This window comes from Orcinus orca, chromosome 20 (assembly GCF_937001465.1).
Source record: "Orcinus orca chromosome 20, mOrcOrc1.1, whole genome shotgun sequence".
NCBI lineage: Eukaryota > Metazoa > Chordata > Mammalia > Artiodactyla > Delphinidae > Orcinus > Orcinus orca.
In genome coordinates this window covers 54,930,007-54,990,954 of record NC_064578.1, presented here as the reverse complement: position 1 = coordinate 54,990,954, position 60,948 = coordinate 54,930,007, and the positions used below count along the sequence as shown (strand labels likewise).

The window sequence follows — 60,948 nt, the reverse complement described above, 5'->3', positions numbered from 1 at the left end:
GCCTGAATTATAAAGTGAGGCTGTTAATTACAATGATTAAGCTATTTAACAAACAACCATCTAACCTTATTTTGTAGCACTCTAGCCACAGCCTCTCCCCCACCCCGCCAGGGTGGAGACCTGGACCCGCCCTCGGTATCCAATGCCCTCCCCCTGGGCAGGCAGAGACGTGTTTGAAATAAAGTTTATTGAAGTTTCTGTCGGTATTTACATATGATACACGGTAAATAACAGAGCCAGGCCCCCCACCCCATCCCTTCCCCACCCCCAAAGTCCCCCTCCCCCCAGCCTCGTTAAAAATCGCTGCGTAAAGACAGGTTAACTGCTGCGGTCCCCCCTCCCCCCTCCCACCTAAGATGCAAACTAAAAGCCCCCGTCCCTCCCCTGCCCCCCTCCCCCCACCCAGGGGGCCTTTCTAGTTCCGTGTACAACACTGTGCTACCTCGCCCCTCCTCCCCTAATAAGGGGGTGGGTGAGTTTCTGGTGACTCCCCCATCTGTCCAAGGGGGCGGACGGACCCTTGAAAGAGGCCAGAGTTGGGGGTCTGAGATGGGAAGGGGGACTTCAATGAGGGGGAGGGCCAGAAAATGGAAGACTTGGAGGTTTGGGGGGCGTCGACCCCCGCTACTGCCTCTCCCTCCCCCGACGGGGCCTCGAGGGGGAAGAGGCGGGCACAGGCGTGGAAATGGCGTGGAGGAATTCCCTCCACCCTAGGGTCTCCATTCTTGTCGCGTGGTGTGTGGGGCTGGATGCACCGACGGGCTTTGGATGAGCGGGTGAAGAGGAGGCCGGGAGACAGAGGAAGGAAAAGAAGCCACGGTCAGCTGAGAGAGCAAGAAAAGCCGTTAGAGAGAGCCCTCGAAAAGGCAGGTAACCTTCAAAAGGCCGAGGAGCGTCCAGCAGGTGAGAAAGAATGGGGTCTCCCGTGGGTGGGGAAGTGGGGGAGGGGACACCATACCTGCGGCCTCCAGCCCCACCCCGGCCGCACTACACCCGAGGACCAGGAAAGTCCGGAGGTGAGACTGGGCCGGGAAAGAGAGAAGCCAGGGCAGAGAGCAGAAGAGGATGCTTGGCATTTCTGGCGGCAGCTGGAACCTACTCTCCTGCCCACAGCCCCTGCAGCGAGGCGGAAGGCTGAAGGATGGCTCGCGGAGGTGGGCGCGCTCGGCCGCTCTGCCCAAGGAGCAGAGGAACCTGGGAGGCGGTACTAGGCCGGGAGGGGAGTGGCCTAAGGAAAAGGGGCGGGTCATCTAGAAGGAGGTGTCATCTGGAAGTGGAAGGGACCAATGAAGTGGAGCGGTCAGGAAAGAGGGAGGGGTTATGGTGACGGGGCGGGGCCACTGGGAAGAGGGCGGGGCTAACGCGTGCGCAGCGTCCTACGGGTGGGACGAGGAGTCCCGAGGACTTGAGGGGCAGCTGCGTTGTGGGGAGACCCATGAGGAGTAGGAGGAAGAGGAGGAGGAGGAAGAGGAGGAAGGGGGGCCCTCCGGGGGCGGAGCCTCAGCAGGGCGAGGTGGAGATGTGCAGGTGGTCCGGGTACTTGATGGCTGGAGGGTAGTTCTGCGTCATCTGGATGGATACGTCGCTAGAGATGTCGGAGGGACTGCGGCCGCGGCGCCACGCCTCGGGCTGCAGAAACTGGCCCGAGTAGTCGGAGCAGTCGCTGAGACGCGGGCGGTAGAAGGCCGGGTGCGGACGGTACATCTCCTCCTCCGCGTAGCGCTTGGTGAACAGGTACACGGACATCACGCCAGCTCCCTATGGCAAGGCAGGGTCAGAGTCGCAGAGGCTGGCCCCGGGCTCCCTCTGACCCCAAAACTCAAGACCCCCAGTCCCTCCTCTCCCAGGACCCAAGATTCCAGGCCTCCAGCTTCCTCCTTTCCCAGAACCCAGGAAGTAGAGCCCCAGTCACCTCCTCCCCAGGATCCCAGGAGTTGGAGCTCCCAGACCCTCCTCCTCCAGGACCCAGGGGTTAGGACCTCAGCCACCACCTCCTTTTAATTCAGAGTCTACACCCACAGCCTCCTCTTCCTCCTGGACCCAGGAATCATGCCCTCCCCCCCAACCCCCCCCATTCAAAACTCTAGAGTCTGGGCCCCACAGACATCACCTCTTTGAGTAGGAAGGAGGAAGCTGCGAAGGCAAAAGACCACCCGTAGCGATAGTGGAAATACTGCTCAGAGCTGCTGGGCCTGTTCATGACCTCGTCGTTGATGCTGGAAATGTAAAGAACCAAGCCCACCACCAAGGAGAGGCCTGTGGGGAGCAGAGGGGTGCCCTTGGCCCATTAGCAGTGGACCCCTTTCCCCAGCCCCAGGCCCCCTGCATCTCACCGCCATCCTCTCCCCTCTCCTCCCTGCTCTCCCCTGGACTAAATTCCATCCGTTGAAGTTCCTTGTGTGCTGGGCCTCGGCTGGGTGCAGGGAGCCCAGAGGTAAATCAACAGCCTCCTCCTCCCTCCCACCCCCACCCCTAATCTGCCATCCAGGAGCTCACAATGCAATTGGGGCAGGTAAACATGAACACTGATCAACAGTCACATCCATGGTGACATGTACTGTAAAGAAAACAGTAGCACAGAGCTCTGTGGGTCCAGAAGAGGCACCAAGCCCACCTGGGGCAAGGGTGGGGGGAGCCAAGGAAAGCTTCCTGGAAGCATGACTTTGTCGAAGTCCTAAAGGATGAGGCCCAGGGAAGAATTAGGGTTTACCATTATACCACTCCAGGCAGGGCAGAGGGAACAGCAGGGGCAAAGAGTTGGAGGGGGAACAATGAACTGATCCCTCCACGTAGCTAAAACATGAACCACAGCCACAAGAAATGAGGCCAGAGAAGGGGGCAGGGGCATTGCCATGATGAGGCTCGAATGCCAGGCTGAGGAGCTTGGCATCAATGCCAAGGGCACTAGGGAGCCATGGACGGTCTGAAGCAGAGGAAGGACAAGGCCAGATCGAAGTGTTAGAAGATCCTTTTGGGGCTGATTGGTTCTGGGAAGAGATTGGAAGGGAGAAACTGGATATTGTGATATTCCAAGGGAAGGAGGATGAAGCTGAGCTGAAGCTGTATAGATCATACTAGCAACAACAACAACATCAATAACAATAATAATAATAGCAACTGCTTATATAGGTCTTGCTCTAAGCTACGCACCATTCTCAGTGTTATATATGCATTAACTCATTCAAACCTCACAACACTTTCAAATTGGTACCATTTTTATCTCCATTTACAGCGGAGGAAATAGAGGCACATGGAGAAGGTGGAGAGGAGAGGTCTGATTTGAAAAATTTTAAGAGGCAACTATCACTTCTTCAAGCTGAACTTTCTTTTAAACAGTAGCCATGCAGAGCGATAGCCATACGTAGGGTGGCTTAAAGAGGCTATAAAATCCCTCCCCCCAAATTAATCCAAGTAATTCTCATCAGCATCTTCCCCTAGAATCCTACAAATAAACATTCGTGTGCCCGTCGCACCCAGAATAAATCTAAATTCCTTCCACTGCCTACAAACGAGGTTAGCAAACACAATGACCGCCCAGGGCTAAATCCAGCCCACCTCCTGTTTTCGTGTGGCCTACTAGCTAAGAATGGCTTTTATATAATTAAATGGTTGAAAAAATCAAAAGAAGACTATTTTGTGGCACGTAAAAAGTATATGAATTTCATTTGGCAGTTCCTCAAAGTGTTAAAGATAGAATTACCATATGACCCAGCGATTCCACTCCTAGGTATTTACCCAAGAGAACTGGAAACATATGCTCACACAAAAACTTGCGCATGAATGTTTGCAGCGGCATTATTCATAATAGCCAAAAAGTGGGAACAACCCAAATGTCTATCAATTGAATGGACGAACAAAATGTGGTATAGCCATATAAAGGAATATTATTCAGCCAAAGAAAGGAATGAAGTACGCGTTTATACTACCACACGGATGAGCCTAGAAGCTGTGCTAAGGGAAAGAAGGTAGATGCGCAAGAGCACATGTTGTACGGTTCCATTTATATGAAATGTCCAAAACAGGCAAGTCCATAGAGATAGAAGGTGGGTTGGTGGTTGCCAGGGCGTGGGGTGGAGGGGGGTCATGATTAGCAATTAAAGGGAGTGAGGTGTCTTTTTGGGGTGATGAAAATGTGGCAAAATTAGGTCATGCAGATGGTTGCACAACCTTGTGAATAGACTAAAACTGCTGAATATATGAACTTTATGTTATGTGAATTATAATGTCTCCATTTAAAAAGCATATGAATTTATAATTTCAGGGTCCATAAGTAAACTTTTGTTGGGACACAGCCACGCCCATTTGTTTACATTTAGCCTATGGCTGTACCGGCAAAACTGCGTAGCTGCGGCAGAGGCTGTACGGCCAGTAAAGCTGAAAATATTTGTTATCCGGCATTTTACAGAAACATGTACCTGACCCCTGGACTGCAATGCCTACAGGGTCACCTGCCAAACTCATCTCTAGCCATTTCTCCTTGCACCTGCTACTTAGGTCCCACTCTTGCTTGAACACAAGCTCATTTCTGCCTCAGGGCCTTTGCTCTCCCTGTTCCCTTGAACTGGAATGCTCTTCCCCCAGATTTCCACATGTCTCTCTCTGTCACTTCATTTATTATTATTATTTTGGCCGCATGGCATGTGGGATCTTAGTTCCCCGACTAGGGATAGAACTTGCTCCCCCTGCAGTGGAAGCACGGCATCCTAACCCCCAGTATCTGTCACTTCATTTAGATCTCTTATTCCTTGTCACCTCTTTAGAAAGGACTTCTATGCTCTCCTTGTTTTCAAAAATTGCCCCTTCACTCAGAATTAGAGAAATGCAGGTGAAAACGATGAGGACATACCATTTCTCATCCATCAGATCGTCAAAAAAAGCTTCACAACATACTGTTTGTGAGGCAGGGAAATGGAAGCTCTTATATATTGCTGGTGGGGATGCAAAATGAATGGTGCAACCTCTATGGAGGGGAGTTTGGCCATGTCTAACAATACCACACATATATTTATCCTTTAACCCAGCAATCCCACTTCTAGAAATTGACCCTGAAGATACCTGTCCAACAATATGAAAGCACATATGTACAAGTTAATTCACTGCAGCATTATTCATAATTGCAAAACATTAAAAATGACCTAGATGCCCTTACATAGAAGATTAATGGAATAAACTATAAAACATCACATAACAGAGTACTGTGCCACTATGAAAGGGCGATGAGGAAGATCTCTAGGAACAGATATGCAGTTCAGTGATAGTTCCAGACCATATCACTATTTAAAAAGACCATACAGAATGCTAGCTTTTAAGCCCAAAAAAGGTACATAAAATACATATATGCGTCTGCTTATTTTTACAAAAAGAGACATAGGAGGGGAAACAAACATGAAGTTGATTACTTTAGGTAGGTGAGAATAGGAAGGAAGAGATGGGAAGGAAGTGGCACTCCTCTGAGTATATATTTTTGCATAATTTTGACCTTTGGAACTATGCTAATATTTTATATATTCAAAAGATAAAATCAACAAGGATCTGGGGCTTCCCTGGTGGTGCAGTGGTTGAGAATCTGCCTGCCAATGCAGGGGACACGGGTTCGAGCCCTGGTCCGGGAAGATCCCACATGCCACAGAGCAACTAAGCCCATGCGCCACAAACACTGAGCCCGCGTGCCTAGAGCCCGTGCTCCGCAACAGGAGAAGCCACCACAATGAGAAGCCTGTGCATCGCAACAAAGAGTAGCCCCCACTTGCTGCAACTAGAGAAAGCCTACGCGCAGCAACGAAGACCCAACGCAGCCAAGAATAAAATAAATAAATCTATTAAAAAAAAAAACCAGGATGGGGAAAACAACAAATTGAATACAAACAAAAATAAATGAAGCTAATTTATATCAGATGAATAATACAACCACAGGAGGGGGGAAAGTAGTAATCCAAGTAACTTTTGGACAAAGTACTTTGAATATATATCTCAGTTTAAAGACAGAAAGGTCTGTGAAGAAATCTTGAACTGTATTTAATAAATTTTTATTGGGAGTGGTGTAGGGGTAGCAGTACTTAAGTTATTCTGTGTGGATAGTAGGGTTGAGCAAATGTGCAAATATACTGATGTTTTGGGGAGGTGGAGATCTCATTCCGAAAGAAGGAAGATACAAATCACAATGGAGTAAGTCAAGAAAGACCCTTGTGGTGTCAGTATAAACTCCTGTTTTACAAATATATGTAATTTCCCAGCTCGTATCCTGAAACATCCTAGGAGCAGTGACACCCCAGCAGCAATGAGCACACCTAGCACCCAGATTTTGGTCTCTACTATCACCCCCACTACATCAGGAGCTAGGAAGAAACAGCTCATTTGAAGCCTGAGGCAGGGGCAGTAAAGGTGTACTGGTACCACAAAATAAGGAAGTACTCAAAAACAAAATGGAGACATGTCAAAAAAGGACACAGGAACTCATCTGAAGGAGGTTCCTGATAGCCCAACTGGGGACAATCTGAACATCAAAATGAATACTAAAAGTAATGACATACAATACACTGAATTTTTAAAAAATGTGAATCCATACTGATATATTCTTTAAGGAAATAAATAATAAAAGAAAAGAGAAAATTTGGGAATTCCTTGGCAGTCCAGTGGTTAAGACTCCACACTTTCACTGCTGAGGGGCCAGGTTCAATCCCTGGTCTGGGAGCTAGAATCCCACAAGCCACGTGGCCAAAAAAAAAAAAAAACAAATTCTTCTTTTCGGTGACATCCATGTAGATAGAACAACAGAGTTAAGAAAACACCATTTTGCAACCCTTGTAGTAATATTAGGATTTAGGCAAGCATCGTCGACAGTGGACATTAAATCACTGTATGACAGAATCTCCCCATGGAATATCTATTAATTATGAAGATTTTTGAAAACTTCCTTTATCATAAAGGAACCTGACAGATACCATCTGAACCAAGAAACCAAAGCTAACATCACCAATAATGGGGCAAACGGACACCCCGACCTCCTGATGTGATCGTGACGCTACTTCGTTTATGTAGTGTCCCTACTGGTAATTTGTAACACGGATCCATTCCTGTGGGAACTGTGGGGTGTTCTACAAAACACTGGCTGCATTCTTCAAAAAAACATCAACAAGAAAGATTTTTTTTTAAAGGTACAGGAACTATATAAAAGATGAAAGGAGGCGAAAGAGACACAGCAAGGAAAAACAGAACTGGATCCTGAATCAGGGGAAAAACTGACTATAAAAGGCAGTGTGGAGACAACTGGTGAGATTTGAATGAACTGCGTATCAGCTGTAATACTGTATAAGTGTTAAACTTCCTGAATTTGATGATTGTACTGTGGTTAGGAAAGAAAATGCACTTGTGCTTAGGACATAATTGCTGACGTATTTAAGAGTGAAGTGTTTGCAATTTATGTTCAGGTGGTTATATAATAATATAATATAATATAATATAAGTTACATAATATATACATATATAGATATATACACATAAGATACAAAGAAACAGAAATACAAATGTGGAAAATGTTATAAATTGGTCCCAGTGAAGAATATATGAGAGTTCCTTGTATAACTCTTGCAACTTTTCTGTATGTTTAAAATTTTTCCAAAGCAACACATTTTGAATAAAATGGACATCCCCAAACAGGATTTTTCCCCCAAGGTGCCAAAATGTTACCCTGCAAATGACTTATTCGTTGTAAAGAGAAAAATGTACCTTTTCAGTGGAGAGCTCTAATGATCACCCCCTTTTCCAAGGGTTCAAACTTTGTTCCACTCCGGTAGGAACAACGTGATGTTATTTGCTACCTGAAGGGATGGGCTGTAAAGAACGTGGTACCACCTCTAAATCTTGCCAAACATATTTAACCAGAATCTAATCAAGTCTCTACCCTGGACATAACTTCCAGGCTACAGAAAATACAAAGAAAGAGGAACAAATCAAAGGATGCCACAAGGAAACAAATAAATGTGGGATGTGGGGTGTTCTACAAGACACCCTGTCCTGCAGATTTCAAAATGACAATGGTATGAGCCAAGCTGTAATACTAAGCAAGTGTCTGATCTTAACATCTCGAATAGCGACACAACCAGATAGTATTAGGTCTCCTGATGCAATACAGTGGGACATAATAGCACCACCTATCTATGAAGTACTTTATCACCACCACCCACCCCCAAAAAAATCAAACCTGGATCTGATCTACAGTTTTACAGGAAAACACAGGATGGAGGAGCATATTAAATCACAAAAACACAATTAGAAAGATCTAGAGTGTGGGAATTCTATGAGACAAATGACTAGATTTCTTCAACAAATAAATGGCAAGGAAAAAAATAGAAGGAGAAGGACTGTTATAGATTAAAAGAGGCTTCAGAGATCTATCAACTAAATGCACAAGTGGAATTTGGATCCTGGTCTGCAAGAAACTAATGGTAAAAAAAAAAAGGCATTTATGAGACAAGTGGGGAAGTTGAACACTAAGTAGATATTAATTTATATTAAGCAGCTATTCTTAATTGTTTGGGCATGCCAGTGGCACTGTGGCTAGTTAAATAACAAAGTACTGATTTCTCAGAGATATACTGAAATATTTGTGGATAAAACGATTTAATGTTTGAGACCAACTTTAAAATCATGTAGTGAAGTACAGAAGGGAGGTATGGCAGTATGACTAAAAAAAGATTCACCATATGTTGATAATTGTTGAAACTGAGTGAAGGGTACATGGCAAATTATACTATCCTTTGTATATTTTTATAATGAAATATATTTTAAAAGTCAGTGTTGTAAAAAAAATATAGTATGGGAACTATTCTAGACTAAAAGAGAATTACTAAATGCTACGCGTAAACAGACTGAATCCTGGTTCTGGGGGAAAAGCTATAAAAGGCATTCTTAGAACAACTGGGACAGTTTGAAAATGGAATGAATTATATTATGGAATTATTGTAAAATTTCTAGATTTGATAGTGGTGTTGTAGTTACGTAGAAAATGTCACTACTCTTAAGAGATGCATATTAAAATGGTTAGAGATGAACGATCACGATGCCTGCAACTTACTTTCAAACGGTAAAGCCAGAAACAAACAAAAACCAAACTGTGTGTAAAGACAGAGACGGAATATAGCAAAACTTCAGCAAAATGCAAGTATCTATGTGGACCCAGGTGGAAGAAGCACCAGTGTTCACTGTACTATTCTACAGATTTCAGAGTTTTCTTTAAAAATTTGGAGTGATTGAGGTAAGATTAAATAATGATGTTCCCATCCATCTCCTTCCCCTTAACTGTTTTATTTATCTTTGTTGCACTTATCACTACCTAACATTATATTTTCTATCTATTTGTAGTTTTTAGTCATGAATCTCCTCCACTTCCTCTAGGATGCTTGAAACTCGTCTACCTTGTTTCCTACTGCATTCCTAGCATCTGGTGCAAGAGCCAGCAGATAATAAATACTAGTTGAATGGATGAATATACTTGCCATGCACCTGGAACTTCGAGCTCGTTAGCTGCTTTTCCCTTTTAAATCCACTCTAAATCCCCATTCCTCTGTCTCCTTTAAGAATTAGCTTTTGCTGAACTTCCATAGCACTTTCAACTTCTGGTATTCCATAATTTTGATATTCAAGAAGAGGGGGCCCATGAAGTGTTACATGGTGAAGGCATCTGCTATAGGTCTTGAAAGATGAGCAGGTTTATAGGAAAAGAATACCTAGGGAATTCCCTAGCGGTCCAATGGTTAGGAGTAGGTGCTTTCACTGCCAGGGACCCGGGCTCAATCCCTAGTCTGGGAATTAAGAGCCCACAAGCCATGAGGCATGGCCAAAAATAAATAAAATAAAATAAAATAAAATAAAGGCAATGCGTGACTCTAAACGGGATCCTTAAAAAAAAAAAAAAAAAAAAAAGGAAAGAAACAATACTTAAAGATCCTTTAAAAAAAAAAAAAAAAGAAAGAAACAATACCTTGATTCCCAGTCCCCCATCCAAGGATGGTCCATCATCAAGTAATGTCTATGTTACTTCCTGAATCTCTCAAAATCTAAACCCCTTTTTGCATCCCCAAGTCCTCCGACCCAGCTAAGGCTTATTCCCTATGCCTGTTCCACTGCCTACAAATCTTTATCCCCCTCTTTTAGATACTGGTTCTTTCTAAAGCCCATACCTGCTAACCACTCCTGCCTCACCTCAAGTCCCATGTTTCACATTTCAGTTGTAAATAACAAACATTCTCCATACAGAGAGTCAGGAGCAGGGGTGATGAGAAGGAGACAAATATTTCCAAAGAGAAGAAAAATAAGAAAAAAAAAGAAACAGAGAAAGAGCTTTTTGTTGTTGTTTTTCACCCTTGTTTTTAGTAATTGAAAGTTGTCTAAAAACAACGTCAAAAGGTAAGTTATTCTTGTCATTCTTTCTCCTTCCTGGTCATTTTACAGTGGCTCTGCTTCTCTAAAAAATAACGTTCTTTTCCCTTTTTTCCCCTTCTCCCTTTTTCTCTCTCCCTTCCCCCTTCCCTGCTCTGTAATCCAACTCTCTCCCTCCCCTCTCCGCTACATCTGCTTCAGAATACTTAGAGCACAGTAGGCAAGAATCACCTACATTCCAAGCTCAACAGGCACAAGCTGCTTTAGAACAAAGAGTTTCAGGACCACGGAGAGCTACACAGCTGGCTACTTGTCTTAGCTGCTTTCTAGGGTCTTAACACATGCTGTGAATTCCATCTCTGTACAAGGCACTTTTCTCTCTTCACGTGAAAAACTTCCCCTCGCCCTTTCTGCATCGTCAACTTAGATGTCACCTGCTCCTGAAATTGTGGTCGTTCCCACCCTTCCCACCACCTTATTGTGTCAGCTTAATGTATCTTCGCTTTTCCCAGAATGCCCTGAGCTGTCTTTACCATGCATCCCTTCTACATTCATTGTGGACTTTGTGCCAGCAACTCATCTAGGCTCTGAAGATACAAGCAAGAGCATGTTCCTGCCTTTTGGAGTTTACATTCCAGTAGAAGGAGACAGAAAATGAAGATGACAATAGCAATAAGTGCTATGAAACAAATATAAAATAGGGAATGTGATGGATAGTATAGTGGGGGCAAAGCAACATGGGGTACCACTGTCAGAGAAAGAAACTCTGAAGAGGGAAAGTTGGAGTCTTTGAGAATTAGGGGGAAGAGACTTCCAAACATGGAAGTGAGGCTGAGATGATCATTTTTGAGGAATAGACTGAGGCCAGTGCAGCTGAAGTTACAAGCAATGGAGAGAGTGTTAGTGAGTTAGGTAATAAGGCCAGAGGTCTGAACAGTGGCCAAATCATGGAAGACCTTGTAAGCCAGCATGAGGAATTGGGATGTATTCTAAGTGCAATGGAAATCCATTAAAGGGATTTAAGCGTTGTGTGACAAGCACTGACGCACATGTAGCTGGGAGCTGTTTTGTGGCTGACTGCCTGCAGACTGTCATGCATTCCAATATACATTAGGTGCAGACAAATACTGTTTGATTCCACTTATACGAGGTACCTAGAATAGTCAAATTCATAGAATCAGAAAGTACATTGGTTGATGCCAGGGACCAGGCGGGGGTTGGGGAGGGGGAATGGAGAGTTAGTGTTTAATGGGGACAGAGTTTCAGTTTAGGAAGGTGAAAATTCTGGGAGATGGATGATGGTGAGAGCTGCACAACAATGTGAATGTACTTAGTGCCACTGAACTGCACAGTTTAATATGGTTAAAATAGTATGTTTTATATTATGTGACTTTCACCACATTAAAAAAAAAAAAAGATTCAGTATGTCACCAGCACCCAGCACAGGGCGTGGCATGTAAGATGTCTCTGTAAATGTTTGATGAGTGAATGAATGAATGAGCAGATGCATAGAGCATGACTGAGGATCAGGGGTTAATATGAGCCATGCATGGGAAGCATGCCTCTTATGACCTGGAAAAAGAAAATCAATGTCACTCCAGCCTCCTCCCCTTCTCTCACCAACCATATCCAGTCAGTCATCTGGTTCTATTGATTCTTCTGTCAATATCCCTCTCTCTCAAAGCCATCCAGTCACCTTTATCCTTCCACACCCCCTCCCAGCTCAAACCTTATCTGCTATTGCCCGGACCAATGCATAAGCCTCCTCCTCTGTTTGCCCAGTTCCAGTCTCTTTCCTTCTAGTGCATTCCAAACACAAGTCCCTGAGGGATCTTTAACGTCCCGGTGTGACCCTATCCCTTTCCTGCCCCAGCCCTCTCACCACTTTCTCCAAAATTGAATGCCAACTTCACCATTTCCCCGACCTCGGGCAACTCTCATCTCTTTCTAAGTCTCAGTTTCCTCATGGGGAGCATGAGGTGGTTGGACTAGATCATTCCATTCCAAGATCTAAGATATTGTTGGTACTATTTCCATTCTTTCCCCTGTCTTTTGGGCCCCATCACAGAGCATGCAGGATCTTGCTTCCCAGACCAGGGATCGAACCCGTGCCCCCTGCAGTGGAACTGCAGAGTCTTAACCACTGACCACCAGGGAAGTCCCCCTTTCCTCTCTTTTAATCTCCTTTGTCTTTAGGATTTTTAACTGTGGTAGGGCAGCAGAGCACCAGGGTGAAAGTCTGGTTTGGAATCGTCTTCCACTATGGAGCAACTTCTGAGTGCTTCGGTTTCCTCAAGTGGAAAATGGGAATAATGATAGCATCTGCCTTATGAGGGGAAGAAAAAGAAATAACTTAATTTGCACAAAGCACTTAGAACTTCCCCAAACCATGGCACTCAATAAAGTGTTTATTATCACGGTTGTTGTTGCTACTACAGCCATTTATGAATGTATGTGTGTATGTATTTATTTAAAATTACCACGTGTTGAATACTTACTGCTATAGATCAGGCACTGGGTTGGCCCTTCACGTCCGTGATCTAGAGCAGGGGTCAGAAAACTACTATTTGTCCTGCTGCCTGTCTTTGTATGGTTTGCGAGCTAAGTGTGGTTTTTACATTTTTTTAATGGTGGGGAAAAAAAAAACAAAAGAAGAAGAATATTTCATAACCCATGAAAATTACACTGAATTCAAATTTCAGGGTCCATAAATAGGATGATTGGAACACAGCCAGGCCCATTGCTTCCCCTCTGCTTGCTCACAAAGCCTGAAATATTTACTATTTTGCCCTAAGCAAAAAGTTTGCTGACCCCTGAGCAAGACTGGTCCTCTCAACAGCTCCAGAAAGGAAGGCTGTAACTCACACACTGAGTAAGTGGTAGGATTTTAACCCAGGTCTTTCTAGGTTCACAGGAGGAGGTGCCTTCAGCCACTACCCCCTACAACCTGTAAAGCACACAACTGGATACTTTGGGTGGGGTGCATAGGTCATAGTCTATGAAATGAAGTTCAGGAAGCGGGGTTCAATCCCCGCCCATTACTCTATTATTACATCAGAGGCCTGACTTCCAGCCCTGACAGCACCATTGATCCTCAGCTTGACCTTGGGAAGTCAGGTCCTGATGCAAATCAGGTCCACAAGCATGGCTTTTGGGAAGAGAATATCCTCGGTTCTAATGCCAGCGCTGCCATTTACCAGCTATGTCACCTCTTTTGTTTCAACTTCTGTGAACCACGAACAATGGGATTTTCCTTCTTCTAATGTTTCAGGTGGGTTGAATAAACGTTCCCATGCTCCTTACCCTTGCCCCACTTTCTGTCTCTCTAGGCCACTATTTTTCCATCTGACACTCTGGGATGGAGATATTCTACGTGTCTTATTTTAGCTCTGTGTCTGGCTCTACATGCTGTGATTCAAATTTGCACAGAGGTTGCACCCTGGTTTCCCTGGGAAAAGGTCTCGTCAGGTTAGGTTGGAAACACGGGGGAGGTTTAGCCTGGAGAAAGCTGGGTGAGGAAAAGGGAGGAGACTGGGGGAGAGGATATTTGAAGATCTATCTTCAACTATTTGCAGAGCCAAGTCAAAAGAGGCAGCCGAATGCAGGCCCAAAGGGACAGAACGGAAACGAGACCAACAGCGGGGTTTGTTCATAAAGTATCAACTGAATTAAAAGGGCACGAATGGGGTTTAATTAAATCACGTTGAGTTAATTCGAATTGAACTGAAGAAATGAGTCAGAATAGATTGGGGTTAGTTGGGCCAGACTGATGGAGTTAAGTGTGTCAGAGCTGAGGTGATCTGGGCTGACCTGAGCTGAGTTGGACCAAATTGGACTGGACTGAGCTGAAATTTGGAGGAGGGTAGCACTTCAGAAGCAGCTCTACTCTGGAGGTCAGGACACTTGGGTCCCTGGGGAGCCAGCATTATGTTGGTATCTTAGGCAACTCCCTGCACAACTGCAGGCCTCGGTATCCCCGTTTTATCAAATGAGTGCTAATAATAACTCCCGGGCAGAGATGTTATGAGAAGGTTATGAGATCACTCATGCAAAAGAACCCTGAATCTCAAAAGAAACAAGAACTATAAACAAACGTTGAACTCTAGCTAATGACACGCATGGTGAAGAATTTAGGGCAAAGTGTACTGATGCCTGCAACTCACTTGGAAATGCATTTTAAAATGATAATAAGATAGACTGATGGATGGGTAGAGAGACAGATGGACAGATACAGGATAGAGCACATCTGTGGTATGGTAATGGTCGACCGTAAGTGGTGGGCACAGGGTTCTTTCAACTTTTCTGGTTGAAAAATGTTCAAGTAAAATGATGCACAGAACATAAAGAGCCTTGTAATCTGTTAATTGCTCAAATATCAGGAGTGGTTAAAAATACAGCCTCTGGAGGCGAAATGCGTGAGTTTGAATCCCATCTCTGCCTCTCACTGGTTGTATGGCCCTGAGCAAATGACTTCATTTCTCTGAGTGTTTGTTTCCATATCTGTAAAATGGGGCTATTAATAGCATTTACCTCACAGGGTTGTTGTGAGTATCAGAACAGAGCCTGGCACCTAATTAGCACCCAACAGGCATTCGCTGTGATTTGGCGGCTAGCTCCATTTCACAGAGGAGGGAAGTGGGACTCAGAGAGGTTCTGCAACTCCTTCAGGATTACACAGCAAGGAAGTGGCTTTCCTATTGGAAGAGGAACCCCAGGTTCCTGGAACCTAAAATAGTCCCACGGCCTTTAAGTCTTTTCCTTGGGCTTACCCGATAGGATGAAGAAGATGCCAGAAACGAAGGCCAGAATGGTCCTCTGTGGGCGGATGTGGCCGATGTTGCTGATGACGAAGGCGGTGAACACGAGGAAGAGACTGACCATGGGGAAGGGGGTGGCTGTGCGCACTGTCTCTGGGGGAGGGGTAAGAAGAAAGACAGGGGTGAGGGGGGACTCTCCAGGAGGACACCTCCCCGTTCTCCTGACCCCTCCACTTCCACCCCCCACCTCCCAGCCCTGACCCCGCTCTTTTATGTGGTTCCTCCCCTTTCTGAAACTTCCACTGCTGGCCCCACCCCTTCACACAGGCCACACCTCCTTTGGTTTGACCCCACCCCTTGCCTGTTGACTCCACCCACTTCCCAGGCCCCACCCCTTCAACCTGGCCCCTCCTCCTTACCCAACCACTCTGCCTGCTTTCAAGCCTCCACTCCTTCCCTCCCACCCCACCCCTTCTCTGGTCCTACCCTTTCTCCCAGGACCCGCCCTGCCACCCTGCACCCTTGTTGCCTGACCCTCCCCACCCCCTGCTTCCCCTCACTCAGAATATTCTCCGTGTTTTCCGTCACCAAGTTGATCTCCGGTTCAAGGAAATATTCTGAGGCCACGCAGCGACCCTTTTCCCGGCCTGAGGGGAAGATAAGAAGGCAGGGCTGGATGAGAGGCTCCTGAGCTTTGGAGAGGCAGTCAGGGGCAGGACGCACAGTAGAGAGACCCCAGGATGGGAATGTGAGGTTTAATCCAAGGATCATGGTCTGTACTACTCTTAGGGGGTCGCAGAAGGGGGTGGGCAGGAGTCCGAGAGCTCCTATTGCAAGCTGCCTTAGAGTCCCTTGGATGGAGGACAGGGCTGGAAAACTGAGTCCCAAGTGAGGAGGGGCTATGGGCCAGGACTCCTGGATCCCTAAAGAGGTAAGGTCTGGGGGGTGAGGTGGGACAGGATTCCTAGAAGGAGTGGTCTCTGGGGTAGCTGGGAGGCACAGTTTTGTTGTTTTTTTTTTTATTCCTATTCAGCTCTGGAACTGTCCAGGAGACAAGTTCTGAACTTAGACTGCTGCTTCTAAGGGGCCAGGGGCTCCAGGAGGTTACGGGGATTAGGGACCTGGAGATTGTGTGAGCATTAAGGTTCTTAGATCCTGGGAATAAAGGGCTAGAAATTGAATCTCCAGGTGGAAATTTGACTCTCCAGGAGAAAAACAGGACTGATTTCTGGATTTCTGGCACCCATGGGATGGAACTATGGATAAAGACTCTCAGATCCCAAGCAAGGCAGGGACAGTTGACTGGTGGGCAGGTGAGGTCTGTACCTGCGAAGAAGCAGACGCGCCATAGGCCGGCATGCAGCGCCATCTTGACCTCCGTGGTCTGGTTCTGTGGCAACACCGTTCCCTCTTCCATGTACAGCCAGTAGTCCGTGCTGACCGCAATGCCCACAAGCAGCAGGCCACACGCACCAAACACGCTGCTCAGCAGGGTCAGGGCGCGGCTACTGCAGTGACTCATCCTCAGCGGCGGGGGGCGCCCTGCGGGGCCTGAGGGACGGGAAGCTGCAGTGGAGGGCCCTGATGGGACCACTAGAGTCCCCAGACCCCATGCAGCCACGTGGGACATCGGACCCAGGCCAGAAACAACAATCCCCAAACTGAACCCTCTAAAATCTGACCTCTGTGTCCTGACCTACAACTCCATCCCTGGATTTGAACCAGTAACTTGTCTAGAAACCCTAACCTAGGCCACCAATCCTCACTCCAGGCCCAGACCTAACACCCTGACCCCTTTCTTTTGGACTCTGTCTCTGAATAGCAACTAGAAATCCCCCAAATGGGTCGCTAGCCAAGGACCCTAACCCCATACCCTGGCCTTGACCTCAGACCTCCCATCTAAGTTTAAACCCTTAACATCCAATTCTAATACCAAGACCTTGACCTTTTAACTCTGATATGGTGTCTTGACCTCAATTTGGTATCCCAGTCTGAGATCATGGACCATGACCCAGATCCAAGATTCCAGAACCTTAATTCCCCCCTCCCCCCATCCCAAATCCCCGCAGGCCCCTGAACCTGGAATGCTAGAACTCCACCCCATGTTGCTGGATCCCAGAATATTGGGGCCCAGAGACCTGGAGCCAGGGTTTTGGCTAGAGACTCCAGAACGTCAAAACCATGATCTGGGAGTCCCCCATCTCAGCACCCTAATCAGAGCACTCCAGTCAAACAAGTGACCTCCTTCAAACTAGGGATCAGTGCTCTGAGCTCTAAAACCCAAATCAGGAAGCCCAGGATCCCCATTCCCCCCATCCCCATTACAAGATCCCCAGATTCCCTACCAGAGGTTCTGGACTCCAACTTCCCATACTAGGATTTCCAAATACAGACCCTCTTCAACATGCAATCTGGAACCCAGATCTCCCTAGCACTGGACCCTCAAAAAAGAAATCCTCAGTTCAAGGCTGTGGCCTCCAAAATTCCAGCCAGAAATCTGGAGACTCCAACTAGGGAGCTCTTAATCCCTTACCCACCACACTCACCCTTTATCAAGAACATTTCCCTAAACCACACAGTCTCATGATTTGGGAGGCTCAAATTGCAATCCCCATCCTATCTCAACCAGAGACCTCAACCTACATGAATACCACAATCTCCATCACCGTTTTAACTATGAAGGTTAAGACCCCGAATCAACAGCCCCCCAACAATGCAGCCAAGACTTGAGACCCCACTCTCCTGAACCAGAATTCTTGTAGCCTTGAAACTTGACACCACCCCAATAAGAACCCTGGAGTTTGAGACAATCTTCATCCCGCCTGCCCCCCCCCCATTGCAGCATCTAGTGCCCCCAGCCCACCCGCCACGCCCCCAGCCTCCTGGAGGATTCAGGAATCCGAGGCTGGCAGGGCTCCGACCAGCTTTTCCTCCCATCCCCCGTCCCATGGCTCCAGGGCTTGACTGCTAGCTGTCTGCTCCTCTTCCAGTCCACTCACCTCGGAAACCAGCATCAAAAACCCTGTCACCCTGACTGTCTTAGTCCCAGGTAGGTGACCTCAGCTCCCCCCATTGGCTTCTCAGACTCCCAGCTGGGACCTTGCCAACGTCACCCTTCTCACTTCCCCTCTGGAGGTCCCCTCCTTCCTTGCTTGATTCCTCCTCACTCGAAATGGCCCGCCCAGATCTCCTCATTCTCCTCCAGCCTCCAGCCCTTCCTCCTTTGGGACCCCCCCCTCCCCCCCAGGCCCGGAGCCTCCTTCTTATCTTCTTTATTCCAGCCTTTCCTGGATATAGGCTTCTGGATCCCCGGGGTCCCATTCTCCAAGCCCCAAGTCCAACTCCACCTCCCTTCGATACCTTGGGAGACGTGCTCCCTCTTTCTGGGGACCCCTTCTCAGACTCCAGCCTGCCTTTACTGGGCCCAGGCCCTCCCCGCTCAGCCAGGACCGCCTCTCTCAAGGACCTGGCCTGCACCCTCCCCGGTGCCCACGGTCTCCAAGACTCGGACATTAAGAGTATAGTTGCCCCACTCTGGGACCCTCGGACCCCGTCCTCCCAGATTCCTTAGGCCCAAATGTCCCTCCATCCCCCATTGCCCCCGAACTCGGGCGTCCGACCGCCAGAATCTCAGCCCCCGGAGCCACTCAGGCCCCTTTTAGCCCCAAGCCCCGTCCCCCAGCCACCTCCAGAGGAACCCCCCGCGCCCACCTCCTTCCAGGACCCTCCCCTCGCGCTCACCTCGCTCAGGGTTGGGCGGACGCTCCGGGCCGCGGGCCCCGCAGCCGCATGACCGGCCCCGCGGCTTCCCCCGGCCGCCGCCGCCGCCACCGGGGTCGCCGGTGCCCGCGCCCCCCGCCCCCGCCCCGGAGCCCGGCGTCCCGGCCCCCTCCCGGCCTCCCACCCCCCACCCCCCGCGCCCGCGGCCTCACTCGGCGGACGACGCCGGGAGCTGGGACCGGCGGCCGCTCATTGGCTACTGAGGAGGAGGGGAGGGGCAGGGAAGGAGAGGGGAAAGGATGCGGGGAGGGAGGGAGACGGGCCTCGAGAATGGGGGAGGCAGGGAGCGAGAGAGAATAGAAACAGAGGTAGAGAGCCCGAGAGGGGCAGGGGCACACAGAGCGGCAGAGAGACAGAGCGGAGAATCCAGAGTCACACCGAGACCTCGAGGCTGTGAAATTCTGAGACTCGCAGGTCTGGAGACTGGAGAAGACACAGAGATGGCCTAAAAGAGACAGAGAGAGAAATGGAGAGGCAGAGATCTGATCTAGGATCCCTCCTCTTCCTCCAGGCTAAGAGATTCTGGGGTCCTGGAAGTGGAGAGGTCACAGACAGAGAGAGACAGGTAGACCGTCAAAGACCTTTGGGCTGAGAGATGCTGAGACCCAGAGACCTTGAGATAGGGAGAAAGAGAGAGAGAGAGAGAGAGAGAGAGAGAGAGAGAAGAGACCCTGAGAAGAAAAGACAGCAGGGGCAATCCTGGGGTACCCTGATGAAGACTGGGGCTCTGCCCAGGCGTGGGGCGGAGCCTGGGGTCTGGGCGGCTGGAAGAAGCTGGAGGGGGCGTCCCGGGCCGGGGTCCCCTGAGCAGCAGGCGGGCGCAGAGCGGAGCCGGGTCCTGCAGCCGCCGCGGAGCCGGGAGCCGGGCCAGCACCCACCCCCCCCGCCGTGATGTCAGCGGGGCCACTCTTAAAGGGGCAGGCCGCCCGCCGAGGGTCGGAGCAGGGGCTGGGGGCCGCGGGCACCGGATGGGGGTACCGCGGCGGTGCTGGGAAAGAGAGGAGAAGCCCCAGCATTCAACTGGGCCGAATCCCGGAAACCCAAGAGCCTGCAGGGACCAAGAGACGCCGGGGTTCCCCGAGGGAGCCTGCGAAGCTTTGAAGCTCAGTCCCCTCCAAATACACAGACGGAGGCACACCATTCCATTGGCCTGTCCCTGTCCAGGGACTACACTTCCCATCAGCCCTGGCGGCGGGAGCCGCACTTGGGGGAAGGGTCCGCCGCAGTGTCTGCTGGGAAGTGTAGTCTATTTGGACTGCCCTCTCCACGCCCCTCACTCACAAGTGGGTCAGGGGAAAGAGGCCCGGAGGGCGCATCTGCCTGCCCTCTGCCTCAGTCTCTGATTCTTAAGCTCACGGGTGTCTCTGTCTTGGAGGGTCTCTCAATAGCAGGCTTGTCTTTCATCCTCCCTCTTAGAACTTCCCAGTCGCTGGGTCTCAGTGTGCCAGTGTGTGAGCTTTATTGCTCTGGGCGAATATGTGCGTGCTTGTCTTTGTGCCCGGGATCTCTACCTGACACGCTCAGTGGTCTATGAGTACACCGCTGCCTATTCCTGCACGTGTCCACTTTGGTCCTCTCTATGGCACTCTGTGTGTAGCTCGATCGCGCTCTCTCTCTCTCTCTCTCTCTCTCTCTTTCTCTCTCTGCTTTCTCCAGGTCTCTGTTCTTTACTCTCATGCTGTGGGTATCATCTCTCACTTTATGGGTCTCTGCGTTCTCCCTCTCTCTCTGCAGACCCTTCCTCAGCCTCTGTCTCTGTTTGTTTCTATGTATAGTCGTTGTCCCACCTGCACACCCCCTTCATTCTCCAAGCTTAGAAGAAAACATCCAAACACTTCAGCATCAGCATCCCAAATTTATTCTCCAGCAGCTGTGGCAGGGTGGGAGAGGCAGAGGATTGGGGGTGGGGAGAGACCCCGAGAGTGGCAGGCACTGGGGTAGGGGTTGGGTTCCAAGCAGGACTGGAGAAGCCATGCAGTGGTGGGTTTAGGATGGGGAGTCTAGGACAAAAGCTGATTGAGAACAGCTGGGGAGAGAATCCTCCATACATCCCAGGAATCCCCAGAGTGTAGAAGAGGGGCACTGGAGCACAGAGGCACAGCTTCCCACTTACTCCAGAATGGAGTGGAGGTAGGTGGGGCCTCGCGGGGGGGGGGTTGTCCTGAAATCCCAGTCTGAAACAGCCCGCCCTGTGACGCTATTTCCCAGAAATAAGAAAGAAGAAGAAGAAGAGGCATAGATTCTACCAAGATGGAGTCTAGAACTCCTTGGAGTTGGGATGGTGTTGGTGGCTCTGTAACTTGGTGGAGCGGAATCCAGAACACTGAGGCAGGTCAGAATCTAGGGCTCAGCCCAGCAGAATCTAGAACACGGTAAGACTCCAGAGATTGTATGCAGTTTAGAATGCCAGGAACGCTTGGGAGGGGCATCTGGAACCCGGGGCAGGGAGGGGGAGGGCAGAGGCCAGAACGTTGGGGAGCAAGATCTAGAATTGGAGAGGGGGTGGTGAAGTACGGGGGCGCGTGAGGTAGGGGTAAGGCTGGCGCGGCGGAGGGAGCCATGGGGACACCTAGTGGCGGCAGGTGAGATTACATGACTGGCACAGGTGCTGGGCTGATGGGGCTGCGGGCATCCGGGTGCACGAAATCCGGGTTGACATAGGTGAAGCCTTGGAATTCGGTTTGGTCGATGCTGGCCAGAACTAGGCGGTCTGGGGGAGTCAACGCTGGCGCCGCCCGCGTGAAGAACTTGTCGAAGTTCTCGCCGCTGCGGCCACACTGTGGGAAACACCGGGAGGGAAACATGAAGTACTGGAGCTCATGGATATTCCACCCTCTAGGGGCCAAGATTTTGTTCCCAGAAGGTGACTGACCGGGCGGGGTCTGAAAGGAGGCGCGATCTCTAATCGTTCCAGCCGTTCCCAGTCGATCCAACGGAAAAAGCCATGAGCTCGGATGGTGGGTTCTCCATCTGGCCCCGAGCCCAGGCGCTTTGCTGGGTGCTTGGTTAGGAACTGTAGGAAACACAGAGAGAGACGGACAGACATACACAGTCCCGGACAGGGAGGCCCAGAGAACGACAGAGAGAGAGGAAGACAAGCAAGGAGGAACAGAGAGACAAGCATAGAGATCCAGAAAGAGAAGAATGGGGGGGGGGCAGGGGGAGATGGGACAGAGATGGGGGGAGGGAGTGGAAAGAAGAAAGGGAGAGAGAAAGAGGAAGAGGGGGAATAAATGAGATGGGGTAGATGAAACCCAGATCCAGAGACCCAGGGAGAGACAAAGAAAGAAGCAAAATTAGGGTGTGAGGGTATAAGGGGCGGAGAAACCCAGAAACAGAGGAAGAGAAACGGAAAGAATCCCAGATGGGGGATGGAGGCAGAGAAGGAAAGAGGGAAAGTGTCAGAGAGGGAGAAGGGGGGAGAGAGAGGAGATTGAAGACCCAGAGAAAGGGGGGAATAGAGATCCAGAGAGAGGAGGAGACTCAGAGGGAGGACAGATACCCAGAGAAGGTAAGAGACAAGCAGGGGCAGGGGTGGGGGGAGACAAAGGTCCAGAAGGAGAAGAGGATGGAGACCCAGGAGACAAATGCCCAGAGAGAGGGATGAAGACCCCATATGAGGGCAGAGACTCAGAGAAAGGGGAGACAGAGACCCAGAGAGAGGAGAACAAAGATGCAAAAGGGGGACAGAGATTCCCAAAGGACACAGAAAAAAAGGTAGCAACACAGAAAGCCCCATGATATGTAGATGGAGGCAGAGGGATGAGACAGAAGCCCAGAGAGAGATAGTCAGAGAGACGTGGAGACGGGAGCTAGAAGCAGAAATGTCCTAACATCTGTTGAACAGCTGCTATAGGCTAGTCTCTTCCTCCTGCTTTAACTCCACAACCCCAGAGAAGGAGACTGAGGCTCCCAGAGTTTTGGTGACTTGCCCAACCGAGATCCCACAGGAAGAAAAGTGGCAGGAGTTAGGTTCACCTGACCCAGCCAGTGCAGGAGAGGCAAGCCTTGGCCTTCCAGCACTTCCTGCCATGAGCTGGGGAGAGGAGCTAGCACAGGAGGACAGGATAGAGGCCATCCTTGGACTGCAGGTGGCAGCAGGGCAGTATGTTATTGTTCTAACAAAATCTCTGTATTATATAAATTTTTTCAGCGGACGGGAGTAAAGCAACTTGAGGAACGGGTGCCTTTTCCTAAGGTGCACGTAGACAACGTGTGGGCAGCCCTGGACAGCAGCAGTGGGGCGTGTGGCTTATGGGTCTGGAGAATCTAGGAGTTAGGTCTCTCACCCCCTTGCAGATGGCCACAGCTTCCCGGGAAAGCGACTTGGGGTAGGTGACAGTTTGTTCCATGATGGACTGGAACAGTTCCTCCTCGTCTTCCCCATCAAATGGGGGCTAAGGAAGTAGAGAGGATAGTCAGAGACTCGGCAAACTACCTGGCCGCACCTTCCACACCCTCAATGCCCACCATGAACACAGCCCACCCCTGGGCCCCCAAATTCCTAGGGAAAAATTTGACCAAACCGCAAAAGCTGTATCTTTCACACTTTCAGACTCTGTTGTTTTCTATCTCAGATGCTTCAGCTCTCTGCACCTCTTTGAGGTTCTGTCTCTTTCTCTGCTACGTAAATTGGCAGGGTATTAATTAGGCAACGTGTCATTTAAATAGAAGAGAGAAAAACTGCAGGAAAAGCTGTAAAAGCATTCTCCCGGTTGGATGAGTGGCCTCCAGTCTTCTGAGATTAGCAGAAGCAGTACCCAGGCAAAGCTTCTTAATGTGAAGTCTAGGGCGTCTGTTTACACCATTGAGGGGGGCCATGAATTTGGATGGGAAAAAACATGCATCTTTATTCTTTAAAATCTAAAACAAATTCAGCATTCATGGCAATTATAGGAAACAAACCCAAATAGTGGTAACTGTCACTTCATCACCAATGGAAATCACAGATATTTTCTTAGCACGTAAGAGTTGCAAATATCTCAAAAAATCAGTCATCTCTACTTCAAAATTACTGGTAGACCTTCCTATTTACTTCCTATTCCTGTGAGATATTACCGTTTACTTCATTAGTAGGATATCACATATAGGTCCATATTCTAATATGTTTAGACAACCATACACATTTAAATTTATTTAGCTGGTTAAATTACTCAATTAAACCTTTAACATTTTGATAACCATATTTCAACATGATTGGCTTCTTTTGTAATGCTATTATCTTACTTCATGCATTTAAAAACATTGTTCTGAGAAGGGGGTCCGTGACACAAGAAAAGTGAGGAACCCCTAGCCTGTGGGAAGATAATGCTTCAGGACCACGGAGAGCGCTCTCCTATCTGGCTGACCTTCCCCACAGCTTCGCACACCTTATTAGCCTACAGACGGACATCCCTTCCTGACCGGCTCCTCCTGAGATGATGGCCATGTAACAGGTGGCACCCCATCCGTGTTGCCTTTAGTCAAACCAGCCTCTCCCCACCTTCCCTTACCTGCCCCGCCAGCATCTCATACAGCAGGACCCCAAAGGACCACCAGTCGACAGACTTCCCATAGGGCTGGTAGGCAATGATCTAGCAGGGGAGGAAGGAAGGCAAGGGATTATGATTTGTGATTCAAGAAACCTAGGGCCCCTCTGGCTTCACCGCCTGGGAACCCTACCCACTTTAAATGTTTTCAGCACAAACTTTTCCCATTCAGAACACTTTGGCTCCATCCTCTGGAAAATTTGGGAAACAAACTCTACCTACTTGGAACATTCCTTTGGTCCCAAATATAAAGACTATCTAAAGACCAAGTCGCAAGTTCCACGCATCCGGAATATCTAGGTAACTGGACTCTCTCCTTACAATATCAGGTGCGTAGGGCAGAATTTCAGAGACCAGAGAGTCTTAAATCTGGACACATATCAGATTCTTCTAGGGGACTGTTTTTTGGTTTTTGTAAAAAATAAAATTAATTAATTAATTTTGGCTGTGTTGGGTCTTCGTTGCGGTGCACAGGCTCCTCATTGTGGTGGCTTCTCTTGTTGTGCAGCATGGGCTCTAGGCACATGGGCTTCAGTAGCTGTGGCACATGGGCTCAGTAGTTGTGGCTCGCGGGCTCTAGAGCACAGGCTCAGTAGTTGTGGTGCACGGGCTTAGTTGCTCCGCAGCACGAGGGATCTTCCCGGACCAGGGCTCGAACCCGTGTCCCCTGAATTGGCAGGCGGATTCTTTGGCTGTGTTGGGTCTTCGTTGCTGTGCGCGAGCTTTCTCTAGTTGCGGCGAGTAGGGGCTACTCTTCCTTTCAGTGCGCGGGCTTCTCATTGCGGTGGCCTCTCCCGTTGCAGAGCATGGGCTCTAAGGTGTGAGGGCTTCAGTAGTTGTGGCACACGGGCTCTAGAGCGCAGCTCAGTAGTTGTGGCGCACGGGCTTAGTTCCTCCGTGGCATGTGGAATCTTCTCGGACCAGGGCTCGAACCCGTGCCCCCTGCATTGGCAGGCGATTCTTACCCACTGCGCCACCAGGGAAGCCCTGGCAGGCGGATTCTTAACCACTGCGCCACCAGGGAATTCCTAGGGGACTGTTTAAAGAGAGATGTCCCCAGCCCTGAAGAATTCCAGCCACAATAGGCCAGAGGCAGAGGCAGGAAGATGTGTGTATGTTTCAAAATCTCCCCAGGTGATTCTGATTACCAGCTATGTTTTGAAACCACTGGCATTGGTTACTTGGGCACTATCATAGAATCGCCAGGAAAGATCAAGGAGGGCACCACCAACCCCACCTCCTCCATCAAGTGAGAAGTCAGGACGTGCTCTCAGTCTACTTATATACAGTCAGATCATTAGCTTCACCCCCCCGCAACAAAATCAGAGCATACTCTGCCCACTTGAAATATTCAGGGGACACCCTCCACATGCCTAATGTTCTGGGGGATGGGGCCCACCCACTCAGAGTACACCAGAAATCATCTCCACCTTCTTAGAACAGTCCAGTAACAGGCCCTGTTCTCCTAGAATCCCTAGAGCTGGTCCTTCTCTTTTCAAACATTCACCCACAGGTCCCCCCACTTTGCCTATTTAGAGACTCAGCTCCGCCCACTTACAACGCTCCGCCCACTTACAATGCTCCGCAAGAGCCTCTCTTTGCTGCTTGCTGTCGGAACCCCCACGACCCAGGTAAAGACCCCAGGGTCAAGTCCCCATACTCTGAACACTGGACGACCAGCCACACCTACTCAGTGAATTGGGAGGGCACCAAGAGCAGTGGAGGCAGGATTACCTCGGGGGCTATGTAGTCTGGGGTCCCACAGAAGGTGCGAGTTGTGGTCCCGGGGAAGACGTTCTCCTTACACATGCCAAAGTCAGTGATTTTGATGTGTCCTTCAGCATCCAGCATCACGTTGTCCAGTTTCAGGTCCCTGGGGGTGGGAAGGGTACAGTTCAACGGGCTGGAGCCTTAAGCTCAAACTCCTTCTCTTCTGGGGGTCTGATTCCCTCCCCTGAAAGGCCTGGGACTGCTCACCGATAGATGATGCCCTGATTGTGAAGGAAGAAGAGGCCGATGGCGATTTCTGCTGCGTAGAACCTGGAGGTGGAGGTGGGGAGTCAGAAGGCCAGAGACTGGAGCCCACTCCCTTCCACCTTCCCTCTACCCTCCTCTCTTGGCCAAGACTCACGCTGCATGGGGCTCCTTAAACTTGCCCAGCTGCTGAATGTGGTACATCAAGTCGCCCCCAGTGACATACTCCATCACAAAATACAGGCGATCCTGGGGAGGAGTGGACGGGACTTAGAGGCAAGGACACGCCCACCAGGGGTTGGAAACGTCCATTCCTGCCCACTTGAGACAAAGGCTCTGGATCCACCCAATCAGAAATCCAGAGCAACTGTCTGTGCCCACAGGGAGGCCCCGAAGATTCTCAACCGGCCACCGCAGAATCTCCACCCACCCCATCCCCTGTTACTCCAAACTGTCGGCTGTTCCGGTCCTCCATTCTCGGAATTTAAGATTGAGGCCCACCATTTGCTTGAAATCCCTGGGATACTGAAACCTCTTTCCACACCCACTCACATGCATATGCAATCATGGGCACCTGTTAGGAACCAAAGTTGTTCAGGCCTCACTAGCAAATGATAGTAATTTTTAATTTATTTTATTTTCATTTTTTTGGCCGTGCCGTGCCACTTGCAGGATCTTGGCTCCCCGACCGGGGATTGAACCTGGGCCCCCTGCAGTGGAAGCGTGGAGTCCTAACCACTGGACCACCAGGGAATTCCCGATACAGTACTAATTTTTAAAAAACTCCAGGAAGGGGACTTCCCTGGTGGCGCAGTGGTTAAGAATCTGCCTGCCAATGCAGGGGACACGGGTTCGAGCCCTGGTCCGGGAAGATCCCACATGCCATGGAGCAACTAAACCTGTGTGCCACAACTGCTGAAGCCCGCGCACCTAGAGCCCATGCTCCACGACAAAAGAAGCCACCGCGATGAGAAGCCCGCGCACCGCAACGAAGAGTAGCCCCCGCTCGCGGCAACTAGAGAAAGCCCATGTGCAGCAATGAAGACCCAATGCAGCCAAAAATAAATAAATAAATGAATAAAAATTTAAACAAAACAAAACCTCCAGGAAGCTGGCTACGCCCACTCAGAGCTCTTGGAAGTAGAGTCACGTTCTCTCTAACCCCTGACAGTTGTCCCATTCCACAGCCTTCGGGAAACACCCTGTTTCTGACAAGTCCTTAACTCAGAATCCAAGAGTGACCACCTCACCACTCAGAGCCCACTTGCAGGCATGCTCACTTAGAAGACATTCTCCACGAATTCTTTTACTCCAGAAGCCCTTACTCAAAAAACACCCACTCAAGACCTAGGGGATTCAGGCCACTCCCACGCAGGATCCTAGCCTCGTGGCCACGCCCTCCAGGGGGCACCTGCATTCTGGCCACGCCCACTGAGGAGCCCGCCACACCCAATCAGAGTTCACAGGGTTCTTCCGCCTTGCCAAAAACTCAGAATCTCAAAGCCAATGCTTGATACATCCAGTGGGGATGAGGCAGGGCTCCTGAGCCGGCCTCTGCCACCTCCTTTCTTACCGGGGTCTGGAAAGTGGAGTGAAGCTGGGTGAGAAAGTGGGGCCGGCCTCCGGGGCCTCGACCCCCCAGAGCTAACACGCGTTTCTCCACCAGGGTGCAGTCCACGTCGTCATCCTGGACAATCACGTCTTTCTTCAGGATCTTGATGGCATAGAGCTCATCGGAGCCCCTGCGCTCGGCCAGCATCACCTAGGGGCAGAGGCGGGAAAGGCCCAGTCCATCTTGGGAACCAGAGGTGCGGGTCCCTACCCCTCCCTTTCAAGGACACAAACGAATGGGAGTCCCAGGTCCTCCCTCTCCCTCTCAGGGGACCAGATGCCCTGACTTTGCCAACTACTCCCTCAGAGAAAGTAGCCACATCTTTATGCCTCTCCTCTCCAGGAACTAAAGAGACCCCATCAAACTCTCTTTGGGGACTCAGTAGCCTAGTTCCCTCCCCCCTGCACTTCAGCTCTAAGAACCAGAAACCTGAGCCCCACCCCCAGACATTCTCCCCCTTCTCCCAGAGCCCCAGGAATCCAACCTTCCCAAAACTGCCTTTTCCTAGAACCATGAGGAAGCTGAAGTCAGAGATGTGCAGACGTCCAGGGCTTGCCCCGAAGAAACAGCGCTTGGAGTCAGTGGGACTAGGAGATGGGGAGGGGATGGGAGAGGAAGAAGGACCCATCCGCACCCTCTGTGAGAAAAGGGAGAGATCCAAAGCTAGTCAGGCCCCAGAAGGGGATAAGGAGGTGCTCCTCAGAGAGACAGCACCCAAGAACGAAAGGGACGGGGAGAGATGGAAAGATGGAGAGAGAAAAAAAGTTGTCTCCACCCCCCTCTCTGGCTTAAGAACTTTCTCTGATTTCCCGTAGCCTGGAGGGTTTATTATTCAACTAGCACTTAGATAGCTTACTATATGCCATTGATCCTCCAGGAGACCCTTGTCACCCACCCCACCCCCCCATTTTAGAGACGATGGCACAGAGACATTAAGTAACTTGCCCGAAGTCACACAGCAGGTAAAAAACAGAGCCAGAAATCAACGTCCATTAAAGTCAGAGAGTGTGTCTCCCTCCTTTCTGTTTTTCTACCATCACCCAGCACATGACTTGGGTCTCAGCAGGAGTGTGTTGAGTGGATGAAGGTCTCAGGAGATGAGTGCTGAATGCACAACCTGTTGTTCTATGTTCAGAGCACACCCAGAATCTGAACACCTTTACCATCATTGTCGCCTGGGCGAAGCCACTGGCAACTCCCCTCTGGGCCTTCACAATAGCCTTCTTCCCCCTTCCACCATCTGTTCTTGACACAGAGGCAGTTATCTTGCCCAAACAGAAATCACCTCAGGCCACCTCCAATGCCCTCCCATCTCACTTGGTTTAAAAGCCAAAATCCTTCCAATAAATGACGAGGCTACCCCCACCCCTTCTCTCTCTGACTCCATCTCCTACTTCTTCCCACCCTCATCCCTCATCCCTCCCTCTGCTCCAGCCTCACTGCTGGTCTGGGCCCACCTCAGGGCCTTTGCACGTGATCTTCCCTCCACCTGGAAGGCTTTCCACTATCCTCACAGCTCGCTATTTCATCTCCTTTATGTCTTTGCCCAAAGGTCACTTTCTCAGTGAAGGCTTCTCTGCTTATTGCTACTAAAATCTCAAAAGGGCTTCCCTGGTGGCGCAGTGGTTGAGAGTCCGCCTGCTGATGCAGCGGACACGGGTTCGTGCCCCGGTCCAGGAAGATCCCACGTACCGCGGAGCAGCTGGGCCCGTGAGCCATGGCCACTGAGCCTGCGCGTCGGAGCCTGTGCTCCGCAACAGGAGAGGCCACAACGGTGAGAGGCTCGCGTACCGCAAAAAAAAAAAAAAAAAAAAACAACTCAAAAAACAGCACTCCCTATCCTCTTCAGCATTTATTTTTCTCCACAATCACATATCACCTTCTGACATAGGATCATTCACTCCTTTATTTTGTTGAATGCCTTCCAAGGGTAAGCCCCACGAGGGCAGGAGGTTGTCTCTCTCTCTCTCTCTTTCCCTCTCTCTCTCTCTCTTTCTCTCTCTCTCTCTCTCTCTCTTGTTTTCTGCTCTATCCCCAGTGATTAGAACCATGCACACAGAGGGCTCAACAAAATGTTTTTTGAAAGAATAAATGGGAGAGAGAGAGAGAACGAGCGCATTATTCCTTCCTTGACCTGGAAATCTCGTCTCCCTGTCTTTTGCCTGGGGAATCCTGCACTTCCTGTCTACGAACTTTTCTCTGACTCCCGCAGGTCCTGCCAGAGGCTTAGGACTCCCTAGTGCCTGAAGCCATCTCCGTGATCAAACACACTCCTTCTCTATCTGTAACTTTCTCCTATATTGAAAGAGGAGCTCCCCAGGGAATGGCCTGATTCTACTCCCAAAATAGTGTTGGTTTACATAAAACCTCAGGAAATAGGTGTTCAGTAAGTCAAAAAACCAATGGAGGAGAGAAAGGCACAGTGATAAATAGGCAGAAAAACTCAAGGAGCAATTCAGGTGTCACCTCCTTAGGGAAGTCCTCCCTGACCACCTCCACCCCAATCCCCTGCCCAGGCTGGGTTAGTGCCTCCTCTATGCTTCTTTGTTCCCTGGGCTACCGCTAATTTAGCACATCATCCTGGAATCCGAGTATTTGTGACTGTGTCCCTACCTTGAGGAGTTGCCTGCGGGTCAGATTCGGCTCTGGAGAGCTAGGATTACTCAGCAAACACAAGACCTGCCACCAAGTATGTGCTCAACCCATGTGTGTGGAAATGAAGACAGATGTTGGAGGAGAGAGAGGTGGGAGGACGGATACAGACCACAGGAAAGGAAACTGTCTCCATTCCAGGCCTCCAGCTCTGCTCACCTCGTACAGTTCCAGGGGGTAGTTACAGGCCTGGGGGAGAAGAAAGCCAGAGTCAGAGCCCCCAGAGAGGTAGGAGATTGCCCTAAAGCAGGGGATGGGGGTCCCCAGACCCCCAAGCCAGGGGGATGGATAGGAGCTCTAATTCCCAGCAGTGCCCTAGAAGACCAGAAAGAACTCCAGGGCTTTCTGGGAATTTTAGTCCCAGGGCCGGTGGGCAACGAGCGATGGAGTTTGGGAAAGGCCAGCTCTGAACCGTGGGTGACTGGGCTGGGCTCCTTGTGGGGAAGCCGGGGTCTGGGTACCTCAAACTTCTGGAGGAGGCTGCAGTTGTCAGCATCAGCCACTGGCACATTGTAATATTCGCCCTCCTCCTGGTTCAGTAACTTGTACCTGACATACAGACGGAGACCAGAGGCGGGCAGGAGTAGGGGAGACGGACGGGGAGGGGGGTACCCGCGGGAGAGGCAGTGACATCAGAAGGGGGGAAGAGACAGAGAGACAGAGAAGGAGAGAGAAAGAGTGAGATAAGGAGAGAGGGGCGGGGGAAAGAGAGGAAGAAGCACAGGGAGGTAGAAAAGATAGTGCCCTAGAGAAGAGGGACCACCCACGGAAGTTGATGCAGATGCAGGGGCCCCGCCCCCAGCCCCGCCCGGCCCCGCCCCCGCCCTCACCAGCCGTCCACGGGAACCTTGAGCAGCTCCGAGACGCCAAAGGACATGGCACCCATGAAGTCGTTGCGGGAAGTCCGGTCCCAGTCCCACACTTCCACGCTGAGCCGGCGCTCCACGTCCCCCGGCTTCAGGTTGCTGCGGGAAGGGAGTGGCACAGTGAGGGGCCCGGCTCTTGGCTGCCCACCTATCCGCCCTGGGGAAGAGCAGGCAAACCCGGGGAGCTGGGGGGCCTGTTTCCTGCTCTGTAAATTGTTTTGCCACCCCAGGTCCTGCCGAAGAGCGTCTCTCTCCCTGTCTGGGCCCTAAGTAAACCTAGACAGCTCTCAGTCTCCCTCCCTCCCTGGCTCTTCCCCATCTCTGTCTCCTGGCCTTTCCAGGCCTCTCCTTTTCACGGGGCCCCTCTCCTCCCTCCAGATCTGTCTTTCTGTCAGTTGGCTTCTCTTTCCCTCCCTGCCACCCACCCATCGCCATTCCTTCTGTGTTTCTCTTTGGGTTTATGTCTCTTCTTCTGAGTTGCAGGGTCTGTCTACCTCTCTCTCGGATCCCTGTCTCATTCTAAAGCGGTGAGCTTTGATGGAGATTAAACACACAGATGTCTGTCTCTTGCCTTCTGTATCTCTGTCCCTCTCCCTCAACCACTTCATTTTCTTCTCCCACCACCTTCTTCTGCCCTTTTTGGGATTCCCCCAATGCTAACACCTGCTCTCTGGGGTGTTCTGGGCCACCAGGACCCTCAGATCATTCTCTATCAGTAATTACAGCCTCCCCTGCACCCGAGGCTCACAACACAAAGGTCTCGTTCCACACAGGGTTTAGCGTGGCTTTCACCGTCCGGGTCTTCTGTTTTGTCAAATTCCGAGGATCTGGGATGAGCTTCAGTTTCACATAGGGATCAGACAGACCATTGGGGTCCATTGGGATGAGGTTACGGGCCTCGCCAACTGAGCGGGGAGGGGAAGGAGGGTAGATGGGGTTAGAGATCCAGGAAGAAGCCCCCGAGCCTCTCCCCAGCCAGCAGTCAAGAATTCCAATCTCTCAGCAGCCGCTCTCAAGACCCAGGTGTTTTTGATCTTTTACTTCTCCAGTGCCCAGAAGACAGGGCATGAAGCCCTTTCCCCAGCCAGTGACCCAGAAATCAAAACCAAAGACCCTGGCCATATCACCACTAGTAAACCCGAACCTCCTTCGGAACCAGCTCTTCTCTCATTCCCCACCCCCCACCCCTCCACCCCCAGGACCTTGATGCCCAGAACAGCCATTAAGAGGCGCCAGAGGCATGGCTGGAGAAGGGGCCTCGAGCTAGAAGGGGCGCGGCCGAGTGGTGTTCAGCTTTTGCAGGTGGGGTCAGGAGTGTGGGTGCGACCTTCGCGAGGGGCGTGGCCTTTCTGAGTCGGGGGCGGGGCGGGGTGGGCAGCTCAGGGGAATTCAATCGGTTCCTCACGCTCCGGTAAAGGGGCGGGGCCAGGCGAGGGGGCGGGGTCTCACCCGTGACGTGGATCTCATCCGAAGTGGGAGCTCGGATTTCCAGCTGCAGGCGGCCGCGGCGCTCCGTGTGGTCCACACCGCACAGAGAGGGCACGCTGCGCACACAGCGCCGGTGCACGTTCATCTCGCAGCCTGGGGGGACAGAAGTGAGGGTAGCACTTCAGGTCCCGCCCTTAACCCCAGACTCCATTCCCCAGCATTTACCGGAAACCCAGACACTGCACTTTTGCCGGGGCCCCGGAAGCGCCAAGTTCTGGCGGGCGCAGCAAGCGTAGACTCACAGGAGCACTTCATGCCCTGGTGCACCAGCCCGTAAAGGAGGGAGCCACAGTGGTCGCAGAAGGTGGGGCTGCTGTAGCTGTGCAGACGGAACTTGTGCTTGTTCCGGGGATCCTGGGGGTAGGGAGGAGCCGGTCAGAAGGGGTCTGCAGGGCGTCCTAAAAGAACAGCCCCCTGAACTCTTTCTCTTCCGCCCTGCTCTCCCGTCTTCCTGCGGCTCCACCTCACTCATTCACTCTACAATATTTATTGAGCACCTCCTGTGTGCCAGCACGGTTCCTGGTGCCGGGACCCAGCCCTGAGCAAAACAAAGGAAAACTCCTGTCCATGTGGACTTTACTTTCTAATGGAGGGAGAGAGAAAATAAACACGATATGTAAAATATATAGTATTACAGATGGTAATAGGTGCTCTGGACAAAAATGAAGACGAAAAGGGGATTGTGAAATAGAGTGATCAGGGAAGGTTTCACTAAGAAGGTGGCATTTGGGAAGAACCTGAAGGAAGTGTAGGCTTCCAAAGTCCCATAGTCCCTAATCCCCAACCTTCCACAAGCTGTTCTCCCGAGGACTTGTGGGCCACCATGAACCTCAGATCACTCACTGTCAGCCTCTGTCAATGTCTACCCGCTGATGATCTGCCTACTCTGAGCCCCCTGTGGGATGGAGAATATGACCTCTCAGTTTTAGGGACCCAGGTGTCCTAAATGAAACATTAAGTGTAAACAACAGAGCCGTGTCTGGCATGTTAAATGTGCTCAGTAGCGTTACTGCTGTCATTACTGCCGTGGTTATTATTAGTGATTTTATTGCAGTCCCCACATACCCTTGGGTTTAATCAAGAGCTGGGCCTGGGCTTCCCTGGTGGTGCAGTGGTTGAGAGTCTGCCTGCTGATGCAGGGGATACGGGTTCGTGCCCCGGTCCGGGAAGATCCCACATGCCGCGGAGCGGTTAAGGCCCGTGAACCATGGCCACTGAGCCTGCGTGTCCGGAGCCTGTGCTCCACAACGGGAGAGGCCACAACAGTGAGAGGCCCGCGTACCGCAAAAAAAAAAAAAAAAAAAAAAAAAAAAAAGAGCTGGGCCATTTCCCAGCTGCGTGATTTCAGACAAGTAAGTGCCCAATTTTGAGGCTCAGCGCCCTCCTCTGCACAGTGGAAATAAACAATGTATATCTTGAAGAGATGCTAAATGTCGAGTCCAATTAAGCATGAATTTAAGACACCAATAAAAGCATTCCTCCTTCCACCCTCAGCAATGTCTGAGTGTTAAATAATCTGATATTTGCCTTTTTCTACGAATGCATTGCAAGAGTTATCCCTAGGGTGAAAATTCAGGACATTCTTGGGCTTTCACTTATTTTGCAGTTTAGTGGGGATTCTATTTTGAATTATACTTGGACGGAGGGAGGGTGTTGGCAGGTGCATGTGCTGGACCTCTAAAGATCTTCATCTGACCCTGGCTCAAAGTGTTCCTGCCGCATGAAATGAGATGCTGTGGGTGAAAATTCCCAGCAGGGTACCTGACACAGAAGCTGTTGCGATTATCCTCAAGGTGAAAGTAGCTATTAAAGAGGAGACAGTACTGTGGCTCCAGTTCGAAAGATTAGGGTCCAGATTTTTGACTCTCCCGACCACCCAGCTGTGTGGCCTCCCCCCACACCACCCTTTTTAGAGACTCAGGTTTCCTCCCCATAAAATGGGGCCATGAGCCCTCCCTGAAAGGGTTCTTGTGAAGATTGAATGAAATCATGCTTGTCGAGCCCTGAGCATTTCTTAAGCCCTTGATCTGTGTTGCTGACAAGAAGATTAAAAGCTTAGTGCTTCACAAAGGAAAAGAAAGCCAGAGTGATATAGAAGAAAGACCTTGTCCTCTGTTTCCTCATCAGTAATAGTAATAATTTTACAATGATAATAATTAATACTTTGTGTCTGGCTATGTACCAGGTGCTGTCCCAAGTATTTGACTCATTTAGTCCTTAAAACGGTCCTACAAGATGAGGGCATGGTTACCATCCCCATTTTATAGACAAGGAACTCCAGAGGTGCAGAGAGGTAAATAAATTTTTGGAAGGTCACAGAACCAATACGCGGTGGAGGTGGGATTCAAGCCCAGGTGTCCTGGCCCAGGAGCCTCGGTCAGATGAGGACAGGAACAATACCTAACCTTACAAGCTGTTAAGCAGATTCAGTCCTATACTATATACAAGATACCTGATGCGTGCACGCAATGAGCCCTGGATGACTCAGATGTAGTGTTTGTTGGTGGTGGAGGCAGGCGAGGCAGCCAAATCATAACGTATATAGGTGCTGGTAGACAGTGGTGCTCGATATGTGTTCTCAGAGGTCACATCCTCTATGTAAACTTCAATTTTCTCGACCTGAGAAGCTGGCAAAATGCCTCATGGACTTCCGTGGTGCTCTCCCTCTCTCTCTCATTCTGCCTTTCTCCATCTGCTAATCATAAAACCATCTCCAGCCCTGTGTCAGACCCCGGGCTCTTATCCTGCCTGACTTCCCTGAAAACAAGCCTGGGCGGGGTGCGGGGGGTGGGGGGCTTCCCCGGCTTCCCTGGTGGTGCAGTGGTTAAGAATCCCCCTGCAAATGCAGGGGACACGGGTTCGAGCCCTGGTCCGGGAAGATCCCACATGCCACAGAGCAACTAAGGCCATGTGCCACGACTACTGAGCCTGCGCTCTAGAGCCCACGAGCCACAGCTACTGAGCCCACATGCCACAACTACTGAAGCCCACGGGCCTAGAGCCCGTGCTCCACAACAAGAGAAGCCACCGCAATGAGAAGCCCGCACACCGCAACGAAGAGTAGCCCCCGCTTGCTGCAACTAGAGAAAGTCCGCGCGCAGCAACGAAGACCCAACGCAGCCAAAAATAAATAGATTAAATAAATTAAAAATAAACAAGACTGGGGGCATCTAGACTCATGCTGTCCCACATGGTAGCCCTAACCACAGGTGGCTATTTAAATGGAAATCAGTGGATAAACAACAAGTTCCTAATGTATAGCAAAGGGAACTACATTCAATATCCTGTGATAAACCATAATGGAAAAGAATATTAAAAAAGAATGTATATATGTGTATAACTGAGTTACTTTGCTGTACAGCAAGAGATTGGCATAACGTTGTAAATCGACTATACTTCAATAAAAAAAATAAATAAATTGAAATCAATTCAAATTAAATGGGGTTTAAATTTCTGTCCCTTGGCAGTTAGCTGTGGTGGCTGGCAGCTGGATGGCGAAGATACAGAACGCTTCCATCATTGCAGAAAGTTCTATTGGTCAACACTGGACGGTGAGCCTCATTATATAGAGGAGGAAACTGAGGCTCAGGGGGAAGAGCCCCACAGCCAGAAAGAAAGTGAAGGAGGGATCAGGGGTAGGCATGCAAGGTGGGCAGTTCTTGTAAGTCCCTGATGTTGGGGGCGGGGGGAGGGAGAGAACAGTTGTGTGTATCTGTGTGAGCGCACATGGGGGATCTGTACATGCACGTGTGTGTCCATACATGGGGGTCTAATATGCATATGTGTGTGTGTGTGTGTGTGTGTGTGTGTGTGTGTGTGTACACAGGGGTCTGTATATGCATATATATGTGTGTGTGTGTGTGCGCGCACACGGGCAGGGTGTCTGAAAATGCACATGTGCATGTGTATGACAGGATCTCTCTGGGCTTCCCTCTCTCAGCACCTCCTAAGCAGTTATCCTTATCTACCATTTTCTATTCTAGTTTCCCTTTCTGGGTATCTACCGCCCCATCTCTGAGTTTCTGTGTCTCTGTCTCTCCCAGTCTTTCTGGGTCCCCTTTTCCTTCCTCCTGTGTCACTGTCTCTGTTCCATTGCTCTCACTCTCTCTGCCCCAATCTCTCTGTCTGGGTCTCTGTTTTTTTCTGGGTTCTCTCTCTGTCTCATCTGGGTTCTCTCTCTGTCTCATCTCAGGATCTCGGTGCTTGCATCGATTTCTCTCTCTGTCTCTCTGTCTCTCTCTCTGTCCCTCAGCTCTCTATTTTTTTAATCTCTTGACTCCTGGATCACAGTCCACATCCGTGCTGAGGTCCCCTCACCCCATCTCCTCTTTGTCCCCCGCCTGGGTCCCCAGCCTGTCTTGGTCCCCTCTCATTCCCCCTTTCCAGGCCAAGGGCAGGGAATCTGGGCCAGACTAGCTCTCCCTATCTCTCCAGCCCCCCTCCCCTCCCAGCCTTAAAAATAGCAGGAGAAATTGGGACGGACGCCGAGGGGGTGAGGGCGGGGGCACAGCCCGAGGAGGAAGAACCAGGTGTCTGGGCACTCACGTCTGTCTGGGGGCCCTTCCCAGCGCCTGGACACTCGAAGGTCACAAATTCGTGGCATCGTCGATGAACCACAAAGCTGCAGACTGAAGGTGAGAATCATAGAGACACAGAGACAGAGAGAGACCCCAATGGACAGAAAATCAGAAACAGAGGAGACCCAGACAGAAAGAAGACCAGGAGAGGAGGATCCCCATAGAGTTCAATACAGAGAAAATCAAAGAGACCTTGACATGCAGAGAGACAGAGACAGAGACACTGGGAGACAGAAATTCAAAACGTGGACCCAAAGAAAGAAACAGAGATGCAGAGAATCACAGAAAAAGAGAAAGCACAGAGAGCCCAATGCATACCCACAGCCAAAGGGAGACAGAGACACAGAGATAGAGAGACAGAGAGAGAGAGACAAAGAGAGAGGAAGACAGAGAAAGAGATGGAGACAGAGAGAAAACAGGATCCCATTGACACAGACCCACAGACTGCGACAAGAAAGCCAGGAGAGAGGCAGGCCAACTAGAAGAGAGGAAACACAGAGAGAGGTCCTCCAACAGAACAGAGAGCATCAACTTGGGCAGAAGTGAGTCTGGGGGCGCCGCTGCCGGCCCGCCCCCCTCCCTGACTCACTCAGTTCTCAGCAAGTAGCAGCTGGTGCTTTAGGACTCGGCCCCCTCTCCCGGCCCCCATAACTGCCGGCCCCACCCGGCCCCCACCCGCCCATCGCCCATCGGTGACCCCACCCGGCCGGCCCCTGCCTAGGACGGTGGTGTTGTCATGGCAACGGCAGGGGGGGCTCTGACTTTGCATCTCCAGCCCCCCTCCCTTCAGCTCCCCTTTTCCAAATCTCACTGTTCCCATGGCAACAGATTCTCCAAATATCTGTCCCCACCTGGAGCCGGCCGAGGGAGGGGCCCCCAGCACCACCTCCGCGTTGGCCCCGCCGTCAGAGCACCCTCCCCACTGCAGGTTGTGTCTCTGCCACACCCCCCCGCCCAGGGCTCCCCCGCGCCTCTCTGGGGACCAGAGAACACGTGTGTCAAGCAGCCTAGGCTGTGGGGCCCCAGCCTCCACCCTCCTGAGGGTCCTGGGAGTCCAGGTCCCCAGCTCTTACCTTGACATTGCAGGCCCTGTTTTCCAATCCCCCTGTAAGAGTCAAGGATCTGAGGTCAGTGCAGAAAAGGGTACCTGGACCTCTCACCTCTGCCAGTCATAGGAGGCCTCCGTCCTCCCATCCTCCTCCTGCAGGACCCAGGAGTCTGAGCCCCAGCTGCCTCTCCTTTCCAGAACCCGGAAATTCTGGCCCCCCAGTCTCTCTTCTCTCAGACCCAGGAGCCCAGGCCCCCAGCCCCTTCCTTCAGACCCAGAAGTCCAGGGCCCCAGCCCCTCCTCTCTCTGACCCAGGAGTCCAGGCCCTGGCCCCTAGACCCCACCTACCCTAGGGCCAGGAGCCAGGGCTGCAGACCCCGCTTTCCTCGTCACTGTGGGGTCTGGTGCGTCAGGGGTCTTTAGCACTAGTCTCCTTATCCCTCAGGGCCCCAGCCCCCTTCCCTCACCATATGAAGTCAGTGCAGTGGCTGCAGAAGGTTGGCTGCTTGAAGAAGCGAGCGGTGAACTTGTGGCTCTTGACTTCGTGGACCACCTTCTGCCTCAGAGCCCCCTTTCTGCAAAACAGGGGCCGGGGTCCCCCCTCTGAATCGCCTCCGCCGGGGCCCAGGCCTGCCATGGCCCCAGTAACGTAGCAGGGACCAGGATCCTGCCTTTCTCGGGAAACAGGTGGAAAGGCAAGGAGCCGAAAGCTCGGAAGAGCAAAAGAGCCGGCGGGAGATTCCGAGGTGGGAAGGAGAGGGGCGAGGCACCTCCGGAAGCGGAGCGCGCAGGACAGGGAGCGGCACCCCGGGGCGCGCCGGCTCCGCCAGGGGGAGCGGGCGAGTGGGGCGGAGAGCCGAGGGCAAGGGCGCGGAGGAGCCGGAGGCACGGGCGGCGTCGGTGGTGGGAGCTCCAGCTCAGGCACCTGCTGAAATGTGGGAGCCCCGGGTGGGGGGAGGCGTTGCCATGACGACCGAGAGGCGGGGTTTCGGCTTAAAGGCGTCCCCCTCCTTGAGACCTGGGACAAATGCCGTCCCCTCCAACACACACACACGTGCGCACACCCACGCCGGGGGCTGGCTGAAGGGAAGGGACATCCTCCGAGCCGTGCCCTGCCCCCTCCCCAATCTGTCGCCCGGCCCCGTCTTCCTCCCCGACTAGGGTGCCTCGGTGAGTCCTGTTAGGCCACTGCAGCTCCTCTCCGATCTCTGTGTCTGATTGTGTCACTCTGTTTCATTGCACAAACTTTGTATTAGTGCTGGGGTCCAATGGTGAGCAGGGAGGCTTGGTGTCTCAATTTTTCTGATGCCACCCGAGTCTTGATTTCTCTCTCTAGGCTTCTGTGAATTTGTACTTCTAGGTCTCCCTCTGGGAGTGTCCATTTCCCTGGGTCTCTGTTCCTTTCCCTAGTCCTGGCGCTCTCTCTGTCTCTCTGGGTGGGTCTGGGTTCCTTCCTTATCTCTGAGAATTTCTATTTTTATTTTCCTGTTTTCTTCGCTGTGTATCTCCATTTATGTCTGTCACTCATCCTGTGACCCCCTCTGGGTCCTGGTGTGTGCGTCTCTCTCACTCCATGTCTGTCTCACTGTGAATCAGTCTCCCTCTGTCTCTCCCCATCTCATAAATTCTTGCATTTCTGTCTCCCTGAATCTCTTCCTCTCCCTGTCTCTTTGTCTCTCTGGCTCTGTGGATCTGTCTCTCCCTCCCTCCGTGTCTTTCTCTCTGAGAGTCAATCTCTGTCTCTCTCCCTGTCTCATTTTCTATGTCCTCTTCTATTTCCCTCGATTTCTCTCCCCTCCTCCCCGTGTCCGTGTCTTTGTAGATGCTTTTGTCTCTGCCTCTCTCCCTTCCTGTGTCTCTACGAATCTCGCTCTCCGTTCGTGCGTGCCTCTTCCTCCTTCTGTATCTCTCTGTGCCTGTCGCTCTCTCTGACCCACTCTCTGGCTCTGTCAATCTCTCTATCGCTGGGGGTCTCTCTCGGAATGTTTAAGTTGCTCTCTCTCCCTCTCCCTCTCCTTCTCCCCTCCCCAACTCTATCTTTGTCCCTTCCTCACCCACTCTATTTATCTCTCTGGCTCTGTGAATCCCTCTCGTCTCTGGAGTTCTCTCTCTCCCTCTTTCCCCCGCTGGCTCTGGAATACTCTGTGCATCTCTGTCCGGTGATTGGGAGGGTCTCTCCAAACGTTGGCCCGGTCAGGTCTCCTCCTGTCTCTCCCCTCCGTCGCCCCACCTGAGTCTCTGCCTCTCTCTGGTCCCTCCCCCAGCTCCCGAGCGCTTCCTAGTCCCGGCTCTACAGGTAGACCCCCGCTGTTGCCAAGGACAACCACGGCCCGCCCGGGGCTGCGGGGTGCAATGTATTCTGGGACTTGTAGTCTGGGCCTGCCGTTCAGCTGTTCTCGCAGCGCGACCGAGAACTTTCTCTCCCGGCATGCCCCGCGAAGCGGGATGGTCCGCTGAGGCGGAGCCTGGGGACTCGGGCCGGCCGCTACATCCTGTGACTTTTGGGGGCCGGGGTCCAGCTTCTGGAAGCCGAAGGGGAGATAAGAGAATCCGAGTACGCTCCTAAACCCCAAAACATGGGGTCCACTGGCTTTCCAGCCACCTCCAGGCGTCCGCCGTACCCCAGGAGAGAGAATAGGGGGCGGGGGTGGCCCCGAAAACTGACCTAGGAATCCCACGGCGCTCTAGTCTAGTTCTGCTTGGGTTCTTTACCACATCACCAACATATCACCCCAAGGTTCTACAGCTGTTCTGCCTGGTGCCTTCTAGAAGGGGTTTAAGCGTGGGAAGCGGGAGGGGTGGGGGTGCGAGACGGTCTTCGACAAGGTAGGGATTGGTGTAGGTCAGAATTCTGGGATGGACACTGCAGACACCGAAAGGAGGATTTTCCTCACTAAAAAGACGTGCGCCTGCTCCAGTTAGCCTTTCCCCCTCTTCCAGCGGGACCCTTGCCATATATCTTGCCAACTGCTCTTGCGGGTGTAGACGCGGAAGGTGGGTTGCATGATCCTTGATTTTTCCCAGTCAGGTGTCTGTGTAGTTGTGATTGTCTCGGAGAAACCGATAAGGTGACCTTCTGTGGGACAGAGATTCATGGCAGGAGTAATTCATGTGATCTTCTTCGAAGTGTTTTATTGACCACGTGTGGCAGAGAACTTAGAACTAAGGGTAAAATGGAGCTGAGAGTGGGGATATAGGCAGCGTCAGATCCCAGAGGCCTTGACTGAGGGCCTTTGGTATTACCTATAGGCAATGTGGAGTGGGATACGGAAGGATTTGAGCAGAGGGGGACAGGATCAGATCTGAATGTCGGAAAAGGAAAGCACCCCTCTGGGGCCAGGGTGGGCTGGAGGTAGGATGCTCCAAGGAGGAGGCTGGGACAGTAGCTCAGGTGAAAGGAAAGGAACCTGGAGGAGGGGAGAGATATAAATAGGATTTAGGAGGAAGTATACAGTGTTTGATGACTGAGAGGGCAGATGGTAGGAAGGGGTTCTCGCCGTGAGAAATGGGAACCTGAAAGCATTGATTTTGGAGGCAAGATGCTGCACTCAGAATGGGACACGGTATTTCTGAGGTGCTCGTGGGACTCCAAGGAGGGAGAAGTCTTGTTCATTTCTATCCTAACTAGCTCTCCTCATTTGAGAGAGAGTAATGTGTAAGATCCAGACTCAGTTTTTTTCTGATGGGGCCAAAGCTGTCTTGACCCCAGCCCCGTTCTCCTACCAGACCCAGCAACCTCGGCCTTGCCCTCTCTCTTGGAGCCCTCCCCATGAATAAAGCAAGCACAAGTCATTCTTTTATCTTTATATTGGGGTTTTAAAAAAAAGAATATAATGGATGTGGGAGAAGGGACAAGGCTTCTCTCTATGACTGACAGCAGGGGCTGATGGGAACCAGAAGCTCCAGGGAATTTAAAAAAAATAAAATATATATTTATACATTTATATAGATCATGTTACGCATGTGAGTCCCAGAGCAGCAGGAAGCAGCAGCAGAAAGCAACTAGCACGCACAAACACACGTGTGTGTACACCACACACTCAAGCAATGCACTTCCTTTGACTATGGCACAGTAGCAATTCCCACCCCGCCAAAATTGTTTTCAAAAGAAACTTCCTTTTTAAGAAAAGGGCCACCCAGTGATTGTTGCTCTCGTGACCAGAAAAAAAAAAAAACAGGCTAACATCACCTTTAAGGCTGGCAGTGGCCATTTTCTTCTCCTCCCTGCAAAGGCAGGAGATGCAGTTTTTGACACTGAGGCTGCAGGGCCACATCACTGGCCCTTACAAATGCTTCAGACAGTTGTCTTCAAGACAATGCAGTTTTTTTGCCAGTGTTTTGATACCCCAGGGAGTAGTTGGGATGGAAGTCATACACCCCTTGCTTCCTTTAAGATGGCCTCTAGGCAGTGGGTTTTTAGTAAGCCTGGCAAAAATTCTGGAGCCGATCTCAGGCGAGGCTGAGCACCAGGCGGGATCTAGGGACCGAGGGTCTATGTTTTAAGCCTCCCGCCCACTAGAAATTATTGACCTCCAGAGTTTTTTTCTTTCTTTTAACTTAAAGGGGAGGTACACTGTACACCCCGCCTCCACTGGGAGAAAGGGGGCCCGATCCCTAGCTACCCACCCCCACCCCCCAGACACACACACATACACACCAACTAAGGCACAGCCAGGGTGGGCAGGCATGCTTTGGCAATGAGGCCCCTCTGGAGGCCCAGGGTATGAACAGCTGCAAAAGGGGTGTGTGATGTGGGGCTCAGCACCTTTGGAGGTGGCAGTGGGCTGTGGGGCAGAGAAGGACGAAGTCTCAGGGCTCTTGATCGATCAGAAGGAAAGTGGGAAGAGCTGGTCAGACAACAGGCAGTTGAGAAAACAAACAGGATGACCAGAAAAAAGCCCCAAAGCAGAACGTGTAGAAAAGAAGAGAGCAGAAAGAGAAGGAAGCCAAACAGGATGTGGTAACCAAACAGAACAGAAGGGAGACAGAGCAGAAGGAGTGAAAGAAACAGAAAAGAGAGGAGGGTGAGCTGGGAAGGGTATGAGAAACGCAGGAGAGAGGGGAGCCGGGAAGAGGACCTCAGAGGGCCTCAGAACTTGGTAAAGAACCTCCACTGAGAAGAGGGAATCGGTAGCCCCTCCAGGGCAGAGCCTCAGACCCTGACAAAAACCAGGCGGGCCGAGTACACCAGGTCGGCCACGTAAGCCAGCAGGTTGATGGCTGTCAAGATGGCCACAGCCAGTCGGCGGTCCCAGGAGCACACGTAGTAGGCGTGCCTGTTGCTGCAGCTCACATCCATGGACCGCCAGGGCTGGCCGTGGTACTTCTCGTTGAACTGGTAGAGCGGCCAGATGATCAGAGCCGTGGCATAGAAGAGGACGGAGAGCAGGGCCAGCCCGGACAGGAAACTGGGGAAGGGGATGGGCAGCATGTTGGTGCAGTCGCCCAGGTTCAGCAGGATGGCCACGGCCGCCAGGATGAAGCAGATGGAGTACACGGCCACGCACCACTCTAGGGCCGGCTGGTGCTGGTACAGGTAGGGGTTGCTGATGAAGGCGAAGATGACGCAGGCCACGAAGGTCTCCAGCACCTTGAGCAGGCCTGGCACGGTGGCCATGTAGCCAGTGATCTCGCCGGGCCGTGCCCGGGTCCAGGCCACTTCGGTGGCATAAGCCACGCAAGCGATGCAGGAGAAGGTGGTGGCGGCAATGGCGTGGTCCCGGGAGCGGCCGTGAGACAAAAACTGGACGTATGTGGTAGGGTAGATGATGGAGGCCGAGAGGCAGAAGAGGGCGGCGTAGCAAGCGTAGGTGATGGGAAAGTTGCGCCAGGACAGGGGGAAGCGGGCCTGGAGCCCGCCTAACTCAACGATGAGGATGATCAGGGTCACGGCGAAGCAGAAGCACCAGGTAAACATGGACCAGTTACCCATGGCGCCCGTCCAAGCGCCCACACTGGCCACCAGCGAGAAGGCCACGCAGGTGGAGATCAGCTGCAGCAGGCGGAGGAGGCCCAGGGGCTGGGTCAGTGCCCGAGGGGACCCCACGGTGGTCGGGAAGCCCGGGCCCGAGGACGACGTGGTCGTGATGGTGGTGCGGGTCACCGTCACCGGCATGGCTGGGTGGAGGGGAAAGAAGGTGTCCTAAGAAGGTTCCAAACTGGAGGATCCAGGCCCCCAGCACTTGCCTCCCTGGAGTGAGGGGGCGTGTGGACAACGTAATCTCGACTCTAGCTGAGGCGTACCCACGATGTGAGTTTTCATACTGGGCCAGTCCCAGCCCTCCAGGGACGAGGTGGTCGCCCGGTGCTAGCCTCCTCCTCCCTCCAGCCTCATGTCAGAGCTGAGGAGTGTAGTCCCCTATCTCTTTTCTTCCCAGGACCCTCCTTTCCTCTCCCCAAAAGCCAACTCCTGTGAAACCACGTATCTTTCTTCCCACTCCAAACACACAAAGCTGCCCTCCATCCCTCAGGGACTCAGCAACCCAACCACTCAAGATTCTGCTCTAGGGACTTCCCTGGCAGTCCAGTGGTTAAGACTCAGAGCTCCCAATGCAGGGGGCCCAGGTTTGATCCCTGGTCAGGGAACTAGAGCCCGCGTGACGCAACTAAAAGATCCCGCGTGCCGCAACTAAAACCCAGCGCAGCCAAATAAATAAATAAATATTAAAAAAAAAACAAAACAGCAGCAGCAGCAGAAGAGGCCCTGTCTTCTGTGACCTCTCAGAAACTCCATCTCTGCACTTCCTCCCTTTGGGTACCCAGGACGCTGCAGCCCAGCCTCTCTTTCACCTAAGGGTCCTAAACATTGCCAGCCTCCAGACATTCAGGAGTCCAGCCTCTACATGGAAACCTTCTCAGGGACCCACATCTGATCAGAGCTTCCGTCCTTCCAGCCTGTCTCCTCTCACTAAGCAGGAGGCTGGCCCCAGCTCCTGGAAGACAAGAGCCCTCTCTCCCTTCTGGAACTGGGTCTTACCAATCTCGGCAGCACCCCTGCCATGGCCAAATGGATTTCGGTCTGGAGTACTTCAACCCAAAGGGAGCCTCTCCCCCTTCCCCAACATGAGGTCCAGCCCCCTAGTTCCCCAACTTCTGGGAAACTCAGCTCCCCAGATTCTCTCAGCTGGCCCAGTGCCACTGAAATCTCTCGTTCTCCCTCATTCAGAAATACAGCTTCAGACCCCAGGGCTCTGGGCCCTCAGCCGTGAGCACACCAGACTCAGGGAAATCAACTTCTTTCTTCTATCCCTTTAGAACCTTTGACTTTGATGTCCTTGTCCTAAACACCCTCAGGAATGAAGGCCTGGCCTCAATTCCTGACCAGGTGACCAGGTCCTCCCTCAGGCCCTAAAATAGCTAATCTCTTGGTTGCCACCTCTAAAAATCTCAGGAGGCCTCTCTCAGCCCCGAGACAATGCAACACCCTCCTTCCAGTGTCAGGAGGGCAGTGTCACAGCCTTTAGCCCAGCTGTCCCTGTACAATAGCTTCCTGGGGACACAGGAGGCCACAGCTGCTGAACATACTTCTTCCTCATATCCACAGGTGTCTGGGCCCCTCCCTTTGGAACGCAAGGTCCCAGGTCTCAGGATCCAGGAGTCCAAGTTCCCAGCCCCTCCTCCTTAAGACCCAGGAGCACTGCACTCCCCAACTCTTATCTCAGAACCCAATGTTCAGGGCCCTCAGCCCGCTCCTTCCTCTGACAGAGCAGCTCAGGCCTCAGGTCCCTCTCCCTCAGACCCAGGAGTCCAAACATCAGAACCTCTCCCTCCTCAGACCCAAGAGTCAGAGCCCCCAGCCCACTCACCAGCGGTCTTTGCTGAGGACCCCACCAGAGAAAGATCCGGCTCTGGAGGCGGATTAAGTCAGACACCTGGAAAAGGCTAGTCAGAGGACAGGAGGGAGAAACAACGTCAGCGTCCGCTCAGACCCGGCTCCACCCTCCCGGGACCCAGGCGACCAGCCGGCCTACTGCCCGGGGCTCGCCCAGAACGCGCGGTGAGGCTCCGCAGACCCTGGGCGCGCCTCCCAGCCAGGGCGGGGATTTGGCCCGGAGCGCCTAAGAGGTCGGGGATGGTGACCTCGGGGAAGCCCCGCCCCGCCCCTTCTTTCCTCCTCTTTCCGCAAACTGCGAGGACGGGAGTGGAGGGAACCTAGCCAAAGTGCACTCCCCGCGGGCCGGCGTGGGCGTGTATGATCGTAACCCTGCCCCCGCCAGGAAAGCCGCGGGGCTGGCGGCCGGAGGGCCCTGGGCGGTGGCTGAGGGGGCGGGCGGCCCGGGCGGCGCCGCGTCTCCGTCCTTATAAGGGATTCAAGTCAGCCCAGCCATTTGGAATGTGGCGGGGGCCGGGAGGCGGTGCTGGGACCCCCGCCCTGCTCGCGGATTCCGGCGGGGGAAGGGGGGCAGAGCCCGGGCGCCGGGTCGCAGGAGGAGAAGCCTGCACGTTCGAATTTCTGGGTCCTTCAAAATGTGAGTTCTGGGTCCCCATAAAGTGGGCCGGGAGCCTGGACCCCCCCCCCCACAAGAGCGTCTCTAAGAGAGGAGTGGCTGTGTACCCGGACCCCTGGGTTCGCCTTGCGGACGCCTCCCGCCCCGCGGCGGGAAACTGTGCACAGTATTGGAATCCAGTCCAGAGAGAGTGGCCACACCTCCCAGCACCTCCCGTAAGGCTGGTCTCCCAGGTACAGCTGGACCTCCCGGGCCACCTCCCGCTTCCCCCGACCCGTTAGGAGGAAGTTGGGACAGGCCCAGGAGGCAGAGGGCGGGCCACAGTCAGTTAAGTCTCCCCTGGAAGGTAAGTTAGCGCACGGACCACCCGGAGAGGAGGAGTCCGTCTCCACTCTCAGAGCCCCCAGCCGTCGCCTGAGGTCAGAGCTCAGGAAAGAACTGCCAGAGACCCGAGGAGGGAGAGGAAAACACCCTTTGGCTTCGTGGAGAAGCTGAGGATTTCGCTGCCACGCCCAGTCCTCTCCCCACCTCCACGCCAGACACCACACCCCATCACTCCGCAAACTCAGAAGCGCGCCCTGTGCTGTCAGCACCAAGGGGCCCAGCTCCATCTTCACTTTGGGACCACGGGTGCTGAAGCTCCATCTCTGGCCTTTTGAGTCTAAAGTTCGGATTCTGCCCCCTGGATGGGGAGGAGGTCAGTAATTCTGAACCCCAGCCACTCCCTTTCTCAAACCCAGGACTCCCAGTTCCAAGCTTCTCCAGGCCCCCGGCCCCTCCTCCCTCAGACCCAGGGGTCCAGGTCCCCAGCCCCCTCCTCCATCAGACCCAGGGATCCAGGCCCCCGGCCCCTCCTCCCTCAGACCCAAGGGTCCAGGTCCCCAGCCCCTCCTCCCTCAGACCCAGGATCCAGACCCCCGGCCCCTCCCCCCTCAGACCAAGGAGTCCAGACCCCCGGCCCCTCCTCCCTCAGACCCAGGGGTCCAGGCCCCAACCCCCCTCCTTTTTCAGATGTATGACCCGTATGAGTTCATGTCCTCAGCCCTCTCCTCTCCAGAACCCGAGTCCTGACCCAGCCCATCTTTCTAGGGACTGAAGACATTTGGAATCCCTCTGCACCCAAGAATCCTGGACGCTGCTCCCACTCTAGGGGGGTCCTGCAGCCTCACCTTACGGGCCTGTGGCGGCTGCGGCTGGTGCAAAAGCGACAGCTGCAGACTAGGAAGGTCTGCGGTCTGGGTGCGGTTGGAGGGCCGGGGAGTGAGCGCGGGCAGGGCTGGGGGCGGGGCCGGAGCTCTGGGCTGGAGCCGAGTAAGGGACACCCCCTGCCAGGGCTATCCCAGTCCCGCCCCGAGGGCGGGGCCAAGATAAGACCACATCCCCAGAGATAAATACACAGCAGCTCTCCCGCCCCGCCAGCGGTAGGGGTGGAGGGCTGAGGTCACCGTTTCCGTGGTAACAAAACAGGAAGACACAACAGCTGGCGGAGTGGATGCTCCCGGGGGTGCCCTCCTCGACACAGCACTGGAGGTCTCCAGAGCAGTCCCGGGGAAGGCCGTTGCCATGGCAACCCGTCTATTTAGACTTTGTTTAGGACAGAGCCCCCCAGCTCAGGTCCCCACCCCAGTCTCACCTCAATCCGTTCTCCCTCTCCCTTCCTGGCCCTGCTCTTCCAGGATGGACGAAATTTTGGACTTCTAGGTCGCGGTGGGTTGGGGGACTGGGCCTCTCAATTTAATGGGGTCTGTTTGCTAGGGTCTGTGTCTCCTGGGTCCCTGAAATAGGAAAGAGTTGAGGGTGTGCCGATCCCTAGGCTTTAGGGGGTTTCTGGGCTGAGGTCCCCGACTCCTGGGTCCCCAAAAGAACAGTGGTTCGATTCCTGTAAGTAAGGAATTTGAGGGAAGAGCAGAATGGGTCTCCTAATGCCCATTTACACTGGGATTCGCGGTGTAAGGGACTGATGGGCCAGACCCCTAGGTCCCATATGTCCCTGTCGATGGGGGCAGGGGAGGGGGGTTGTTGGTAGCAGGACTTCTGAGATCGAGGCCATAGGAGTTGAGGGCATGGACTCCGAGGCCGCGGGCCCAGAATCTTGGCTCAAAAGAGCAATTGCGGCTCAGGCTCCTGGGTTTTCGGAGCAGATGTGGTTGCTAGCCAGGCCTCTTGGGTCTGTAAGGGAGAGATATTTTTGGCTTGCAATCCTGGCTCCTGAAAAGAGGGAGGGGCTCAGAAGCTTAATGAGGACGAGACTGGGGGCTGGGGGTGCCAGATTCCTGGTTCCTGCAAGAGGGGAGGGCCCAAGGGGCTGGTCTGCCCGGGCCCCAGAGCACGGGGGTCCTTTTTTAGGGGCGGCTCTGGGGCCCTGAGACGGATTGACGAGCCAAGAAGCAAGCGGCAGCTGAAGGTGGGGAGGCACTGCCCGGGGCTGGGGTGGGGCGGGGACCGGGACGCCTGGGTCCCTCCCTGCTGGCCGGGCTTACTCACCGCGCTCTGCAGTCGTCCCCGGCGCGGCCTTGCTCTAGGCTGCCGTTGGGCGGGGCCTCGTGGCGGCCGCGGAGGCTCGGCGACCGTTAACTGCCCGCGTTGCTACTGCTGGGTGTCTTCCAGGCCGACTACTGAGGCGGCTTTGAGGCCGAGTCCCAGGGTGGAAGACTCTCGCGTCGCGAAGGGAGGGGTCCGAAGGGATGCGGGAGCTCTGTGTCCCCGGCTGCGTGCCCTACGGAGGTGGGAGGGGCTGGGGGGGGCACCTGGACGCTGTGTGCTCTGCAGAAGTTGGGGGGGGTATGGTTGGGGGGGGAGGGGTGTGGAGCCTGTATGCCCACTTTTGTGCCCTGCAAAGGCGGTAGACACAGACCCTCTCTGTCATTATGTGCCCTGCTTAGGGGAGGGGGGTCTCTATGAGCCCCGCATCAGGATGTGGAAGGAGTCAGGACATGGTATTCGTTGGAGGTTCTCCAAGGACGACCCCAGGTTCTATTCACACACCTCCTTGACGCCCCCGGGGGGTCAGGCCCCCCTTCTTGCCCAAATCAATCACTCTCTTTGCTTGACCCTGAAGTGGCACTCCTGAGATACCCCAAATAGTCAAGGGGCTATCACCACTCACAGTTTACTGTAGTTGTGCTCTCCGGTAGAAGTGTTCCCCCTTTAAGGCATTCAAACTTCAAAACAGCAGAGTTCAGGGTAGCGGGAACAGGAAGCAAACATTTAAAGAGTGAGTCATCAGTTGTGACCCCGTAGGGTTCCCAGGTCTTGTGTAATCTGGCCTCGTGTATGTGCCACTGGTTCAGAGTGCTTACCCGTCCTGCAGGAGAGCAACCCAACACCAAAGATGCTGTCTCCAACCTGGCACTGAAACCCAGTCTCAAACAGGACGTGCCTCTGTTCTCTGAGAGTAGCTGCTTTCGGGCGATCAATACACGGCCCCGCCCCCTAACTTCCTAATAAACTGGGTTCCTTGATCAGAAGCAATATTGTGTGTGTTAACATGACGGTGAATAGGATCATTGAACGTGTACACAGATGCTGCCATTGGCAGGAGCGAGGAAGGCAAGGACAGCACATACAGCCCAGAGTTAATTACAACCCAGGCAGGAAAAAGTCATTGTCCGATCCATGATGGAAAGGGTCCAATGTGCTCCTCGGGCGACCAGGTATTTGGCTGGTCTCCCTAGGAAACCGCACCACGCTGGGGGCCCAGCACTGCTTGCAGCAAGGTGGGCCGACATCAGTGACAAAGTTCCATAGCTTTGATGAAGCAAATCCATACATAGCCCACCATGGCTGCTTTGTTCAAAAGCCCATTAAGCAGGTACTGGGGAGATTGGGGAAGCTGACGGAGAGCCACAGAAGTCATCTGATCTACTTAAGTCTTAATAGCTCTCTCTGTAATGGAGGGTCTTGAGGGAAGAGTTTACCTGGGTACAGATTATGAACTGGTTTTTGCTCCCAACATTTCTGACATCAAATGTGTGTGTGTGTTGGGTTTTTTGTTTTGTTTTTGTTTTCACATCAACCACCAATTCTCTAACTCTGGACACGAAATGAGTGTCCAATGATTCAAGTCTTTTTTTTTTTTAATAAATTTATTTATTTATTTTTGGCTGCGTTGGGTGTTCGTTGCTGAGCGGGGGGACTACTCATTGCGGTGGCTTCTCATTGCGGAGCACAGGCTCTAGGCGCGTGCGCTGGGTAGTTGTGGCACACGGGCTTAGTTGCTCTGCGGCATGTGGGATCTTCCCAGACCAGGGCTCGAACCCGTGTCCCCTGCATTGGCAGGCGGATTCTTAACCACTGTGCCACCAGGGAAGTCCTCAGTTCAATTCTGAATCTGGGTATACTAACCACTTGGAGTTATCATCAGACCCCACAGGTTAAGGGCTCAGTCCCACAAGGCCACCCCCACTTCAAACTCCAGCCACAAGTCCCAGGCCTCCCATACTTCTGAGGACAGTGGGAATATCCCCTCCAAATAAGGGAGTTATTACATGTTGAACCCTTTGCCACTACCAAATGAGATAAAATCTCCATTACAGCAGATATTCCTTAGCCTGTTTTGTTCTCACATAGGAGACATTCATAAATATATTTGTTGATAAATGAATGAAATTTTCATTTTCAACTGGCTAGAAAACGGGGGTTCCCAGGACTCCCTCCCTGGGTTCCATAATTTGCTAGAATGGCTCGCAGAACTCAAGAAGGCCCTTTATTTAGTACTACTGACTTGTTATAAAGGATGCAACTTGGGAACAGCCAAACAGAAGAGAGACACAGAGCAAGGTATGGGGGAGGGATGCAAAGCTCCCATGCCCTCTCCGGGCTCACCGCCTCCCAGCACCGCGATGCAGTTACCAAGCTGGAAGCCCTCTGAATCCCGTTGTTCAGGCTGTTTACGGAATTTCCATTATGGAAGCGTGGTTGATTAAATCACTGGCCATCAGTGCACAAGCTCAATCTCCCTAACCTCTCTGCAGGTCAGGGAGTGGGGCTGAAAGTTCCAATCCTCTAATCACATGATTGGTTCTTCGTGCATCCAACCCCCATCCAGAGCTAACTAGGGGCCTATCAAGAGTCATCTCATTAGTATAAACTCAGGTAGGGTTGAAGGGGGCTTATTATGAATAACAAAAGACAACCCTCCCACCCTTATCGCTCAGGAAATTACAAGCGTTTTAGGAACTTGGTCAAAAAACCAAGGACAAAAACCAAATATACAGATTTTTTTTTTTAATTTATTTATTTTATTTATTTATTTTTGGCTGCATTGGGTCTTCATTGCTGCGCACAGGCTTTCTCTAGTTGCGGCGAGCGGGGGCTACTCTTCATTGCAGTGCGTGGGCTTCTCATTGCTGTGGCTTCTCTTGTTGTGGAGCACAGGCTCTAGGTGCGCAGGCTTCAGTAGTTGTGGCACATGGGCTCAGTAGTTGTGGCTCACAGGCTCTAGAGCGCAGGCTCAATAGTTGTGGCACAGGGGCTTAGCTGCTCCGCAGCATGTGGGATCTTCCCAGACCTGGGCTTGAACCCGTGTCCCCTGCATTGGCAGGCAGATTCTTAACCACTGCGCCACCAGGGAAGCCCCAATGTACAGATCTTATGTCATTGTAACACACAGATCTTTCCTTACTCTGGGTCCAGTGGAAAATTTCATGCATTTATCAACAAATATATTTATGAGTGTCTCCTATGTGAGAACAAAACAGGCTAAGGAATATCTGCTGTAATGGAGATTTTATCTCATTTGGTAGTGGTAAAGGGTTCAACATGTAATAACTCCTTTATTTGGAGGGGATATTCCCACTGTCCTCAGACTATTGGATTCTCAGGAATGTCCCTGAGTGATAGGCTTCCCAATTTTTATGGTGTTTATCTTCCATGCTCTGGCATGTGTGTGTGTGTGTTTTATTAATACATACAGTGTATCTATCTGCTCTTTCCTGCTTTCAAGGTCTTATCAGTATGATGTTATCCGTGCAATTCACCAGAACGGAATCTATGGGGTACTGAAAGCACAAGTTGCTTTTATAGGAGAATTTGGTGATTCTGGAACCGTATCATACAGCATATTTCTAGCTTGGGAAAAGATCAAAATTCAAAACTTGAAGTACAGTTCCTACTGTACGCAAATCGTTTTTGCACCATTGTAAGATCAAACAATTGTACGTCAAACCGTCATAAGCGGGGGACTGTCTGTATTATTTCTTTCCTTGCCTGTATTGAAGTGGATGTCTCCCCCTAATCCGTTCTCTGGCCATAACACCTTTTTGTTATCTATGGACCTCCTGGTCACTTGCCCTCATTTTCCACATGGTTTCCTGAAATTCTATAGAGAGCATCCCACCAGATATGCCATGAACAGGTCATATTGTTTTCCCCCAGCCCTCCGAGTGGCCTGGTTGCCTCTGGCTGTTGCCAGACTCATCTGTTCATCTCCATGAGCTACAAAAAATATTATCATGTTTTTGTTTGCCCCACGATGTGAAAATGCTGGGAAGCACTGACTTAGAAGGCCTGCCACGTGAACATTACCCTCCACACCATAGCAGTCACCTATCCACTCAGTTCTGCACGCCTCTCAGACATCAAGCATTTCTCCTTCCATTTACTTTCTCAGCAATGGCCACTTACGACCTTTTCTTAACTTGATAGGTACCCCCAGTCCATCAGCCCTCTCTTTTCTTTGCTTTCCTCTTTCTTCAGATATGATTCCACGGTCCATCATTTCAGTGACCCTCTTTTCATGTTAGGATATCTAACGCTCCTCTGCCCTTCTGTCTTTGTATCACCCCAGTCTTTGAAAAGAAAAAGCCCATCTATAGATGATCTAAATAGACATTTCTCCAAAGAAGACATACAGATGGCCAAAAAGCATGTGAAAAGTTGCTCAACATCGCTAATTATTAGAGAAATACAAATCAAAAGTAAGATGAGGTATCACCTCACACAGGTCAGAATGGCCGTCATAAAAAAGTCTACAAACAATAAATGCTGGAGCGGGTGTGGAGAGAAGGGAACCTTCCTACACTGTTGTTTGGAATGTAAATTTGTACACCCACTATGGAGAACAGTGTGGAGGTTCCTTAAAAAACTAAATAGAACTACCACATGATGCAGCAATCCCACTCCTGTGCATTCATCCGGAGAAAACCATAATTTGAAAAGATACATGCATTGGAATGTTCATTGCAGCATTATTCACAATAGCCAAGAAGTGGAAACAACCTAAATGTCCAATCGACAGATGAATGGGTAAAGAAGATGTGGCACATATATACAATGGACTGTTAGCCACGAAAAAGAATGAAATAATGCCATTTACAGCAACATGGATGGACCTAGAGATGATCATACTAATGAAGTAAGGCAGACAGATAAAGACAAATATCACATGATATCACTTATATGTGGAGTCTAAAAATGGTAACAAATTAACTTATTTACAAAACAGAAACAGACTGACAGACTTCAAAAACAAACGTATGGTTACCATATGGGAAAGGGGGTAGGGATAAATTAGGAGTTTGGGATTGACATATACACACTACTATATATAAAATAGATCATCAACAAGGACCTACTGTACAGCACAGGGAACTCTACTCAATATTCTGTAATAACCTATATGGGGAAAGAATCTGAAAAAAGAATAGATATATGTATATGTAAAACTAAATCACTTTGCTGTACACCCGAAACTAACACAACATTGTAAATCAACTATACTCCAATATAAAATAAAAAGTTTAAAAAAAGAAAAAATTCGGGCTTCCCTGGTGGCGCAGTGGTTGAGAGTGCACCTGCCGATGCGGGGAACACGGGTTCGTGCCCCGGTCCGGGAAGATCCCACATGCCGCGGAGCGGCTGGGCCCGTGAGCCATGGCCGCTGAGCCTGCGCATCCGGAGCCTGAGCTCCGCAATGGGAGAGGCCACGGCAGTGAGAGGCCCGCATACCGCCAAAAATAAATAAATAAATAAATAAAAATAAATTTAAAAAGAAAAAATTTAAAAAAGAAAAAGCACATCTATCAGCGTTTTTTGTTTTGTTTTGTTTTGGTTTGGTTTTCCTCCTGTGCTTGCCCTTAAGCGATTAAGCATTACTGGAGAAAGTCATATTACAAGGCATAGAGACAGGGTGCCCAAACTCAAATGTGTCCTCAGTACTGCCCACAATCTCACTGCAATCATCTGGTAAACTCATTCTCATTCCCATAGTGACAAGCACACTATTTTTATGCTCTTCGACCTCTGCCCTCAGCCCCCATTCTCAGCCTATGACCTACTTCTTTATTTAGAGAGGTAACAGAAGCTGTTCACTGGTAAGCCCCTCAACTTCCTTATACTGAAGCCCAAATGTGACTATATTTCCAGGGCTGTTCTTGAACAATAGCGACGTTTTTATGCTAATCCTTCTTCTTGTCTTTATTTTTTTGCATTTTTTTCCTTTTTTGAAATTGTAGTATAGTTGATGTACAATATTATATAAGTTACAGGTGTACAATATGGTGATTCATAATTTTTAAAGGTTATACTCCGTTTATAGTTATTATAGAATATTGGCTATATTCCCTGTGCTGTGCAATATATTCTTGTAGCTTATTTTATACATAACAGCTTGTACCTCTTAATCTCCTACCCCTATACTGCCCCCACACACACACTCCCCACTGGTAACCACTAGTTTGTTCTCTATATCTGTGAGTCTGTTTCTTTTTTGTTGTTGTTGCTATATTAACTAGTTTGTTGTATTTTTTACATTCCGCATATAAGTGATATCATACAGTATTTGTCTTTCTCTGTCTGACCTATTTCACTTAGGATAATGCCCTCCAAGTCCATCCATGTTTTTGCAAATGGCAAAATTTCCTTCTATTTTATGGCTGAGTAGTATTCCATTGTGTGTGTGTGTGTGTGTGTGTGTGTGTGTATACCTTATATATATAAAATAGATATATTGGAAGGAAGGTTCTTAACCACTGGACCACCAGGGAAGTCCCTATTTTTTAGTTCTTAACCTTTTGACCTTGCAAGTAACTGATGCTGTTAGTCCCTCCTTCTAACTTGAAACTGTCCTCTAGGATTGTATGGCATGTCATCCTCCTGGCTTTCCTTTTGCTTCTTTGGGCTTCCTTTACAAGCCCATGTTCCTTTTTTTTTTTTTCTCTCGGTACGCGGGCCTCTCACTGTTGTGGCCTTTCCCGCCGCGGAGCACAGGCTCCGGACGCGCAGGCTCAGCGGCCATGGCTCACGCGCAGGCTCAGCGGCCGTGGCTCACCGGCCCAGCCGCTCCGCGGATGTGGGATCTTCCCGGACCGGGGCGCGAACCCGTGTCCCCTGCATCGGTAGGCGGACTCCCAACCACTGCATCACCAGGGCAGCCCCCAAGCTCATGTTCCTTTAAATACTAGAGCTCCTCAAGGCTCTTTCCCGGACTTCTATACTTCTCACGACATACTCTCGCTAGGGGATTCCATACACCCTTGGCTTCAGGGAGCCCTGATGAGTAAATGACCCATGTACTAGAGAAGATGCTCATTCAGCTGCTATAACAAAGGCAAAATATCACCGGCCTAAACCAGCGCTGACCAATAGAAAAATAATGTGAACCACATGAGCAATTTAAAATTTTCTAGTAGCCACATTAAAAAGAAGTAAAACAAGTGAGCTAGTTTTAACAACGTACCTTATTTTAATCCAATATATCAAAATATTATCATTTCAGTGTGTGATACCAGCTGCATTTCAAATGCTCAATGGCCACACATGGCTCATGGCTACCATATTGGACAATGCAGGTCTGGAAAAGGTAATGGTATATTTTTCTTTCTTGTAGCAATCCAAGAGTTGGCAATCCAAGGTTGATATGATACCTCCACGGTCTCAAGGAGTCATTCTCCGTTGTTGTGTTGTCACCTTTGACAAGGGCTTGCATTTGGGCTCTAGCATATGACCCAGATCAAACCACTATATTGTCGTTGCAGCCACAGGAAGAGGACAGGGGAAGGGGTTGGCACACTTCTTCCCTTTTAAGTGTGTGATCCTGCAGCTACACATATTCCTTGTGTATCTTACTGTTCAGAACTTAGTTGCATGGCCACACAGAGCTGTAAGGGAGACCGGGAAATACAGTCTTTTTTTTTTTTTAAACACTGCTATATTTAAAATGAATAACCAACAAGGACCTACTGTATAGCACAGGGAACTTTGCTAAATATTCTGTAACAACCTAAATGGGAAAGGATTTGAAAAAGAATAGATACATGTATATGTATAACTGAATCACTCTGTTGTACACCTGAAACTAACACAACATTGTTAATCAACTATACTCTAATATAAAATAAAAAATTTTTTTAAAAAAGGAAATACAAAAAAAAAAAAACACACACACAAAAAAAAAAAAAAAAAAGGAAATACAGTCTTCAGTTCGGGAAACAGATATCCAGAAAAATCTTCTATTACAGAGGGAAGAAACTGGGGGAAACTCCTGGTAACCTCTGAAACCTCTGCTATGAGTCACAGGCATATACAGCAACTCAGATTACTCCTCTGAGCTCCAGACATGCATATCCCGGTGCTTACTGAGTCTCCACTTGGATGTCACAAAGGTCCAAACTCCATACATCCAAAATTAACAGGGGATCTTTCCTCCAGTGCACTGTATCACCAGTAAATGTCACTACCTGCCATCCTGTTGCATAAGCCACAATTCTAAGACTTGTCATCGATACTGTCATTTCTCATACCCTCCCACATCCAGTCTATCACCAAGTCCCATCACCTCCTATATTCTTTCTCTCTTTTTTTTTTTTTGGCCATGCTACGTGGCATGCGGGATCTTAGTTCCCCAACCAGGGATCCAACCCCTGCCCCCTGCATTGCAAGCACAGAGTCTTAACCACTGGACCACCGGGGAAGTCCCCTATATTTTCTTTCAAATTCATCAACTTCTATACATCTCTTTTTAGTCACATGTTGCTGGGTAATACATTTCCCCAAAGGAATGAAATTCCGATACATGCTGCAGCATGGACGAACCTTGAAAACATTATGCTTAGTAAAATCAGCCAGACGCATAAGGATAAATATGGTAGGATGCCACTTACATGAGCTACCTAGAGTAGTCAAATTCATAGAGACAGAAAGTAGAATAGTATTTACACAGGGCTGGGGGCAGGGGGAATGGGAGTTAGTATTTAAGAGATCCAGAGTTTTAGTCTGTGATGATGAAAAAGTTCTGGACGTGTATAGTGGGGATGGTTGCACCACCGTGCGAAGGTACTTAATGCCACTGAATTGTATGCTCAAAAATGGTTAAAATGGTAAATTTTATGTTATGTGTTTTTTAACGCAAAAGTTAAAAGAAAGAGGAACCTGGCCAATCTCGAAGTAGAATAAGGAAGGTGAAAGACTTAGGCTATTTGGTTTCAAGACTTACTCATGGGGACTTCCCTGGTGGCGCAGTGGTTAAGAATTTGTCTGCCATGCAGGGGACATGGATTCGAGCCCTGGTCTGGGAAGATCCCACACACCGCAGAGCAACTAAACCCCTGCGCCACAACTACTGAGCCGCGCTCTAGAGCCCGCAAGTCACAACTACTGAGCCCCCATGCCACAACTACTGAAGCCCCCGTACCTAGAGCCCATGCTCCGCAGCAAGAGAAGCCACTGCAATAAGCCCGCACACCACAAGGAAGAGTAGGCCCCGCTTGCTGCAACTAGAGAAAGCCTGCGAGCAGCAACGAAGACCCAATGCAGCCAAAAAACAAAAAAAAAAGACTTATTTATGAAGCCAAGTAATTGAATGACTTGGTACTGGCACAACGCTAGACAGATAGAGCCTTGGAACAGACTGGAAAGATTAGAATGGAAAGGGAGAGGAAAACAGAAGATTGTTAATACCCTGAACCTCTTTTTAAATTTTTTTTTAGAATGTTTGAGACTGGTTAATGGAATTATCCAAATATCACTGGGATGGACTTTTGCCAGGTCCACGCTTGCTGGACTGAACAAAAGGAATCCTCAGAGTGATTCAGTTCCTTATGTTCTCTGTGCCTCAAAAAACCCATCCTCAGAAGCACATCTCTAGAATCTTCCGTATCTAAGCAACCCTCTTCCTCTGATTGGGCGTCTCTGGTTCTTAGACCACCAAGCACCAAAAGGATGAATGGATTTCTGTGCCCCTTAGGGCAGCGCTGTCCACATCTCTAGTAGCCACATTTAAAAATATAAAGAGACAGGCGAAGCAAACTTTAATCACATATTATATTTAACCCAAATTATTGATATGTGTTACATGATTTTTTTGGAAAAAATTTCTCGATGAGACCTACTTGTTGGCCATGATGATGGTGGTGGCCTGTACTCTCTTTAAAATTCAGTGGGTATTTTGTGCCTTTTTTTTTTTTTTTTTTTTTGGCCACGCCGAGCAGCATGTGGGATCTTAGTTTCCTGTGACCCCTGCAGTGGAAGCTCGGAATCTCAACCACTGGACCACCAGGGAAGTCCTGGTATTTTGTACTTAGAGTACATCCCAATTCGGATGCTAAGGTTTCAAGGGAAATGTGGCAGCTGTTCGTAAAATTCATAAAATGTACAGTTGAAAAGGTTAATTCACACGGCCAAGTCGTCCAAACACACTTAAAAGGTCCTAACTAAACCGAGTATCCACTTTTAGACAAATTAGTTAAACTTAAATAAAATTTAAAATTCAGTTCCAGGACGTCCCTGGTGGCGCAGTGGTTAAGAATCCTGCCAATGCAGGGGACACAGGTTCGAGCCCTGGTCCGGGAAGGTCCCACATCCCGTGAGCAGCCAAGCCCGTGCGCCACAACTACTGAGGCTGCGCTCTAGTACCCACGAGCCACAACTATTGAGCCCACGTGCCGCAACTACTGAAACCCGCGCACCTAGAGCCCGTGCTTCGCAACAAGAGAAGCCACCGCACTGAGAAGCCCGCGCACCACAACAAACAGTAGCCCCCGCTCGCCGCAACGAGAGAAAGCCCGCGCGCAGCAACGAAGACTCAACGCAGCCAAAAATAAATAAATAAAAATTAAAAAAATTATTTAAAAAAATAAAAATAAATTTATTTTAAAAATAAATAAAGAAAATTCAGTTCCTTAGTCCCACTGGCCACATTTCAAGCACTCAAGGAGGTCATCATATTGGATTAAAATGTGTTAATTCCTTTTGCTCAGAATGGAACCCTCAGTTTTTCAGAGTGTGCCAGCCTGTAGTAGCATACAGGTTCCAGCAGTATTTTAAAAAATAATACTTTGTGACTAAGTGGGGTTTATTTTAGGAATGGGAGGATGGCTAATATTCAGACACCTTTAATGAGATTTATGCTATGAACAGAGCCAAGTAGAAAAAAAATCATGTGACTATCCCATATGTGCTAGAAGAGTATTTGACAAAATTTAATTTAAAAAAAAAAATTGGGGGGCTTCCCTGGTGGCGCAGTGGTTGAGAGTCCGCCTGCCGATGCAGGGGACGCGGGTTCGTGCCCCGGTCCGGGAAGATCCCACATGCAGCGGAGCGGCTGGGCCCGTGAGCCATGGCCGCTGAGCCTGCGCGTCCGGAGCCTGTGCTCCGCAACGGGAGAGGCCACAACAGTGGGAGGCCCGCGTACCGCAAAAAAAAAAAAAAAATTATTTGGAATAAATTTTATAGCTGCTACTTGTCAGAATGTGCCCTCTGCAGACTACAGCACCTATAAACACTATAGTCCAGGTCTGGTGTTTTGGGGACTTTCCAGCATTTAAACCCTCAGCTTATTTGCAGGGGGGTAATTCCCCACTGTAAGCACACTGGTGGGGGTTGTTGTCTGATTTTTTTTTTTTTTTT

The 60,948-nt window shown here is 50.8% G+C and overlaps 3 protein-coding genes and 1 long non-coding RNA gene across 7 annotated transcripts; 1 reads left to right on the top strand and 3 right to left on the bottom strand.

The window, feature by feature from the left end:
* Nucleotides 1-396: 396 nt before the first annotated feature.
* On the bottom strand, nucleotides 397-18,971 carry CACNG7 (calcium voltage-gated channel auxiliary subunit gamma 7). 2 transcript variants are annotated; one of them, XR_007474316.1, is made up of 7 exons: nucleotides 18,876-18,971; nucleotides 16,461-16,685; nucleotides 15,695-15,781; nucleotides 15,147-15,287; nucleotides 2,111-2,256; nucleotides 959-1,758; nucleotides 397-824 (listed from the first exon to the last, which is right to left on the bottom strand). XR_007474316.1 is itself a non-coding variant. In XM_033416376.2 (6 exons), the coding sequence occupies exons 2-6, from the start codon at nucleotides 16,654-16,656 to the stop codon at nucleotides 1,501-1,503; spliced, it is 828 nt and encodes a 275-aa protein (XP_033272267.2). In that variant the 5' UTR covers nucleotides 16,657-16,685; nucleotides 18,876-18,971; the 3' UTR covers nucleotides 397-1,500. The 2 variants fall into 2 exon arrangements, 1 of the variants encoding a protein (XP_033272267.2); XM_033416376.2 differs by having other exon boundaries at nucleotides 397-1,758.
* A 1,778-nt stretch (nucleotides 18,972-20,749) lies between these two features.
* Nucleotides 20,750-39,613, bottom strand: PRKCG (protein kinase C gamma). Of its 3 annotated transcripts, XM_004285683.3 has the most exons (18): nucleotides 39,127-39,613; nucleotides 38,685-38,716; nucleotides 37,580-37,662; nucleotides 33,277-33,388; nucleotides 32,996-33,127; nucleotides 32,295-32,451; nucleotides 31,511-31,645; nucleotides 31,142-31,229; nucleotides 30,840-30,869; nucleotides 28,513-28,665; nucleotides 27,990-28,178; nucleotides 26,574-26,665; nucleotides 26,420-26,482; nucleotides 26,177-26,315; nucleotides 24,407-24,487; nucleotides 23,204-23,311; nucleotides 21,787-21,927; nucleotides 20,750-21,691 (listed from the first exon to the last, which is right to left on the bottom strand). In XM_004285683.3, exons 1-18 carry the CDS (start codon nucleotides 39,294-39,296, stop codon nucleotides 21,503-21,505), a joined length of 2,094 nt encoding a protein of 697 aa, XP_004285731.1. In that variant the 5' UTR covers nucleotides 39,297-39,613; the 3' UTR covers nucleotides 20,750-21,502. The 3 variants fall into 3 exon arrangements, with proteins under 3 accessions (XP_004285731.1, XP_033272260.1, XP_049559369.1); XM_033416369.2 differs by lacking the exon at nucleotides 28,513-28,665 and having other exon boundaries at nucleotides 39,127-39,432; XM_049703412.1 differs by lacking the exons at nucleotides 38,685-38,716; nucleotides 39,127-39,613 and adding an exon at nucleotides 38,201-38,219.
* Nucleotides 39,614-42,448: 2,835 nt separating this feature from the next.
* On the bottom strand, nucleotides 42,449-49,869 carry MYADM (myeloid associated differentiation marker). Its single transcript, XM_012539036.3, has 3 exons — nucleotides 49,591-49,869; nucleotides 46,465-46,540; nucleotides 42,449-44,776 (listed from the first exon to the last, which is right to left on the bottom strand). Exon 3 carries the CDS (start codon nucleotides 44,772-44,774, stop codon nucleotides 43,812-43,814), a length of 963 nt encoding a protein of 320 aa, XP_012394490.1. The 5' UTR covers nucleotides 44,775-44,776; nucleotides 46,465-46,540; nucleotides 49,591-49,869; the 3' UTR covers nucleotides 42,449-43,811.
* On the top strand, nucleotides 46,907-57,381 carry LOC117198724 (uncharacterized). Its single transcript, XR_004479943.2, has 3 exons — nucleotides 46,907-47,803; nucleotides 48,196-49,510; nucleotides 56,822-57,381. It is a non-coding gene; the product is annotated as an uncharacterized LOC117198724 (long non-coding RNA).
* Nucleotides 57,382-60,948: the final 3,567 nt, after the last annotated feature.

Coding starts and splice junctions, on each gene's coding strand:
- CACNG7 (XM_033416376.2), bottom strand. CDS start 16,656: ATGAGTCACTGCAGTAGCCGCGCCCTGACCCTGCTGAGCAGCGTGTTT. Junction 15,288..15,694: donor AAACACGGAGAATATTCTGA/GTGAGGGGAAGC, acceptor CCCCTCCCCCAG/AGACAGTGCGCACAGCCACC. Junction 2,257..15,146: donor CATCTTCTTCATCCTATCGG/GTAAGCCCAAGG, acceptor TGCTCCCCACAG/GCCTCTCCTTGGTGGTGGGC.
- PRKCG (XM_004285683.3), bottom strand. CDS start 39,296: ATGGCAGGCCTGGGCCCCGGCGGAGGCGATTCAGAGGGGGGACCCCGG. Junction 26,666..27,989: donor ACTCCACTTTCCAGACCCCG/GTAAGAAAGGAG, acceptor ACTCCTCCCCAG/GATCGCCTGTATTTTGTGAT. Junction 21,692..21,786: donor CTCCTTTCAGACCCCGCCCG/GTCAGTCACCTT, acceptor TGTTTCCCACAG/TGTGGCCGCAGCGGCGAGAA.
- MYADM (XM_012539036.3), bottom strand. CDS start 44,774: ATGCCGGTGACGGTGACCCGCACCACCATCACGACCACGTCGTCCTCG.